General features: G+C 40.1%; 4 protein-coding genes and 2 long non-coding RNA genes across 12 annotated transcripts; 3 read left to right on the forward strand and 3 right to left on the reverse strand.

The window, feature by feature from the left end:
* The first annotated feature begins 5,760 nt into the window (after window positions 1–5,760).
* On the forward strand, window positions 5,761–6,438 carry LOC143858903 (uncharacterized). Its single transcript, XR_013239069.1, has 3 exons — window positions 5,761–6,051; window positions 6,141–6,293; window positions 6,364–6,438. It is a non-coding gene; the product is annotated as an uncharacterized LOC143858903 (long non-coding RNA).
* A 15,287-nt stretch (window positions 6,439–21,725) lies between these two features.
* Window positions 21,726–25,584, forward strand: LOC143859129 (putative disease resistance protein At4g27220). Its single transcript, XM_077369810.1, has 2 exons — window positions 21,726–24,854; window positions 24,948–25,584. Exon 1 carries the CDS (start codon window positions 21,846–21,848, stop codon window positions 23,907–23,909), a length of 2,064 nt encoding a protein of 687 aa, XP_077225925.1. The 5' UTR covers window positions 21,726–21,845; the 3' UTR covers window positions 23,910–24,854; window positions 24,948–25,584.
* Window positions 25,585–29,199: 3,615 nt separating this feature from the next.
* Window positions 29,200–30,728, reverse strand: LOC143858998 (pentatricopeptide repeat-containing protein At4g38010-like). Its single transcript, XM_077369679.1, has 2 exons — window positions 30,569–30,728; window positions 29,200–29,858 (listed from the first exon to the last, which is right to left on the reverse strand). Exons 1-2 carry the CDS (start codon window positions 30,726–30,728, stop codon window positions 29,200–29,202), a joined length of 819 nt encoding a protein of 272 aa, XP_077225794.1.
* A 5,338-nt stretch (window positions 30,729–36,066) lies between these two features.
* Window positions 36,067–37,218, reverse strand: LOC143859279 (uncharacterized). The gene is made up of 2 exons (XR_013239225.1): window positions 36,913–37,218; window positions 36,067–36,808 (listed from the first exon to the last, which is right to left on the reverse strand). It is a non-coding gene; the product is annotated as an uncharacterized LOC143859279 (long non-coding RNA).
* Window positions 37,219–42,354: 5,136 nt separating this feature from the next.
* On the reverse strand, window positions 42,355–49,593 carry LOC143859244 (uncharacterized). Of its 7 annotated transcripts, none has more exons than XM_077369948.1 (10): window positions 48,925–49,593; window positions 47,542–48,067; window positions 47,264–47,449; window positions 47,088–47,180; window positions 46,905–47,006; window positions 46,579–46,810; window positions 46,366–46,498; window positions 45,910–45,975; window positions 43,636–43,730; window positions 42,355–42,461 (listed from the first exon to the last, which is right to left on the reverse strand). In XM_077369948.1, the coding sequence occupies exons 2-6, from the start codon at window positions 47,623–47,625 to the stop codon at window positions 46,670–46,672; spliced, it is 606 nt and encodes a 201-aa protein (XP_077226063.1). In that variant the 5' UTR covers window positions 47,626–48,067; window positions 48,925–49,593; the 3' UTR covers window positions 42,355–42,461; window positions 43,636–43,730; window positions 45,910–45,975; window positions 46,366–46,498; window positions 46,579–46,669. The 7 variants fall into 7 exon arrangements, with proteins under 7 accessions (XP_077226063.1, XP_077226064.1, XP_077226062.1 ...); XM_077369953.1 differs by lacking the exons at window positions 42,355–42,461; window positions 43,636–43,730 and adding exons at window positions 43,738–45,117; window positions 45,254–45,299 and having other exon boundaries at window positions 46,429–46,498; XM_077369951.1 differs by lacking the exons at window positions 42,355–42,461; window positions 43,636–43,730 and adding exons at window positions 43,738–45,117; window positions 45,254–45,299.
* A 3,762-nt stretch (window positions 49,594–53,355) lies between these two features.
* Window positions 53,356–57,202, forward strand: LOC143859236 (putative disease resistance protein At4g27220). The gene is made up of 2 exons (XM_077369939.1): window positions 53,356–56,474; window positions 56,568–57,202. Exons 1-2 carry the CDS (start codon window positions 53,423–53,425, stop codon window positions 56,579–56,581), a joined length of 3,066 nt encoding a protein of 1,021 aa, XP_077226054.1. The 5' UTR covers window positions 53,356–53,422; the 3' UTR covers window positions 56,582–57,202.
* The last annotated feature ends 3,746 nt before the right edge of the window (window positions 57,203–60,948 follow it).

Consider the following 60,948-nt stretch of genomic DNA (forward strand, 5'->3'; position numbering starts at 1 on the left):
CAGATGGGGTTTCTCCCAAGCATAGCGAACTTGGGTCCGGTCAAAATGGGGTGTCTACAACCCGCGAGTCGGCACCACAACAAATTGTGGTGTTTTGTATATTAATTTTCTTGTAAATACTTAATCAAATCAGTTAGGGTTTTCCATGAAATTAGAATTCTAGGAGAACTTTCACTTAGAATGAATCCAGACAAATTAATAAATCAAGATACACATCTAGGATTCACATTGAAATTAGATTCTAGGATGCATGTCACTTAGTTCGCACATTAACATAGAGTTGAATGAGCCATTTAAAATAAATTTAAAAGAGTTAGCTTTTAGAATCGAAGACCGATTATCGGACAAGAATGGTGCATGTGGTGGATAACTCCCCATACCTTCCATTCTCGTAACCAGGTAGCGAGTCTAGATTTCTGGTTAATTATGGGTCCTAGATCCCACATCTAGGTGGCGACTCTGTCAGTCTCTTTCGTGTGGAATTCGGATTGCCTTAGTGATCCCAAGTCCACAGGAAAGACGAATTCAAATCAATATTAAAATGCACACGCCAATCGCGTGGGAACGAGAGACCAAAGGAGAGCACGCGGCGGCTCGCGCCCCACGCCCCTCTCGCGGGATCATGTCCCACAGGGGTACGTAGGCAATTTGGCACTCCCAAGTTCAGTCGCACCTTTCTCTATCTTTCCCATTCCCTCACACTATTCATCATCTCGATTCATCTCGTGTCTCTCGGAACCATTGGATTATGGTTTCCGTCGTAAGAACCCTTAGAGCCCAATTTAGGAACAATGGTGTCGTGTCGTGTTGTGTCCTAAGTTTTAGGGAGTCCTAGAGTTAGGAGTCCAGCCTCATCACGGACGCTTGCTATGTATAGCAACCGTGCCATAGGTCAAGTTACACTAGTCATCCAGTTTTTCCCTAGGACAAGCCTAGTAAACTAGGATGTAGGCTAACCTGCATTAGTCTAAGGGACAACTTGCATTTAGATAGGATCATATAGCATCTTCGATGAAATCCTAAGATAATAAAATCCTCAACTTGAATTAAATAACTTCTCTTAAAACTGTTGAAACAGTCAATCCCGTCTAGATCGGTGTCCTAGTTGAGTTAGGCATATGTAGCTTAGCTTAGGTGCACCGAACTACGTCGACTCTGATCCCAGTGAGGCTTGGGTACGTAGGCAGCTTGGATGTCTGACGGCATACCACCCGCGAGTCGGCACCACAACAAATTGTGGTGTTTTGTATATTAATTTTCTTGTAAATGCTTAATCAAATCACTTAGGACTTTCCATGAAATTAGAATTTTATGAGAACTTTCACTTCGATTGAATCCAGACAAATTAATAAATCAAGATACACATTTAGGATTCACATTGAAATTAGATGTTAGGATGCATGTCACTTAGTTCGCACTTTAACATAGAGTTGAATGAGCCATTTAAAATAAATTTAAAAGAGTTAGCTTTTGGAATCGAAGACCGATTATCGGGCAGGAATGGTGCATGTGGTGGATAACTCCCCATACCTTCCATTCTCGTAACCAGGTAGCGAGTCTAGATTTCTGGTTAATTATGGGTCCTAGATCCCATATCTAGGTGGCGACTCTGTCAGTCTCTTTCGTGTGGAATTCAGATTGCCTTAGTGATCCCAAGTTCACAGGAAAGATGAATTCAAATCAATATTAAAATGCACATGCCAATCGCGTGGATACGAGAGACCAAGAGAGAGAGCGCGGCGGCTCGCGCCCCACCCCTCTCGCGGGATCGGGTACCACACCTGCGTTCATGATGGCTAGTAAAAACCTTCTTTCTTGTAGCAGACCATGAAGAGAAAATGACCAAAAAAAAGGTCTTTATTATGATAATGACGTGTCCAGAGGGGAGATTTGAAAATGACTAATATTGAGTGATAGTGACTTGTTTGGGTGTTTTAAGACCAAAGTACCCCTCAGTTGAATTTATTTTTTTACTTTGGGAATGAGTAAAAAGATATTTTGACAAAGATATTTTCACCTCTCTCTCTCTCTCTCTCTCTCTCTGTCGCAATCACCGGCCTCTCTCTCCGGCCTTTCTCTCTCTTTACTCTCTCTCTCTCCGGCACTCTCCGTCGACGGCACGGCACTCTCTCTCTCTCTCTCTCTCGACGGCCCTCTCTCTCGACCTCTCGACGGCCCTCTCTCTCGACGGTACCCTCTCTCTCTCCGGCCCTCTTCGTCGACGGCACGGCACCCTTTCTCTGGACCTCTCGACGGCCCTCTCTCTCGACGGTACCCTCTCTCTCTCCGGCCCTCTTCGTCGACGGCACGGCACCCTCTCTCTCGACCTCTCGACGGCCCTCTCTCTCGACGGTACCCTCTCTCTCGACGGCCCTCTTCGTCGACGGCACGGCACCCTCTCTCTCGACCTCTCGACGGCCCTCTCTCTCAACGGCACCCTGTCGCTCTCCCTCTCTCATAGGTTGGTACTCTCTCCCTCTCAGTTTTTTTTTGGGATTTTAGGGTTTTGAAAAATTAGGGAAACCAAAAATTAGGATTTTAGGGAAACCAAATTTTTGGAAAACCAAATTTTTAGGATTTTAGGGAAACCAAAAATTAGGGGTTTTGAAAACAAAAATCAGTTTGAAAATCAGTTTTCTGAAAACCCCTAATTTTTAACCCCTAATTTTTTAGTAAACCTATGGTTTAAAGTCCTAAAGGTTGGTTTAAACCCCTAAGTTTTTACTAAATGTATGGTTTAAAGCCCTAAAGGTTGGTTTAAACCCCTAATGTGTTACTAAATCTATGGTTTAAAGCCCTAAAGGTTGGTTTAAACCCCTAATATTTTACTAAATCTATGGTTTAAAGCCCTAAAGGTTGGTTTAAACCCCTAATTTTGTACTAAATCTTTGGTTTAAACCCCTAAATGTTCGTTTAAACCCCTAATGTTTTACTAAATTTATGGTTTAAAGCCTTAAAGGTTGGTTTAAACCCCTATTTTTTTACTAAATGTATGGTTTAAAGCCCTAAAGGTTGGTTTAAACCCCTAATTTTTTACTAAATCTATGGTTTAAAGCCGTAAAGGTTGGTTTAAACCCCTAATTTTGTACTAAATCTATGGTTTAAAGCCCTAAAGGTTGGTTTAAACCCCTAATGTGTTACTAAATCTATGGTTTAAAGCCCTAAATATTGGTTTAAACCCCTAATGTGTTACTAAATCTATGGTTTAAAGTCCTAAAGGTTGGTTTAAACCCCTATTTTTTTACTAAATGTATGGTTTAAAGCCCTAAAGGTTGGTTTAAACCCCTAATTTTTTACTAAATCTATGGTTTAAAGCCGTAAAGGTTGGTTTAAACCCCTAATTTTGTACTAAATCTATGGTTTAAAGCCCTAAAGGTTGGTTTAAACCCCTAATGTGTTACTAAATCTATGGTTTAAAGCCCTAAATATTGGTTTAAACCCCTAATGTGTTACTAAATCTATGGTTTAAAGTCCTAAAGGTTGGTTTAAACCCCTAAGTTTTTACTAAATGTATGGTTTAAAGCCGTAAAGGTTGGTTTAAACCCCTAATTTTTTACTAAATCTATGGTTTAAAGCCGTAAAGGTTGGTTTAAACCCCTAATTTTGTACTAAATCTATGGTTTAAAGCCCTAAAGGTTGGTTTAAACCCCTAATGTGTTACTAAATCTATGGTTTAAAGCCGTAAATGTTGGTTTAAACCCCTAATGTGTTACTAAATCTATGGTTTAAAGTCTTAAAGGTTGGTTTAAACCCCTAAGTTTTTACTAAATGTATGGTTTAAAGCCATAAAGGTTGGTTTAAACCCCTAATTATTTACTAAATCTTTGGTTTAAAGGCCTAAAGGTTTTTTTAAACCCCTAAATGTTCGTTTAAACCCCTAATGTTTTACTAAATTTATGGTTTAAAGCCTTAAAGGTTGGTTTAAACCCCTAAGTTTTTACTAAATGTATGGTTTAAAGCCGTAAAGGTTGGTTTAAACCCCTAATGTGTTACTAAATCTATGGTTTAAAGCCCTAAATGTTGGTTTAAACCCCTAATGTGTTACTAAATCTATGGTTTAAAGTCCTAAAGGTTGGTTTAAACCACTAAGTTTTTACTAAATGTATGGTTTAAAGCCGTAAAGGTTGGTTTAAACCCCTAATTATTTACTAAATCTTTTGTTTAAAGGCCTAAAGGTTGGTTTAAACCCCTAATTTTTTAGTAAATCTATGGTTTAAAGCCCTGAAGGTTGGTTTAAACCCCTAATGTATTACTAAATCTATGGTTTAAAGCCCTAAAGGTTGGTTTAAACCCCTAATGTTTTACTAAATCTATGGTTTAAAGCCCTAAAGGTTGGTTTAAACCCGTAATGTTTTACTAAATCTATGGTTTAAAGCCCTAAAGGTTGGTTTAAACCCCTAATGTTGTACTAAATCTTTGGTTTAAACCCCTAAATGTTGGTTTAAACCCCTAATGTTGTACTAAATCTTTGGTTTAAACCCCTAAATGTTCGTTTAAACCCCTAATATTTTACTAAATTTATTGTTTAAAGTCTTATAGGTTGGTTTAAACCCCTAATTGTTTACTAAATCTATGGTTTAAAGCCCTAAAGGTTGGTTTAAATCCCTAATTTTGTACTAAATCTATGGTTTAAAGCCCTAAAGGTTGGTTTAAACCCCTAATGTGTTACTAAATCTATGGTTTAAAGTCCTAAATGTTGGTTTAAACCCCTAAGTTTTTACTAAATGTATGGTTTAAAGCCCTAAAGGTTGCTTTAAACCCCTAATTATTTACTAAATCTTTGGTTTAAAGGCCTAAAGGTTGGTTTAAACCCCTAAGTTTTTACTAAATGTATGGTTTAAAGCCCTAATGTGTTACTAAATCTATGGTTTAAAGCCCTAAAGGTTGGTTTAAAGCCCTAATGTGTAACTAAATGTATGGTTTAAAGCCCTAAAGGTTGGTTTAAACCCCTAATGTGTTACTAAATCTATGGTTTAAAGCCCTAAAGGTTGGTTTAAACCCCTAATGTGTTACTAAATCTATGGTTTAAAGCCCTAAATGTTGGTTTAAACCCCTAATGTGTTACTAAATCTATGGTTTAAAGTCCTAAAGGTTGGTTTAAACCCCTAATGTATTACTAAATCTATGGTTTAAAGCCCTAAAGGTTGGTTTAAACCCCTAATGTTTTACTAAATCTATGGTTTAAAGCCCTAAAGGTTGGTTTAAACCCCTTAATATTTGAGAAATCAGTTGGTTTAAAGCAGTTGTTAACTTTTTTTCACCACATTCTGTTTCAACAGGTCGAAATCTGATTTAGTGGATTTGATTCCATCTTTTCCCCCTAGTGATCATCTCATCAAACCATGGTAATGCCTCCGTTATTCTTTTAGGCCTTGTATTTTTAAAAATGTTGTATATATCTAATAATGGTTTGTTTTGCAGGCGTCTTATGCTACGTCGAGATGCTGCCCCTCTAAGTTTGACGAATTCTTCAGGTCCCTTGACTTGAGGAAAGCACATACCGATATGCTAGAGCGCGGCCCATTTGGGGCCTTGCTTAATTTGGAAGGTCTGAAATTGCACAAGGCAATTTTGACCGTCCTCGTGCGATGTTGGATACCCAAGTCAAGGGCATTTCAAATAGGTGGCATATTACTCCCCTTTGAGGTAAGGGATTTAGCATTGGCATTGGGCCTAAGCTTGGTAGGAGATAGAATACGAATAGACTGGGATTCGACAGAGGAGGTCGAAGGTTGGAGGTTTTTCGGTGCTTGGGCGAGATTTAGTGAGATTGCAGATGTTATAAGGGCGGAGTCGAGATCGGATGAGATTGCATCCGTCCACGCAACAGTGAGACATTTGTTACTGCTTCTGTGCTGCTGTGTTCTTTTTGCCCGAGCTGACCCTGTGGATCACAGGACAAAATCCTGCCTCTTCCCTTACTTAGGAGCAGAGGCCGTGGGAAGAATTGCTTGGGCATACCCTGTGTACGACTTCCTGGTAGACTCATTGGATTCATATTCGAAAAACGGGAAGACAGGATATATCACCGGATGCGCTATTGTGCTACAGGTGAAGAGTACATATATTATATACATGATTACTCTTTTGTAAGTTTGGTTTTTTCTTCTCTAAAGGTTGACTGTCTGTCTTCATTCCAGGTGTGGCTCTTTGAGCATACTACCTTGTGGGCACCTTCAGCACCAGATGCACATCCACGCCTATTAAAGTGGATCACAGGGATCGATACAAGGCGGACTGACCATGCAGCCTTTATCAGACAGATCCGTGATGGGAGGCTAAAGAAGACCCAGGTAAGACCTAGAGCGTCTGTACTCCCCTAGTACTCACTTCTTGTAACCGAGATTAACTATTTGATTTCAGGTTGTGAGGTGCCTACTACCTCTTCCTCGAGAAGAGGGCCTGCTATCTTTCACGGCAGATGAGGCTGATACTGTGATAGGAGAGGTAACGAAAATGACTCTCTTTCTTGCATAGGGTCGTTATATTCAAGTTATCTAAATTTTCTGTATTGTTGATACATTTATAAGAAAGAAGCTTCTGCGACCGCCCCAACAGTTGAGGAATGCCTCCAAGACATTCGGATTTTAGAGGAAGAAACGATAGCGTCTCTGAGTGATATGTTACGTAAGGTACTGAATTTTAAGTCTATATTCAATTACTATATAGTACATTCTCTGAGTGATATGTTAATAATTTTCCATTTCCACTTTTCAGAGGAGCATACCTTTTAAGGGGAGGACAGGGAGAAAAAGACATGTTGATAGGGAAGTGAAGGAAGACCATGTGTCTATAAGCAAGGCTGATTTTGATTTGTTAGTGGAGAGGGTTAGAGACCTTGAAAGGAGGTCAGTACGACATGAAAATGAAATAGCCGAGCTTAAGAGGATCATTGCCTCGGGTGGAATGGAGGCCGAATCACAGGATGAAGGAAAGGGGGAGATGATGGAAGGGGATGACGGAGGGGTGGCCGAATCGCAGGATGAAGGAAAGGGGGAGATGATGGGACGGGATGACGGAGGGGTGGTAGTCATCCCCAGCCACGATTCGTTGGAGGAGGAAATAAAACGGAATGTCATTTCCATCCCCGACAGTCCACTGAAACCTGTGGCAAAAGTGATTTGGAGTATTGAGAGAGGAGTGAGGCTGCGTTTGAGGAAAACTAAACCCTCTAAACATACTACTACGCCGTATATGGCTTTCGGGACTAAGAAGGTCAATGATAAAGCATTGCTGGTGGCAGACCCGCAATGCCATCGGTTGCTCCCAAAGCTTCTTGCGCTTCCCCCAAGGTAAATTGGATTTAAGCCCTTTTCCAAAACTATCATTTGTAAATCCTAAACTATCTAGCCTTTGTAAATCCTAAACTATCAGGTGTTTTGCAGCGAACGAGTTATACAGGTCAACGACGACTTCCTGTGTGCTGAGGACTTGGTTATCCTTAACAACCCCAATGAGTGGTTAAGTTCTCCGGTAAATAATTTGGTTATTTATGCTAAAGCTGAATTCTTTCACCATCGATATTTGTCTCAAATCTCTATATGTTATTTTACGTAGATTATGAATGTATACGCCGAATATCTAAACGTTCGGGACGAAAATAAAAGAAAGCCTGCAGAAAGAGCCTGTGTGGCCATTACTACCTTCCTCTTTGTAAGAATAGATAGTTTTTCATTCCCAATCACAAGTTATTTTTTAGAGGTGGTTGTTCACAAGGTTTGAATTTGTTTTCGTCACTCCATTAACTTCTCTTGTATTATGTTTTTAGGATTGTCTAACTAACAAAGAGTACACTGGCGGAGATAGTCTTATGAAGTATGTGAAACGATTAAACGACTACCCGCCGGATACCCTAAAAAGAGTCTTATTCCCGCTGCATGTCCCTAACCATTGGATTCTCCTGGTCCTCGATATGGTGGATGAGAAGTTCTACATCTTCAACTCCTTGCGAGAGCAGATCTACTATAGAGATGTTCTACCATTGGTGAGTTCGCGTCCCACTTTCCTTCGTTATATTTCAATGTATATAAAATCCTTAGCTTGTATGGATTGTTTTATAGATACGATACCTTGAACGGCTATACATAAGTATGTGGGACTTCGATGTAAGCAAGTTTAGAGTGGTGGAAGTCGAGAAGAGGCCCTTACAACTCAACAGGTAATAAAGTTCACTTAAAATCAGTTTGGAAGTTTAAATTTATTGTGGAAGAGCGTGGTCGATGATGTGTTGTTGTTTTGCAGCAATGATTGCGGGTTGTTTGTGCTTAAGGAGATGGACTGCCTTGCACGTGACGTTCCGCCTGAGTTCAGTCAGGCAGATATAGCGCTGATGAGACGACAATTGTTTGAGGATTTCTTAGAAGGCCGGTGTGGCACGGTTCTGAACTTGTAGGAGTTCATGAACAGGCAGGCTTGGCGAGGTTGAATTCCATTTGAAATGTAGGTTTGTAAGAAAAAATATCCTTGTAATGTTTATATGTGGGTAAAGGCTCGGAAGAATTCGAAATCGTTTTTGATATCAACATTGTATTTGGTTTGTCTTTTTCTACCAACCAGCAGAAAATGCTGTTGTAAATAAGATAGGCTGTACACGGATATGTAAGTGGTACACATTCCAACACGAAAACATGTCATCTCTGTTGTTCTATATGTGGATCTTATCAAATACATGGATGATGGTTTTTACTCTATAAATTTGTTTTAGATTTTGAGATCCAATGTAAGCCGAAAGTTGATTACTTCAGTCGGTAATAAATTTGTGACCAATAATCAGTTTTGATCCCAGAATTCCGTGGCCAAAAAAAAATTCGTCGGAACCTTACTGCGGAATTCCGAAAAATGATTCGGAATTCCGACTTCGGAATTCCGAATTATTTCTCGGAATTCCGCAGTACCCATATCCCAAACGTCGACATTCGAGTTGCGTACTGCGGAATTCCGCGCTATTTTTCTCGGAATTCCGCACTAGCCGAAATGACAAAAAAATGTCGCGGAATTCCGCATGTTTTTTTCGGAATTCCGAGTTTCGGAACAGGCGCGCATAAAGAGTGGACCGACTCGTTTTTCTCATTTTTGTTTCTCCCTTTTTCTCCTCCATCTCATTTTGTTTTTTATTTTTTTTCCCCTAAATCCACCATCCATACTCCCTCCATCCTCGATCCTCTTCTTCCTTACGAAACCCTACATTCCTCTCCTAAACCCTACCCACACCATTTTTCTTGAAACCCTTTCCTCTTTCTCTCATTTTTCCATCTTTTAGGTGTCCCTTCCTCTTCTTTTCCCCAATCTCTCCTCTCCATCCTACATGCAACCCGTTTTTCTTCCTTCTCCCCCCTTCTTTCGTCATATTCTTCCATTTAGGGCTTCAAATCCCTCTTTTTCTCTCTTTTCTTTCCTTCTCTTCAAACCCTAATTTTCCAACCATGCCTAGAACGAAAAATCCTAAGTTTGGCCGTTCCTCCGGCGGCCGAGACGATGAAGGACCATCAAGAAAGAGAGCCAAGGCTAAAGCTCCGCTTCGGGAAACTGAGTTTATTTCCGATTCATACTTCTCCTCCGCCCAAGCCAAGAAGACATGGCCAAAACTGGCTAATCGGGGCATCCTCACCGGCCGATTCATTGAGCCCGACGTTCTCCACCATTTCGACCTTCAAGCGCGATTTGATGCCGTTGGGTGGACCCAATTTCTTCATCTCAACGAGCTTGTCTACCCTCGGTTAGTTCGTCTTTTCTATACCAATCTCACTATCACTCCCTCTTACTTCGGAATTGAATCTCGTGTCAAGAACACCCCCATCAAACTCAATATTCATCAACTTGCTGAGATTCTCGCAATTAGTTCCGACGGCTTTGCCCATTACTTTTGGCCAAGCAATGGAATCCATTCCCTCCCAGATCTTGATCACGACACTGTGTTTGGCCGAATTACGAAGCACTATCGGCCCAACATGCTTGTGCAAACTTCTCACCTCATACCCGTGGCCAAAATGCTTCATAACTTCATGTTCAACAACTTCACCCCACGCGGTGGCATGACCGATGCCATCCGACCCCTTGAGGCATACATCATATATTGCATCCTTGAGGGTCGCCGGCTTTGTCTACCATACATCATCTTTCGCTTCATGTTCCAGACTCTTTCTCGACATCGCGCCTCATTGCCGTATGGCATGCTCCTTACCTGTGTATTTCGCCACTTCGGTATCACTCTGGAGAGTGAGGCAACCGACACTCCCACCGCTCCTTTTGATGATCGGACCTTCCGGCGCATGGCACTTGCGAATCAAGAAGTTGCCGTTGACCCTGATGAAGAAGTTGCCGTAGACCCTGATGAAGAAGAAGACGAGGACGCTCCGGACACTGAGGCCCCTGCGGCGCCCTATGCCTCTTCGGATTTGTCTCAGGGTTTCGCAGCCATGCAGGAGGCCCTTGAGCGATCTATGACCACACAGTTTGAGCGGCTCACTACCCATGTTGACACAGAGATGTCTACGCGTTTCCAATCGCTCTCGACTCACGTTGACGCCCAGTTCTCTACCCTTTATCAGTACCTCACCGGTGGTCCGTCGAGTAAGCACCCGGGCAATTCCTCTTCTTATCCGCCACCACCTCCTCCAGACCAGTAGATGGATGCAGTTATTTGCTGATGGCTCAATTTTTTTGGTCCGACTCCTTTGCTATATTGTGAGTCTCTTTCTGGATGTTTTGGGCTGTATTAGCTTTATATTTCTACAGCTGCTATATGATGGTTGGATATTTTTGGAGCTTTATATTTCTACAGCTGCTATATGATGGTTGGATATTTTTGGAGCTTTATATAGCTTTATACTTTTTGACAGTGAGTGTGCTTGATCAAGGATACCCATTTTAGGCAGAACAAAACTTGCATTCATAATTGCCCCCATTTGCAAATGGCATGAAAGTAGCATCTAAAATTAAACCTGTGTTGCAAACTTCATTAATCAACCATTTTGTACGTACAAATTGAAGGCTGTACATTATAGGGTATCAAACAGTAAAATTTCTCAAAAATAGACTACACATAATTCTAGGCCATTCCCATATAACTTCATAATCTTCAGATGAATCCAAACTTCTGAATTGCGCAGTGCTTCATTGGTCCTTAGACCAGAAGTTTTCGATAAAGCATTAGATGACGACCCTCCAAACAGTTTCTATCAACGAAATCCAAGTCCCTTCAATTCAAATGATCCGAAAAATAGAACAAAAGAATCCTACTTAAAAGAACGGAGGCGGGCGGGATAGGACGGGCCTGCAATCAAATTTAGTAGAATAGTTTCAAGATGGGGCACGGATTGTATTGAGGATCATAATATAAGAGTAAACAGAAGTTCAAAAATTACATACCAATTTTTCATTGCTGCGGAAGGCCCGATTGTGACCACGTTTGGTTGAGGAGTTACGATGGGCGGATTCTTGCACGATCTCTTATTATGTCCAAGTTGACGGCAAATACCGCACTTATGGTGCACTCCTCTTTGCATCCCTCTCTCCGTTCTCACTTTTTTCGGTCGGCCTGGCTGTCGTCTTGATTTTGGCGGCAATACCAACGGCAAAGGATGGGTACACTCCGGCCATTGCGATCGGTCTAACGTGGGATAAATTGCTCCATCGTAAGTCCTCCGATACGTATCGGCATGATACCATTCCCCGCAGTAACTGTATGGGTCTCGTTGGTCCAGTCCCATGGCTGCTATTGCATGGGAGCACGGCATTCCCATCGTTTGAAACAAACGACACGTACATGTTTTCTTTTCTAAGTCCACCTCATCAACGTGGTACTTGGACTTCACCTCATATACGGTCCAACCACACTGGTGCGCCATATAAGCACCTGCTAGAATACATTGTTCGGCCAACCAGTCTTCCGCGTTTGGGGTCAAACGAGTCGTCCACTTCGTACCTGCCTTCTGACGGTACTGAAAGAAGTCAGATAGTTTCCATCTTGTCTGTTCCACAAGTGCTGCAATAGGCAGCTCCCTTGCGCCCTTTAAAAGTGCATTGAAGCTCTCAGCCGCGTTAGTTGTCAGCACGTTATATCTACAACCTTCAAAATAAGAGCTGGCCCAATTTTGTTTAGGAATCTCCGATATCCATTTCTCTGCACTTTTACTCATGGTTTTAATACTCTCCATCGCATCCTTAAAAACACCCTCCCTTAGGGAATATGCAGCATTCATAAAAAGTTTCCGCAGATCTTCACTCTTAAATTTTCCATGGAAGTTGGCACTGAGGTGGTGGATGCAATAGAAATGGTACGACCCTGGGAGAGCTTCCGCTACGGCTCTAGGCAACCCCTTCATCCGGTCAGACCCAATCGTGATGACATCTCATCCTGCCGAAATGAAATTCTGACGGAACAAATGCAAAAACCATACCCAGCTTTCATACGTCTCGGCCTCGACTACTGCAAGTGCCAGCGGGAATAACCCATTGTTGCCATCTATCGCAGTTGCGGCTAGTAGAGTCCCCATGTACTTCCCCCACAGATGGGTCCCATCAATTAGGGCGAGGGGCCTAACTGTTCGATTGAACGCACTAATGCTAGGGCCAAATGACCAAAAGAAACGCCCAAATGTATCATCCCCTCTTGGCCGCAGGTCTCGAGTTCGGCACAACTGCACTACTGTGCCAGGATTCCTTCTTACCAACTCATCAGCATATGCAGGCAGGATGCGATATGACGCTTCGGCATTCCCACACATAATTTCCTGTATGATCATCTTTGCCATGTGGGCTTTTCGATACGACATTGTTATACTCCAGTGGGCCTTGATGTACCGTCTTATCATAGGAGCCCTAACATCTTCTGGGCTTTCGAATAAGGCTAGAGAGCACTCAGCAGCCCACTTTGCTGTGGCCATGGGATGATCGTTCCCTTTCATTGTGCTTGAGCATGTGTGCTGAGGGATAAATGTTTTTACCTTAACATAATATGTATAAGTGGTCCCTGTGATACGCCATGGGCATGTACGATCCTTGCATCTAACGCCGTACTTTGTGGGATTTGTCTCTTGTGGGACAAACACAAACCGATGCCGGATTGCGTACTCTGTGACTTTCTTCTGAAAGACTTTAAGATTTGGGAAGATTGCCCCGACCGTGAAATCCTCAGGTCCCACGATCACATTTACTTCATCACCCCCTACAACCATTTCATCCGCTTCCATCGGCTGCCTTATATTGGTATTTCCCAAAGCATCGCCTACATAATTACTAGGTTCATCCTCCTCCTCATGACCCAATTCATCATCGTGACCGAAGTCCTCTTCATCATAACGGAATTCCTCTTCATCATAACCGAAGTCGTCTTCATCATAACCGAAGTCCTCTTCATCGTCGTCATTACTGCCATCGTTCGGTCGAACCAAATCAATATCATGAATATCACCTCCAAAATCCCTACAGAAGTCCCAATCGTTTATGCCTGGTTGGCTTTTCTCAAAGTCGGTCTCAATCGCGCCGGTCTCATTCAAAGTGGGATCTTCAAAATCCTGATTCAAGTCCACTTCATACCTGCAGATCGGTAGCCAATTAAAGTTAAAGTAATTGATGATCCAATGAAAGGAATGAATATTAATCGCACCCAACGTTCAATACTATAATTTACCGATGTATGGTATGAATACCGCCAAGCGTTCTTTTCTCTTTTCGACCAACGGCCGTTACAATCGGTGATGCAGAAACCACGGGGACAGTACTAATATTCGGCCTCGAAGCCTCTGCAAATGAGGAAGGAATCGTAGGCTCCGGAGAATTGTTCCCTCCGAATCTGAACTCTTTAGTTACATATAGGCTCACAGTGTTAATGACCGTACTATCAAAGAGCATCATTACTAGATCAAGGTCGTTGTCATCTCGAATATCATATAAGATGATATGAGATGAGTCGAAAACATATCGACACTTTATAAATAGAGAAACGTCACTTCTATTGGTCCCAATTTTCCTATGAATTAGATTCTCAAAATCTCTATATTTTGCTCTCCGACCAACAATAAGAGGCAACATCTTGCCGCCCACGTATTCAAATGATAGCACATCCTTTAGAGTGCCGTCGATGTGTAAGACAAAAGAAGCCCTTCGTTCCTCTCTCCTGTAAAGACAAAATTAAACACTTATTAGAAGTTGTTTAATGCAATTTAAATGTGCTAAAAATGGAAATAGAGGAGAATGGAAAGGGAACTACATACCTTTTCATGGAAGGGAGGTTAGTATTGGTGCAATGCAATAGAATGATACTTTGGAGTGAACCAGTCGAATGGTGGTTTATGCCCCTACAAAGGAAGCAATGGAATGGGGTGTAAACAAATAATGTGTGAGGAATTATTGATTTAAACCATTCATATTTGAAAAATGAGGGGTTTTCTCAACTGAGTTCTAAATTATTAGGCGTGTAAACCAATGATATCCCACACATTATTGGTTTAAACAATTGATTGTTCAAACTTTAGGGTTGTAAACCAATAATCTGTGAGAAATTATTGATTTAAACCATTGATATTTGAAAATTTAGAGGTTTTCTCAACTGAGTTATAAAATATTAATGGTTTAAACGAATGATATCTCACACATTATTGGTTTAAACAATTGATTGTTCAAATTTTAGGGTTGTAAACCAACAATCTGTGAGAAATTATTGATTTAAACCATTGATATTTGAAAATTTAGAGGTTTTCTCAACTGTGTTATAAAATATTAGTGGTTTAAACCAATGATATCTCACACATTATTGGTTTAAACAATTGATTGTTCAAACTTTAGGGTTGTAAAGCAATAATCTGTGAGAAATTATTGATTTAAACCATTGATATTTGAAAATTTAGAGGTTTTCTCAACTGTGTTATAAAATATTAGTGGTTTAAACCAATGATATCTCACACATTATTGGTTTAAACAATTGATTGTTCAAATAATCTGTGACAAATTATTTCAAAAATTAGCTGTTTTCTCAACTAAGTTGTAAAATATTAGGTGTTTAAACCAATGATATCTCAACTTTTTACAAACTGTAGGTTTAAACCATTGATTTTGCAGAAATTACGAATTTTCCAATTGATTTTCTACAAAATTGTGGTTTAAACCATGCAGATTATGGGTTTCAAAATATACTTCTGACAAACTATTGCTTTAAACCATCTCTTAAACCATTGATCTTTGAAAAATGAGGAAATATATTAAGGGTTTTAAAAAACGATTTTTCACAAATATTGATTTAAACCATTTTTTCCAAAACTCTATTGGGTTTTACCTATTGATCTTTGACAAAAGAGAAGGAGAAAGTCACGGTGAGGCCATTTCCGAAAAAAAAAAACCCATCTCAAAAAAATAAACTCACAGTCAGAGGGGTACCAGCCTCTTTTGTGCCGGTGGCGGGGAGAGAGAGGACCGGCGAGAGAGGTAGAGAAGACCGGCGAGAAGACCGCCGGAGAAGACCGCCGGAGAGGGAGAGAGAGGTGGGTGGGTAAAGTGCTTTGCTTTTCTGAAATTGTAATTTTCAACAGCTGAAAGTAATCATCATAGTTCTCAGTTGATTTGATAGGGGAGAGAGAGGGAGAGAGAGAGAGGGAGAGGGAGAGAGAAGAAAAACGTATGTAAGGAAGGGTATTCTCGTCAAAGTCACTCTATATTAGTCATTTTCAAATCTCCCCTCTGGACACGTCATTATCATAATAAAGGCCTTTTTTTTTGTCATTTTCTCTATTCTTTTTCGTTTTTGAATGGTTGGACCATGACTTCTGTTATTCAGCATAGAAGCTTTCCTAATGTTTTTAATACTCGTTTTTTGTGAAAGGCTAGATTTGATAATCTTGGATGGATTACATTAATCACAATCTAGGATGAAAGTGTGAAATGGTAGGCCCTACGCTATGCATGGTTTGCGTAGGCATGGTGGGCCCCACCCCATCAAAACATTGTCTAAAATGGAGGAAATGATATATTCGCCCTGTCTTTTTACTTGGGACAGCCCCTTCTAGTGTAATTGAAGACAGGAATTGATCATTGTATCTTAGATTGTAAGGGCTGAAGCCCGGCCTATTGGCCCTTTTGTACTGGCCTCTTGGCCCTCTTTGTTATGTTTCTATCTTTTTAAATGATATCTGGTAGGGGTCTTGCCTAACCCCAGCTTACCTATCAAAAAAAAAAGAAAGTGATAAGCAGAACCAATGGTTCCTTGCTCGGAATCCAGCATGGATTCCCCCGGACTCTGGTGTCACCGGGGACTCCGGCATCAGTGTTGCATGTGCATATGTTGGTAATTGATGTCTCCACGCCAAGTACCAACATAACACACAGTGCGCATGAACAAACCTCCATTGCATCTATTCCCTACTAAACACTACTTGGGCATACCCGCCTTTTATAGTTGAAAAAAGCAAGGTTGGTACTGTATTTCTTGGCAACTCACTCTCTGGTTCTTGGAAATTTCCACTAAGATAAGGAAATTTAAATCTTATGTAATTAAAAACAATAGTCATCTTTGCCAACTTGCTTTCTGAGTCTTGGGTACTGTCGTTTTCAAGGATGACTTTTATGGCCGGCTTTGTCTATCAATTGGGTGGTTAGGATTGTTCGATGGTGAGAATTCTATTGTTGGCTCTGGTGATAGTCAAAAACCTCTTATATGTTGGGACCCCCTTTGTATGCAGCAGTATTGACTAGAGAAGCTTAAAGGAAGAGCATCAATAAGCTGCCCCAAATTCAACAATTCCCTAGTCCATGTAGGACCCACCTTGGCCGATCTAGGGATGAATGTTTCAGATCGATGATCAAATTATCAAGACCCTCAGATTGACAAATCAATGATTTAAATCGTCGATCAAGCCCAATCTACAGTGGGAGAATAGCTTCCGAAGGCCGAGGAACCCTAGATTATCAGAAAATTGTGACACTGACAAGATAAACGGCTATTGGTGCAGAACAGTTGGCTTAATTAGATGAAGGAAGACTAAGAAAAACTCTAGTTCTTGTCATCAACTAGATCGAAGGCCCTGATACCATAAAAAAAATTGAAATGCAATCTTGGGTGCCCTTTGCATATATTATACAGGCTTTTACAACACGTTCACAAGAAAAACGTAAGAAGCATGTGCGTAAGCATGGTTATTTCGACCGAAATCCGACGAATTTTGGATTTCGGTGGGGACTGAAACTGAAATTTTCCGAAATTTCATTTTTCGCCCTTTACCAAATTTCGGTTCAAAATTTCGGATTTCGGTCCTAAATTTCGATTAAATGCCATTATTTATTAAAAAAATAAAAGGTTACAAAATTTCGAAAATTCGGTCCAGCATTTCGAACCAAATTACCAAATTTCAGACCGAAATTTCGGTAGGTGGGGTCCGAAACAGTTACCGAAACCGAAATTTTGAACCATGTGCATAAGCACCAATAACTAATTTTTTTTAAAATTCAAAATACACAACTAAAATTACTTCTTAATCTACCACTACAATGGTCCAACAGTCAGATCATTCTAGATCTCATCTAATACAATGATCAACAACGTACCTGACTAAACGTAGAGAATGATATGCGCAGGTTTTAATAACTGCACAAACTCAGCTTCTCTTTTCTTTCTTAATTTGCATGTGAGAGAGTTTTGGGAACTGTAATAGCTTTTAACAACTCTTTAAATAATAAAAGACAAGAAGGGTTAGTGTCAATATAAAAACATGGGTGTGCTGATATCTTTTCCTAAACATAATACATAGATTGAAAATAAGAGGGCATTTTATTGCCTAGTAACCGGGAGGTGGCCCAGGCTTAGCCCACACGGATTACTGGTGGGGGTGAGGGGACAGCGTAGGCGTGGTGAGTGTTGCTCGTAGGAGCAGGTGGGGAATTTTTAATCCACCTATTCATTTGGCCAAAGTGATAACTAGAACCAAGGGTTCCTTGCTCGGAATCCGGCATGGGATTCCCCTGGACTCCGGTGTCACCGGGGACTCTAGCATCAGTGTTGCATGTGCATATGTTGGTAATGGATGTCACCACCCCAAGTACAAACATAACACCCAATGCCCATGAACGAACCTCCATTGCATCTATTCCCTACTAAACACTACTTGGGCATACCATCTTTTATAGTTGAAAAAAGCAAGGTTGTTACTGTAGTTCTTGGCAAGTTCTTGGAAATTTCCACCAAGATAAGGAGATTTAAATTATGAAATTAAAAGCAATAATCGTATTTGCCAACTTGCTGTCTGGTCGTCCGTACTATGACTTTCAAGGATGAATTTTTGGCTTGCCCATCAATTGGATGGTGTCCGATGGTGAGACTTTTGGGGCACAATCTAGAAACATTGAGGCCCAACAACTGAATGGTTTGGAGCTTTGCACAAGGTGGGCTTCACCGTACTTTTCAAAATGGGATTTGCTGAGCTCCATCGCAAAAGGCTTTTCTCGGCTGGTCTATTGCACGTCAGACCAGCCACCTCGTGAATGGAGACAAAAGTTGTTGTCTTCATTAACAAGGTGGCTAGTGTGATGTGCGAGAAACCAGACGCGAAAACCCTTTTGCGATGGATGCTAGCAATTGCCTTCACTGAGGCCACTTTGTTTGAAGATTCAAACCGTTCATTTGTTGAGCCTCAACGTAAATAGTTTGTGGCCTAAAAGTCATCTAAATCTGACTATCCTTGATTCCTTGTCCCCCAATCTGACTATCCTTGATTCCTTATCTTTGGGAGATTATGTTTGGGGCAAGGCTTATGTATGAGGGGGCCTACTTTGTTCAAAGATCTAAACATTCAGTACAACTGTACTGTTTGTACTGCACTGTTCTGTTCACCACATATCAAAAGAGTGGAGTGCTAAAAACATGACATGATTCCTCTTTCTACCCATTTTCTTTGTCCATCTTCTCTAAGATTCGGATGCATTGGAATGATAGATACATGCTAGGAGTGGGACAGAATGCCTCTTCCTGCTAATTGTTGGCACAAGCTTGCATTCTAAGTCATGATGAACTAACTATGGCGTGTGTCAAAATGTTAAGTGAAATGCATTGGGATCCATTGCTTGCTTTCTTGGAGAGAAAACCAACACAAGAGCATTTTTGTCCTAAAACACTCATTGGGATGCGTTTCAACCTTTTTTGAGAATTTACCCAACTTAACCTTTTTATGAGATTTTCAGATAAAAATCACATTTTTTTGAGAATTTTCCACCCTTAAAGCAAAGCATAAGCAAAGCATTAGGTGGAAGAAATAAAAGGGAGACTTTTCATTAGATATTGTAGAATAAAAAAACAAGAGAGTTTTCTATTTATTGAGGTGGCCTAACAAGAAACAGAGGGTTATTATATGGTGTCCATGTCAGTGTGCCAGACTAACAACACATAATCAACAACAGTCCACGCCTCTATAGCGGCACTTTTGTCCTACCTCAACATAAAAAGAGTTACACAGTTAAATTTCTATTGCAATTATCCGGAATGAGAAAAAAATTAAATTAGCATTTTAATTCAAAAGATTCTAATAAAAATTCCATTTTGAGCAAGGCAGAATCAAAATACCACCTCTTGGGGGTAGAAAAAAGATTATTACATTTCCCCGACTCTAATTCCGCTTCACTGTCAATTGACTCAATTCTACCTCTTTTGATTCCATTTTTTTTTTTTTTTTTTTGGAACCAAATGCTGGATTCGGGTGGGATTCAAATCCGATGCTGATTCCAGTGCCTGATTCCGGCAATCCAAACATGCCTTGGAATTTAACCCAAACGACAACGAACTTTATAAGAGGCTGTGCATGATACATTAAACGCCTAAGATAGTTTTTTAACAGAGTAACCCACCATATCAACACAGAAAATCATCCCACATGCCACTAATAGCCATGTTTGGATATTACAAAGGCAAACATAGTAATCAACCAAAGCTTTTACCTAGAACATCACACCTCACATTTGGTATCAGATGTTCGAGTTACGGAGGGGCAACCTATGGAGAAGAGTGCCTAGAAAGGGCCACCCAGTAAAAGCCAGAGTGAAAGCCGCCATAGTGGGCCACTGCGGAAGGGGCGACCTGTGAAAAGGGCTACCTAAGAAAACGAAGGGTGAAAGGTGTCACATAGTTGGCGACTGAGGACATCAAATGCAGAAGCAGGGTGGAATGTTATAGTCCCGAGTGGGGGCCCACCTAGGTATGTAACGTAGAGTAGACATGGCGGATTGATGCTTTGATACCAAATAATGCAGGGGCATATAGAGGGGTAGGCTAAGTAGTGGGACTTGGGTCGGTGATGGATATGAGAAGGGTAATGGGATATCTACAAGGGTGATTGAATAGGGTGTAATGGGATGGATATAAGAGGAATACAAGGATTGTGATGGACTTACCTTGTATTGAAAACATTCAACAACAGATGGTTGAATTAGATGCACAAGCATGAGGTGGCTTGTGGAAAGGCAACAATACAAGCAGCAGGTGGCTCGCCATATATGGGCGGGACTCGGCAAGTAACAGATGACTTGTACAATCGGCAACTCAATTTTTATTCCAAGAAAAGGTAATGATAAGCGATTACATGATTGCCAATTTATAGGCTTTTTTTTTCAAACGTGAGTTGATTTCCTAAACAAACTTCCTAAAACAATAAAACTCCTAAACTCAATCAAATTCCTAAAAATCCTCTAACCTAATCTATGTAAAAATAAAACTCTAAACGTCCATGACGAGAGAAATACTATAAATAAATAAATCAAATCCAAATTAAAAGCAAACTAAAAAAAGGACTCTTTGAAGAGTAGTAATCAAGGTGAACCGTCGATCTAAATGCCGTCTTATATCTTCTGATCTGACCGTTGATCAAGTTTCTGACTATCTTGACCGTTGATCTTTGTCATCGGGCGAGATGCACCTGCATCAGTATGGGACTGGGTGGGACCTAACCTTGTATGGCACATGTTTAAAGGGCATATAGCCTAACATCGTTTCATCAGCGAGCTTGTGGAGTATTGGCTACGTACCTAACATATTGGAAATTGATCCTGATTTCAGTACCTGATTCCGACAATTCAAACAGGCCTCAGTATTTAATCCAACAACAATCAGACTTGTTAGGAATTAACAACGCAGCAAAATAACGATATGCAAAAGATAAAAGAAGGGAAATGTTATCAGCACTACTCTATTTTGATGAGGGCACTCCTAACTTTATTAAAAGTACAGTATGGCCCGCACCATAGGATGATCCAAACCGTCCATTAGATGGGCTACAGCCTAGTAATTGCCTAGCACACCTTATGAGACTGTTTCTCTCCTTTCTTTTTTTGTTCTTTTCGGTGTATTGCCTTCCAAAAAGTCAATTAAACCTTTTAAAATTCTCTTAGGTGGTTTCCTCCTTGACATTATCTGGAACGAAACTTCGCTCAGGTCGAGGTCTAATGGGACAAAGATGCCTTTTGGAAAGTTGCTTTAAGCCCTTGAAACCCAGCTCTATTTTTTATGGACAAGATGACATCTTTGTCCCTCTTTTTCAATTACGTGTAAGTGAGATTGTGCCCAAAAATATTTCCATAGGATAATCTCGACATTGATTTATAGAGGTTTCCAAAATATCCGGTTTCCAAATTATTTCTAAACCGTTTGATGGTCATGCTTTTATTGGGCCACGTAGATAGGGTCTGAGCGAAGTTTGGTTCCATTATTTGCGTGTCTCCTTGTTTGATTGCTTTGAATTGGTTCTGCACCTGCTATCCTATTGCATTACTGCATTCAGAAAGGCCATCTCTTGTAAGAAGAAGAAGACAAAGCAGGTGCACACACATTTCTACTTGCTATTCCTTCCACCATTAGCTTCCTCTCTGCACTCCTCGTCATGAATGCTTTGCCTAGTCTTATTGGTCAAATTGTGACGGTTTCATACGCTCCTATTAAGCTCCACTATGATTATCTTGTTCATCATGAAAAGAATGTTGAAAAACTTAAAGAAAAAGTTGAAATTTTGGGGTTGAGGAGAGATGCTGTGCAACAATTAGTCGATGCTGCGCGTAGGAGAGGAGAAGAAATCACTGGTGAAGTTCAAGGGTGGCTAAAACAAGTAGATGAAATTGAAGCAGTCGCGAAGAGATTGGATCATGAAGTGACGGAGAACGAGAGATGTTTCAAGGAGTGTTGTCCCGATTTGTGGTCGCGCTATTCTCTAGGTAAAGAAGCAAAGAAGAAGATGGTTGATGGTGATGGCCTACTAACAAGAGGGAATTCCACTCATGTATCAAATCCTCGTCCACCTCCAAGCATAGAAGACTTGCCGGCGGGAGAATTTGAGACTTTTGAATCCACAGGATCGGCTATGGAGCAGGTCATCGAGGCATTAAAAGACGAGAGAATCAACACCATCGGAGTATACGGGATGGGAGGCGTTGGCAAGACGACCCTACTGGAACAAGTGGGGAAAAAAGCTAAGTGTGAAAAGTGGTGCGATGAGGTCGTAAAGGTGATTGTTTCCCAGAACCAAGACTTGAAAAAGATCCAAGGTGAACTTGCTGAGAAATTAGGCATGCGACTTTCAGAAGAGAACATAGACGTAAGAGCGGGCCGGTTGTTGCATAGATTAAAGGAAGAGAAGAAGATACTTTTAATCTTGGATGATCTATGGGATAGATTGGACTTAGCTCTGGTGGGAATCCCCTGCGGAGGTAGCCAAAAGGGTTGCCAAATTATAATGACAACACGAAACAAAGATGTATGTTCCAAGATGAACTGCCAGAAAACTATCGAAGTCAAAGTCTTATCTGAAGAGGATTCATGGAATCTGTTCAAAGAGAAAGCCGGCGTTGCTGAAGCTGATGAAGTGCAGAGTTTGGCATGGGAAGTTGCTAAAGAATGCAGGGGTTTGCCCCTGGCAATTGTCACGGTTGCAAGGGCACTAAAATGCAAGGCCTCACATGTGTGGGAAAATGCACGGACAGAATTAGAAATGGCTCGTCCTCATAACATAGATCATGTGGATAAAGAGCTATACTCTCATCTGGAGCTGAGCTACAAATACTTGGAAAGTGAGGAAGCCAAATCCTGTTTCTTGTTTTGTTGTCTCTTTCCTGAAGATTATAACATCAAAGTACGTCATTTGATGAGATACTTGGTGGGAGAGAGGGTTTTCAAAAATGTAAGCAGCTTGAAAGATGCATGGGATCTAACACAAACTTTGGTTGACAAACTTAAGGATTCGTGCTTGCTGTTAAACAGTGACAAAGAGGGTCATGTAAAAATGCATGATATTGTTAGAGATGTGGCCATATCGATCGCATCAAGAAGAGAGCATGGATTTCTAGTTAAAGCTGGAGTGGAATCGAAGGAATGGCCAGAAAATTTAGAACAATGCAAGAGGCTTTCACTAATGAGAAGCACAATTCGTGTGCTCCCTGAACAGCCAATATGCCCACATCTCCGAACCTTATTACTACAACAAAATGACTCTTTGAGAGAAGTCCAAGATAATTTCTTCCAGCAAATGAGAGAACTTTTAGTTTTGGATCTAAGTGGGACTGCTATTTCATCACTGCCACCGTCACTACCACGCTCATCAAACCTCAGGACTTTGTGTTTAGATGGATGCCGGCATTTAAATAACATATCCCTACTGAAGGAATTGGTGAATCTCGAAATCCTTAGCCTAAAAGAAAATGGGATCGAAGAACTACCAATAGAAATAGGGGATTTGGCAAATCTGAAGCTTTTGGATCTTACAGGCACGAGAAGACTGAAAAGGGTGCCGCCCAATGTGATATCAAAGTTGTGTAAATTAGAAGAATTATATATGAGAAATAGTTTTAATGAGTGGGAGGTGAGAGGTATCAGTGGTGATGGAAGTAATGCCAGCTTTGATGAGGTGGCATCTTTGGCTCTGCTGACCGTTCTATACATTAATGGGAGAATCTAAAGAAATTTGGTATGGTGTTGGATTATTATAAAGCGAGAGCTGATGATTTCGGGACTTATATGGATATTAAGATAATGTCTTACCCTATTTGTAAGTGGGTAAAGGTTTTAGTGGGAAGAAGCGAAGATATTGTCTTGAAGGGGGTTTGCACCAATATTACACACCTCCTTGTCCTTGATGATGAAGGTCGTGGTTTCAACAACTTGAAGAGCCTCACACTCGAATATTGCCATGAAATGGAACATATCGCCTTTCCACCAATTGCTTTCGGGAGATTGCAACGATTGAGAATCTGGGATATGGATAAGTTGGAGGAGGTATTTGACTATGAGGAGGGGATTATAGAAAAGAGCCATGCTATTATTACTACACCACCCCTCTCTACTTTGGAAGAAATTCATTTAAAAAATCTGCCCAAACTGAGGAGTTTATGGAAGGGGGTCATGCCACCAACTGGAACCCTCCATAACCTAAAGAAGCTCATTGTCTCCATGTGCGACAACTTGACATGTCTCTTCTCCCCCGTTCTTGCACAAAACCTTCAACAATTGGAGGAACTTGCTATTGGTGGATGCTCAAAAATGGAGAAAATAATCTGGGATGATGAGGAGATGATGATAGGTGCATCGGAAGAAGAGCAAGAATTGGAGGACCTGCTGCTCCCTCGATTAAAGGTTCTAAGATTAGTGCATCTGCCAGAGCTTTGGAGGCTCTGCTACCACCGCAACAACAATAGAGGAGGAGGAGGAGGGTCCCATGTATCTTTCCATTTCCCTTCCTTGGAATCAATTCTGGTAGATCATTGCTTCAATTTAAAGAGGCTTCCATTAGGGCCCCAAAGCGCACCTAAACTCGAAAGTATTGATGGAGAAGAAGCATGGTTTGAAGGGTTGGAGTGGGAGGACCAAGGCATCAAGTCACGCCTCCAACCTCTTTTTCATCCCAGTAAGTGATGGTAATTACATTATGGATAAATTTCATTTCGTTTCCATTCTTATCTAATCATGTGTTATTCCTTTTGCATTCCCTTCGTTGCAGGGCGGTGGTTGTAGAGGAGGAAGATTTTTACTCAGCGATCTAACCCATTGCTGTGTTTCATTACTTCTTCCCCTCACTCTCCTCTCCTTCTAAACCTACCATCCTGTGCTCCCCTTCGCCGTGTACATCTTTCGATCATCTCCGTCCTCCAGTCCTCCACAAATTCGGTAATCGGATGATCAACTTCTTCACAGCTTTCTTACATCTCTATTTCAACCATTTTCCTGTATTAATTTGCATCAAAATAATGGTTTTTTTTTTTTAATATAGGCTACTGATATTTGCACCCCCATGTTTTAATAATTGCACAAACTCAGCTTTTCTTTTTTCTTTTTTAATTGGCTTATCAGTGCTTTTGGGGAACTGTGATAATCTTTGTCAGCTGTTTAAATAATAAAAGTCAAGATGGGTTAGTGCAATTATCAAAACATTGTAGTGCCAACATCAGTAGCCTTAATATATCGTTTGGTCTATCTGGAATGTGAATACAGTGTCACCGGTTTTCATGTTCTGACTTTTGAGAAAGAAGGGATTGGTATTGTGTTGTATCCATAAACAGGGAGTTGAGTTTGTGGAATATGGGAAAACTGGATTATTATTTATCTGGATCTAAGAAACTCATTGAGTTGTTATTATAGAGTCCCTTTTTGTTCATTTAATCGCCGCGGAACTGGACTCATGTGGTTCTGAATCTGAGTCAAAACAATCTATGTTATACACTAGAAGAAAATGATCAACCGAATTCATTTTCTTTCTGAGATTTAACTATGGCACGGTTGGGATGCAACAATATCCTGAGTTTGAATCAACTTGACTAGATGATCTTTCTCTTCAATTTCTCATTATTCTGCTCCTGAAATCAATCTAAAACGTTCTCTTTTAGCATTTTTCACGATCTTAGCGTTTTGTAGCAAAACGATTTATTGAGCACCATGTTATGTTAACTTTGTTGAATAACCAATGGCATTGATCTTCCAGAATTAGTCACAGATCCCTTTTCGCTTTTCCTGGATGTGGCTTCATGGAGAAATACAAACCCTAATTGACAAATTTGAGTGCAAAATAGTAAGACCAAAGACACTCCACAAGACTGATGGCATCTAACAACCTAGATTTGATGATGTCTATGTCTGGAATGAAAGAGGCTCTAACTATAGCTGTAAAACGATTTTCTACTGTTGTATATGAAGATACCTTGTGAAAGGCTATAGAGGCCAAACAGTCCGTGCTGTTGTTTTATGAGAACAACCCTTTCATATCTGAATTGGATCATCTGAATAATAAAATCCGTGGTGTTGTTTTATGAGAACAACCCGTTCATATACTTCGATTTGACTGTAAAAACAGGTTCCACTTAGGCATCAGAGTTGTCCAAGTAAGACTTTAGGGTCACAATGTGCTTGTCACCCCATCCCACCTTAGCAAGTAAACACAAACCTTAGGGATTCCCTACATCTTAGCCAACAGAAACTAAACACAAACCTTTTCTCAATGCATTTCATTCCTGAAGAAACAACTTCTTCAAGATTCTTAACCTTTTTGGCATATGGCACGAATTCCATTGGGGCCCTTGCCATTTAATTCAATAATTACTTAAAACGAAACCATTTCCATTCCGATTTCGATTCTAGAAGAAAAGGTCTTAGTTCTTCTCAATTTAAAACAACCTAAAGAGGCAACTTGTTTTCTGAGTTGTCCTTACTCTGGTTCTTTGCATCCCAAGAGGCTTTGCCTAGTTATTTCATGGTCTAGGCAAGTGGTGCAGGTTAGGGAGCCCAAGGGCATCCCATCTTGCAACCCCTCTTGCCAAAAGGGGCATCTCCCTACACAATGAGAGTACACAGTTCTCTTTGGGGTAGACCGGGTCGCATTCACCATCGCATCCGCCACTGCATTACCCTCTCTAAATTTGTGTGTAACAGCTTAATTAGATTCTACTTCTTGTCATCAGCTGCTGGAAAATGAAATTCTACTTCTTAAAGTAGGGAGGAAACCCGATGCAATTTTGGGTGCCCTTTGCATATATTTATACAGGCCCCTCACAAGAAAAACATGTGCATAGGCACCTATAATGATTCAACTGTCAGATCATTCTAGATCTCATCTAATACAATGATCGACAACCTAAGTAAACATAGGGAATGATATCAGCTGGCACCCATGTTTTAATAACTGGGCAAACTTGGCTTGTGTTTTCTTTCTTAATTGGCCTGTGAGAGCTTTTTGGGAACTGTAATAACTTTTAACAACACTTTAAATAATAAAAGACAAGAAGGGTTAGTGCAAATATAGAAACATGAGTGTGCTGATATCATTCTACTAAACATTTTTCAGAGATTGAAAATAAGAATGCATTTATTTGTATGAAGTGTTGCTCCTAGCTAGGAGCCTACGAGTAGGTGGCGACATTTTAATCCACCGGTTCATTTGGCTAAAGTGAAAACCAGAACCAATGGTTCCTTGCTCGGCTATTGGTACAGAACAAGTGGCTTAATTAGATCAAGGAGGACTAAGAATTCATCCCAATAGATTCCAATCGAACAAGGGATAGTCCCTTTTTTAGTGGTGATTTTCAGAAGAGGATGAATAGTTATAAATTTTTGGCCAGGTATACCCCTAAAAAAATTCTAGTTCTTGAGTTCCCAGGTTGTTGGTTAGAAGTTAGCTATAGTCTTAACAGGTACAGGTGATAGCAGGCTTGAAAGAAAAGATGAAAAGAATGCCTACAAAATAGAGAATAGGAATGCTTACACTCTACTGTAAATGTTTTTTGGTTATTTTTGAATTGGTCCCGGGTATGCCCGTCCCAATTCACTTTAATATTTTGTATTGCAGGCTAGGGCTTCTGGTCCCGATTGCTATCTGAATATTAATGAAATATGTCAATTTTAAAAAAAGAAAGAAAGAAGAAGACCAGGATTATTCCTATGGTATGAGTGTGTGTAGTGTCTATATATATACAATGTGTGTGTAAAGTAATACTAATAGGTTGGCAATTCTATGTGGGAGCTCAAATTCTTCTCAAAAATTCCCAATACAGTAGAGTGAAGGTCTTTTATGTAGATAACGGAATAAATCCAAACCTCAGGTATAGACCTACCTTCTATCTTTATGGCTGGAGTATCTCCTATTAACTGACTTCAGTTTGTGAATCAGAATTAAATTTGTTAGCTTTACAAAAGTGATCCGGGACTATACTACTCAATCTTGCAAATGCTTACAGAAATGGATAAATAATAGCATGAACAGATTTCATGGTGTCCACAAACCTTTAATAATATCCATTGTTGTTAGAAATGTGTAGCTACAAGTGATTGATATCGCATGGAAACCAATTGCCATTAACGACTACTTGATGAACCGAAAGGGCAAAGGTGGTGATAAAATTGAATTGGTACAACATTTGTTGTTTTAACAACAGATATGTTCAAAACATTTGTTGGTACAACATTTGTTATTTTTGCTTTTCCTTCTCAAAAAAATTGGTAGGAATGATGTCTTACAAAGAAACCAAGGAATAACTCCTGAATCCATGAACTATACCATTTAATTCAATGGAACTACAGCCAGGAGCCTTTACTATACCCCTGTCTGTCATCATTTTCCTTATTTCCGTTACACACTTCCATTGCCCCTTGGCACTATAAATGTTAGACTAAAGCACATAAGAACTAGTATCGTCAGGTTCCAATTCAATTAAGTGCTTTGCTGCATGCTCGGCAATTTCAATATTTCCATGATTCCTAGAAGCTCCAAGAAGAGCCCTCCAAACTACATTGTTGGGTCTCATGGGCATGTACTTAACAAGCTCCCTTGCCTCCTCTAAATGCCCCGCACGACTTAGAAGGTCAACCATACAACCATAATGTTGGATCTTGGGTGTTATGCCATATTGAAGGCTCATGAGCTCAAAATATAGGCATCCCTCATGTACCAAACCTAAATGACTACAAGCACTTAGAACGCCAATGAAACTAATATCATCAGGTCTTTCTGCCGATCGCCGCATTTCCTCAAACAAATGAATTGCATCATTTTTTTTTAAAGGTAACAAATTAAATTAGAAATCAGGGGACAAGATGTCCCACAAGTTGAAACAGTACAGAGTGCATGGGCACCAAATGGCCCCAAAATCATACTGAATTACATCGCATTCTCATCCACAGAAGGGTATACTACCTTTGGCTCCGTTAAGAAAACTCCCGCCTTAGCCAAAGCATCTGCGTTTGAGTCTGCAAATCGGTGCTTGTGGTTAAGCAGCGTTGTCACATCCATGTATTGCAAGCCCCGATATCATTGAGTTCCAATGATCTATGTTTCTATGAGTTATGCAATCAAATATCCCCAAAGCAATATCTACATTTCCACATTTGCAGTACATGTCTATGATGGCAACACCAACAATACCATCCAAAGAGAATTTGTTCTTATCCACATAAGTAGGAATCCATCTACCTTGGGCAAAAAGACCCAAGTCAGCTATAGCTGAAAGAACAATTGCTAGAGTGGAACAATCGGGTTTCTCCCCGACCATTTGCATGCGGTGAAAGAGTTCAATGGCCTCCTTGGCCTGGCAATTTTGTCTGTAACCGGCAATTAATGCATTCCAAGAGATCACATCTCTTTGGGACATTGCATCAAATAGTTCTTGTGCAATATTTATGCTTCCAACACTAGCATAGGCATCAATCATGATGTTCCAAGAGAAAATATCCCTTTCAGGCATTTTACCACATTTTGCATATCCATTGACAATAATGGTCCAAGTAACCACATCTCTCAAGGGTGTTTGATCAAACAACTCCCTTGCAGCTTTCATGTTTCCACATTTAGCATAACCATATATCATGCAATTCCACGAGACAATATCCCTTATGGGCATTTCATTGAACAATTTTGCATATAACACAACTAAAATTTGCATATAACACATTCACAAGAAAAACATAAGAAACATGTGCATAACTGCATAAGCACATATAACTAATTGTATTTAAAATTAAAAATACACAACTAAAATTACTTCCTATTCTACCACAATAATGATCCAACGGTCAGATCTTTCTTGATCTCATGTAATACAATATGATCAACAACCTGACTAAAACATAGAGAATGATATCAGCACACCCATGTTTCAATAATTGCACAAACTCAGCTTGTCTTTTCTTTCTTAATTGGCCTGTGAGAACTTAATTTTTGGGAACTGTAATAGCTTTTAACAACTCTTTATAAATAATAAAAGACAAGAAGGGTTAGTGCAAATATCAAAACATGGGTGTGCTGATATCATTTTCCAAAACATAATACATACACAGATTGAAAATAAGATGGCATTTTATTGCCTAGTAACCGGGAGGTGGCCCAGGTTTAGACCGCTGGGGGGGTGTGTGTGTCAGTGTGTGAGGGGCGGGGGAGGGGGCGGGGGAGGGGGAGGGTGACGAGGTGGGAGGGGTCGAGGGCGGTGTATGAAATGTAGCGGACGGGGGGTTTTGTCTGGGGGTTGTTTCTGGGGGTTTTGTCTGGGGGTTGTTTATGGGGGTTGTTTATGGGGTTATTGTTTTTCACAGGAGTATGTGGGGATATCGGATTCGGCCGGTCCATTTGGCGAAAGTGATTACGAGAACCAATGGTTCCTTGCTCGGAATCCGGCATGGGATTCCGCCGGACTCTGGTGTCACCGCGGACTCCGGCATCAGTGTTGCAGGTGCATATGTTGGTAATGGATGTCCCCACCCCAAGTACCAACATGACAATCAGTGTCCATGAACGAACCTCCATTGTATCTATTCCCTACTAAACACTAGCTACTTGGGCACATCATCTTTTATAGTTGAAAAAAGCAAAGTTGTTTTTGTGGTTCTTGGCAAGTTCTTGGAAATTTCCACCAAGATAAGGAGATTTAAATTGTGAACTTAAAAGCATTAATCTTATTTGCCAACTTGATTTCTGGGTCGTCGGTACTATGACTTCCAAGGATGAATTTTTGGCTTGTCCATCAATTGGATGGTTAGGATTGTCCGATGGTGAGGCTTTTTGTTGCTTGGCATAGACCTGACAAAAACTGACCCGGACCTGCGGGTCCACCCGGCCCTCCCATAAATTCCGGGTCTGGGTCACCAATATGTGACCCGTTTGAAATTGACCCGCGTCCACCCGACCCATCAAAACTAGGGCGCGCGGGGGCTAGAAAAGTTTTATTTTGGCCTTTTTACGTAATTGTCATAATTTTTTAATTTTCTTTGTAGGTTTTTTGGTAATTGTCATATTTTAGTACATTCTTTTGGTATTTTTTTTGGTAATTTTTCTACTTTACTTTCATTTTTCCGTAGTACCTGCATGATAATTATATATTGCTATTATTTATTGCTAGCCACCTTTGCGCAACTCGTAGTTCTGCCGATCTTTGCAGCAAAGGGTGGGCGACAAGCCGAAAAGTAGCATCGGCGAAGGTGGCTAGCGAATCCCTATACAAAAAAAAAATCTTTAAAAAAATACGTCAAAAATCCCGGTGACCCGTACGGGCCAGGTGCGGGTCCAAGCTCAATCACCCGTAAAATTTTCCGGGTCATTTTGAACCCGGCCCGGCCCGCCGTTTGCCAGGTCTAGCTTTGCACAGCCATAATTAATGATGTAATAGTCAGGAATCTCTTTAAGGCCCTTTGTTTGCGGCAGTATTGAGGGTTCTCAGATTTGAGGATAGAGAGATTTGAGGATCTCACATAAGCTATGTTTGTATGCACTATTCATATCGGAATAGGGATTGGAGAGAACTTTTATGTAACTTCCTGTTAAGGGTAAAATCGGTATAGACGGTACCAATTTAAATTATGAAAAAAGCAAGGTTGGTACCGTAGTTCTTGGAAATTTCCCCCAAGGAGATTTAAATTATGAAATTAAAAGCAATAATCTTATTTGCCAACTTGCTTTCTGGGTCGTCGGTACTATGACTTTCAAGGATGAATTTTTGGCTTGTCCATCAATTGGATGGTTAGGATTGTCCGATGGTGAGATTTTTGTTGCTTGGCACATCCATAATGATGTGATAGTCAGGAATCTCTAGAGAAGCTTCAAGGAATAGTCCAAAAGCTTCAGAAATTCAACCATTCATTCCCTCGTCAGAGTTGCTAACATTGTGGGTTCTCAGATTTGAGGATAGAGAGATTCGAAGATCTCACATAAGCTATGTTTGTATGCACAAGGAATGGGGATTGGAGAGAACTTTTATGTAACTTCCCATGCTATGGGCTCCTTATACTCACGTCTTTCATCCCATAATTGGTAATTGTACTGCCACTTCGTTGACTCAATTCATCTGACCTCAAGTGTGACCCCTCTTTGGCCTACACGTGACACATGTGGCCTCTCATTTGTGTTTGGCCAATGTATGTGGATTTTTGCTATTAAGGAGGTTTGGACCCAGGCATTTGCTCTTATACCATGTGATGCAGGCCAAATCATAGGGCTGATTTGTTTCTATTTTCTTACATAATTAGGGTAGATTTGTTTCCAATTTCATACATGCCAATTAGATAAATTTATTTTCATTCTCTTTCATTCTAATTAGGATAGATTTATTTCTATTTTGTGCATGGCCAAATAAGGAACATGTAATGAGACTTTTGATTTGATTATGAAATTAATTAATTAAGAGAGAAGACATCCACTCTTGGAGTTTTCCTCCTTTTTCTCTCTATTTTGCTGTGGTAGGATTACGATTTCTTATTCTTGTGGTTTATTTTCGCGCTTCCGCTGTATCGGATTGCATTACCATGTAAAACTACCAGTGACTCCAAAAGCTTAATATGTTGGAGAAAGCGTTATTTATTATTTTATACTTTAACAAACGGTAACATGCAAACTCGGTTCCACTTGACAGATTGAACTTTGGGATAAGTATAATTAAGGAGAAACTTCTAAAAGCTATCCAATATTTTAGGCTCCATTACTTGCTCGTTCCCCACATTCTTATCAAATGCTAGCGTGGCAAATAACTTTACCGACTTAGTTTAAACGAGTCGCCACTATATAATTTGGTCCCTCATGACCTATGCCCGAACATGGGTGTAGACATATAATACTTATCTGAAAAATAAAGGGTAAGCTCAGGCTCAGGGCGGTTCAAGGTTTCGGGTTTGCACCCAAACTTGGTCCCTCATTCCATAGGTTGATCCTAACCCTCGAATCTGAATGTTAGAGGGTTGATCCTAACCCTCCTATGTAAATAATTTTTGGGGTACAACCTATTTAGGCTGTGGCTCATCTAATGGACGGTTTGGATCATCCTATGGCGCGGGTCATACCCTACTTTTAAAAAAGTGAGGAGTGCCCTCATCAAAATACAGTAGTGCTGTTAACATTACCCTGTTGAGGAAAGGAGAGGAAGATGCGTTTTTGATGGAAGACAGATTTTCAGGGACCAAGTGAACATATCTCTGACACCACCGTCATGTGTTGGGTTCGACGAGATAGGTTGTGTGGAACGGAGCAGGGTGGTTTTCAAAGAGAAAAAGAAAATGTGAAAACTTTGGGCTGGGCGGACAGCTAGATCGGCGGTTCACCAACAAATGAAATCCAACGTCTTGTCGCCCGGCTAGGACGAAGGCTCTGATATCATAAAAAGATTGAAAATAGGGAGGAAACACGTTGCAATCTTAGGTGCCCTTTGTATATATTTATGAAGACTTTTACAAGAAAAACATAAGAAACATGATTTGAAATTCAAAATACACAACTAAAATAACTTACTAATCTACCACTATAATGATTCAGCAGTCATATCATTCTAGATCTCATCTAATACAATGATCAATAACCTGACTGAACATAGGGAATGATATCAGCACACCCATGTTTTAATAACTGCACAAGCTCAGCCTGTCTTTTCTTTCTTAATTGGGCTGTGAGAGCTTTTTCGGAACTGTAATAGCTTTTCACAACTCTTTAAACAATAAATGACAAGAAGGGTTAGTGCAAATATCAAAAGATGGGTGTGCTGATATCATTTTCTTAAACATAATACATATATTGAAAATAAGAAGGCATTTTATCGCCTAGTAAAAGGCAGGTGGCCCAGGTTTAGCCCACCAGAGGTGGTGGGGGTACGGGGCGGAGGTTGGGGATGGGGCGGGTGATAGGTTTGCTCACAGGAGTAGGTGGGGATTTTTTAATCCACCGGTTCGTTTGGCCAAAGTGATAACAAGAACCAATGGTTTCTTGCACGGAATCCGGCATGGGATTCCCCGGACTCCGGCGCCACTGGGGACTCCGGCATCAATGTTGGTTGGTAATGGATGTAACCACCCCAAGTACCAACATAACACCCAGTGGCCATGAACGAACCTACATTGCATCTATTCCCTACTAAACGCTACTTGTGCATACCCTCTTTTATAGTTGAAAAAAGCAAGGTTGGTACTGTAGTACCAATGCTTTCATTTGATGAGAAATGGAATCATATTTAAAGTCTTTTGGTAGTGCCAATGCCATTTGATGAGAAATGGAATTGTACTTAAGAAGACAACTGGACTTGACTAACCAAGATAAGCAATAATCATAATTGCAAACTAGCTTTCTGGGTCATGTGTAGTTTGATTCTTGACTGTAATGAGCTTTTCAAGTATAACTTTTATGGCTTGCCAATAATTGGGTAGTTAGGATTGTTCGATTGGGGGATTTCTATTGCCTGGCTCATGCACCAATTGGGTGGTTGGTCCATACGATTCCATTTCCCATCAAATGAAAGCATTAGTACTACCAAGAGACTTTAAATATGATTCCATTTCCAAATCAAAAGAAAGGCTAAAAGACTTAGGGCACGTCTGGCTGCCAGGAAATGTTTTTCCTGACAAATGGCCATCTCCAAGTTTAAATTGGAGAGAAATCAAGAAACAAATTCCCCGAGATGACGTCTCCAATGAGGAGAAGATGCAAAAATTCCGGTAATTAAATCTCTACTCAAAACCGGGTTTTTAGCAACTTCCCAAAACCGGTTCATTAGTTTTGGGATTTTGTTTCCAGATTTTTAGCCGCCTTCACCCTAATCTCCACTTGGAGATGGCGATTTGTCATGAAAAATATTTCCTGGCAGCCAGACGTGCCCTTAAACTCCAAAAAAGAAGCTTAATTCGCTAGTTTGGCACTCTACAGGACTACCAAACTAGGTAGTCCCTTTGCTACCTGGAACCAACTTAATCGCCCCTTTTTAACTTGATAGTCTTCATAAAAAGAGATACCCAATAAGTGATTTGAGGATTAGTAAAGTGATGTGAGATAATCCCAAAACGGATATGCTAGCCAATGAAGGAACTCACTCTGTTTTTTTCTTTTCCTTTTCTTCTCTCTCTTCCCAAGGCACATTCCATTTTCACCTCTATCTCTCGTCTCATTCCTCCACCCATGTGAATCCTACTCACCCATTTTCTTCACTACAACCAGCAACAAGAAAAAAAGGCTTCATTATTCCTCATTTTAACGTGCTTCTTTGCCCCCTGTTCTCCGCGTGCCAACCAAAGGTCACATAAACCTTTTTTTTTTATCATACTTCTCAACCAGACCCTACAAGCTACCTCTTTGTCCATTTTTAGTAACTCATTTCTTCTCTACACTAGAGCCTTCCTTCCTCTCCCCCTCTCTTTCATTAGCTGCAAGTTTTCTTCTGAATTAGTTTTTCAACATTAGTCGTTGTCTAGGAGCTTGAGATACAAATCAAGTTTTTCCAACTCATCTGGATGCCAATAGCCATTCGGGTCCGTGGGGTAAGGAAGAGGAGCCTCAAGTTTTCTCTTGGGATTTTTGTGGAACAAAATACTTCTTGGGAGATTGGTGGGGAAAAAAACTCCCTGGAAGTATCCCGGTAAAATAAAAATCCCATGTTTGGTTGACCGGACTATGGTGGGAAAAAAAAAATACTTTGTTTGGTTGCTTGAACTGTTGGGAAGAAAAAAAAACTCTTCTCCTGGGATTATTTTGGTTCCTGGGAGTTTTTTTTTTTTTCCTTCGTGGGGTTTCGTGAGGGGTTATTTTGGTTCCTGGGATTATTTTGGGCCCACCAACCAAACGTGGGTTTCCTGCGAAAATTCCACAAAAGTCCCAAGAATAAAAAAAATTCCAGCAAAAGTATTAACAAGCTGCCCCAAATTCAACTATTTCAAGATCTCACATTATCTATGGGGTGTATGCACTAATCATAATGGAATAGGGATGGCATCAAGCCTCGTTTCTACACTGGTTCGGAAAATAGGACTAGTGTAGAAACAAACTGTTACAGCCAAAATTTGGTTAGAAGCTAAGACAGCTCCGAAGGCGAAGAGATGCAGCTGGCTCACACGAACAAATGGTCAGAAAACCACTTGGTGTTCGGACTCCGAGAAGGCTCTCTGATGCTCAAGTCAGTAGCAGCAATAGATACTAGAGAATGGTTATATAACAGGTAACTTTTCGATCCAAAATGCGCACATCACCGTGACACGTGGCACTGTCCAGCTGGTAATAAAAAAAAGTTTTTTTTTTTAAACTTGTATTGGATAACTACCATTGGAAAACAATTTCTTGAAATACGACCTTCCAATACCATAAATTTTAAAAGTTTTAAAACTACCATTAGATAGCAAAAAGTTTCAAAACTACCCTTGAATACCAGGTCGGTCTTCCAAGCACATCAGTTTCCTAAAACTGCAACTTTTATAAATATTACGGAATCTACCATTGGATTTTGAAAGCCACATTCTCCTTCTCCAACCGTTGGATCGTGATGAAACATTAGGGGATAGATCATCGGTTGGGGAGGAAAACATTGGTATCGGTCGATCACCAGAAAAGTTTGCTGCTTTCGGACGGCAATAAAGGCGGAAACCTTCGCTCTGATACCAAATGTTGTTTAAACATTAACCAAAATGATCCCTATGGATCTTGGGCATTCAAATCAAAGAAACATTTTAATTGTAGTGAGATGGGTTAGAAATACCTTTCACCATAGCCTCACTTTTGAAGCTTGTAATCCGATGAAGACGTACCGAATCGGCTCAGAAAAACCCCATGTTTTCTTCCTTCTCCTCACAACTAAGGTAATGGGAAACCTCTCTTTATGTGTGCTTTCTCAAGAAAGAGATGGAACACTTTGTGGTGAGAGGAAGAGGGACCAGGAGTCTATATTTACATGCTAAGAAGCTCCCATAAAACTTCCAAAATCAGTTGTAATTTTTTTGGATCTTTAGGCACAAGTTTAGCAAGAGTTATTAAAGCTTACTTTTTTTTGAAAGATGACAAATTTTCATTGATTTTTATTGATACTAAGGTTATATTGGGGACCAGGGGTCCCATCCTGTATGACGAAGTATCAGAAAGATTGGTCAGAGCATACCTAGACTAGGAAGCTAAATAACAAAAGGGAAAATTACATTTACACCCCCTCTAGTTTCTGACACATCCACTTCTACCCCTTTAGTTTAAAACGTGACAACTACACCCTCTGTAGTTTCAATTTGTATAAGGTAGGCACCTCAGTTGAGGGTTCGTCCACAGATTGAAGGGTTAGGATCATCCGATGGAGCTGATTTTTTAGGCACACCCTATCTATGTCAGGGCGCATTAAATGAACACTTTGGATCATCCTAACAATGTGGGTCCACTGTGTTTTTGGTAGCGTTTGGATTCTCTTTTGGAGCAGTATTGACTAGAGAAACTCAACCATTCCCTAGTCAAAGTTGTTGACATTCTCGGTTCTCAGATTTGAGGATAGAGAGATTCCAGGATCTGACATAATCTATGTCTGCATGCACTATTCATATCGGAATAGGGATTGGTTCAAACCCTCTTTCTACGCTTAGGCTCCGTTTTCTTTCGAGGTAAAAATCCCAAAATGGGCCTAAATTTGGTTTTATGTTGTAAAAATGGACATATAACAAATTTTATGTCCATTTTTACGCTTAGGCTTATCGGAAAAATAGGAAAAATAGGCATGAGCATAAAAATAGATAGGACCGAGCATTTACTGGCAAATTTTTTAGGGCCATGATAAATTCGCACCCTCTTTAGGATAATTCACACCCGTTTCACCTTAAAAAGCGTTATAGTCTGCCACATATCCTCCTTTACAGGGATGCGAATTATCCTTGGGGGTTGCGAATTTATCATTGCCCATTTTTTAACTTGTACCTGCGTTCATGATGGCTAGTAAAAACATTCTTTCTTGTAGCAGACCATGACTCGTTTTCTTTTTCTTTTTTGAATGGTTGGACCATGACTTCTGTTACTCAGCATACAAGCTTTCCTAATGTTTTTAATACTCGTTTTTTGTGAAAGGCTAGATTTGATAATCTTGGATGGATTACATTAATCACAATCTAGGATGAAAGTGTGAAATGGTAGGCCCTACGCTATGCATGGTTTGTGTAGGCATGGTGGGCCCCACCCCATCAAAACATTGTCTAAAATGGAGGAAATGATATATTCGCCCTGTCTTTTTGCTTGGGACAGCCCCTTCTAGTGTAATTGAAGACAGGAATGGATCATTGTATCTTAGATTGTAAGGGCTGAAGCCCGGCCTATTGGCCCTTTCGTACTGGCCTCTTGGCCCTCTTTGTTATGTTTCTATCTTTTTAAATGATATCTGGTAGGGGTCTTGCCTAACCCCAGATTACCTATCAAAAACAAAAAAGTGATAACCAGAACCAATGGTTCCTTGGTCGGAATCCAACATGGGATTCCCCCGGACTCTGTTGTCACCGGGACTCCGGCATCAGTGTTGCAAGTGCATATGTTGGTAATTGATGTCTCCACCCCAAGTACCAACATAACACACAGTGCCCATGAACAAACCTCCATTGCATCTATTCCCTACTAAACACTACTTGGGCATACCCGCCTTTTATAGTTGAAAAAAGCAAGGTTGGTACTGTATTTCTTGGCAACTCACTCTCTTTTTCTTGGAAATTTCCACTAAGATAAGGAAATTTAAATCTTATGTAATTAAAAACAATAATCATCTTTGCCAACTTGCTTTCTGAGTCTTGGGTACTGTCGTTTTCAAGGATGACTTTTATGGCCGGCTTTGTCTATCAATTGGGTGGTTAGGATTGTTCGATGGTGAGAATTCTATTGTTGGCTCTGGTGATAGTCAAAAACCTCTTAAATGTTGGGACCCCCTTTGTATGCAGCAGTATTGACTAGAGAAGCTTAAAGGAAGAGCATCAATAAGCTGCCCCAAATTCAACAATTCCCTAGTCCATGTAGGACCCACCTTGGCCGATCTAGGGATGAATGTTTCAGATCGATGATCAAATTATCAAGACCCTCAGATTGACAAATCAATGATTTAAATCGTCGATCAAGCCCAATCTACAGTGGGAGAATAGCTTCCGAAGGCCGAGGAACCCTAGATTATCAGAAAATTGTGACACTGACAAGATAAACGGCTATTGGTGCAGAACAGTTGGCTTAATTAGATGAAGGAAGACTAAGAAAAACTCTAGTTCTTGTCATCAACTAGATCGAAGGCCCTGATACCATAAAAAAAATTGAAATGCAATCTTGGGTGCCCTTTGCATATATTATACAGGCTTTTACAACACGCTCACAAGAAAAACGTAAGAAACATGTGCATGGTTATTTCGATTTCGGTGGGGACCGAAACTGAAATTTTCCGAAATTTCATTTTTCGCCCTTTACCAAATTTCAGTTCAAAATTTCGGATTTCGGTCCTAAATTTCGATTAAATGCCATTATTTATTAAAAATAAATAAAGGTTACAAAATTTCGAAAATTCGGTCCGGCATTTCAAACCAAATTACCAAATTTCAGACCGAAATTTCGGTAGGTGGGGTCCGAACCAGTTACCGAAACCGAAATTTTAAACCATGTGCATAAGCACCAATAACTAATTTTATTTAAAATTCAAAATACACAACTAAAATTACTTCCTAATCTACCACTACAATGGTCCAACAGTCAGATCATTCTAGATCTCATCTAATACAATGATCAACACAACTTACCTGACTAAACGTAGAGAATGGTATGCGCATGTTTTAATAACTGCACAAACTCAGCTTGTCTTTTCTTTCTTAATTTGCATGTGAGAGAGTTTTGGGAACTGTAATAGCTTTTAACAACTCTTTAAATAATAAAAGACAAGAAGGGTTCGTGTCAATATAAAAACATGGGTGTGCTGATATCTTTTCCTAAACATAATACATAGATTGAAAATAAGAGGGCATTTTATTGCCTAGTAACCGGGAGGTGGCCCAGGCTTAGCCCACACGGATTACTGGTGGAGGTGAGGGGACAGCGTAGGCGTGGTGAGTGTTGCTCGTAGGAGCAGGTGGGGAATTTTTAATCCACCTATTCATTTGGCCAAAGTGATAACTAGAACCAAGGGTTCCTTGCTCGGAATCCGGCATGGGATTCCCCTGGACTCTGGTGTCACCGGGGACTCTAGCATCAGTGTTGCATGTGCATATGTTGGTAATGGATGTCACCACCCCAAGTACAAACATAACACCCAATGCCCATGAACGAACCTCCATTGCATCTATTCCCTACTAAACACTACTTGGGCATACCATCTTTTATAGTTGAAAAAAGCAAGGTTGTTACTGTAGTTCTTGGCAAGTTCTTGGAAATTTCCACCAGATAAGGAGATTTAAATTATGAAATTAAAAGCAATAATCGTATTTGCCAACTTGCTGTCTGGTCGTCCGTACTATGACTTTCAAGGATGAATTTTTGGCTTGCCCATCAATTGGATGGTGTCCGATGGTGAGACTTTTGGGGCACAATCTAGAAACATTGAGGCCCAACAACTGAATGGTTTGGAGCTTTGCACAAGGTGGGCTTCACCGTACTTTTCAAAATGGGATTTGCTGAGCTCCATCGCAAAAGGCTTTTCTCGGCTGGTCTATTGCACGTCAGACCAGCCACCTCGTGAATGGAGACAAAAGTTGTTGTCTTCATTAACAAGGTGGCTAGTGTGATGTGCGAGAAACCAGACGCGAAAACCCTTTTGCGATGGATGCTAGCAATTGCCTTCACTGAGGCCACTTTGTTTGAAGATTCAAACCGTTCATTTGTTGAGCCTCAACGTAAATAGTTTGTGGCCTAAAAGTCATCTAAATCTGACTATCCTTGATTCCTTGTCCCCCAATCTGACTATCCTTGATTCCTTATCTTTGGGAGATTATGTTTGGGGCAAGGCTTATGTATGAGGGGGCCTACTTTGTTCAAAGATCTAAACATTCAGTACAACTGTACTGTTTGTACTGCACTGTTCTGTTCACCACATATCAAAAGAGTGGAGTGCTAAAAACATGACATGATTCCTCTTTCTACCCATTTTCTTTGTCCATCTTCTCTAAGATTCGGATGCATTGGAATGATAGATACATGCTAGGAGTGGGACAGAATGCCTCTTCCTGCTAATTGTTGGCACAAGCTTGCATTCTAAGTCATGATGAACTAACTATGGCGTGTGTCAAAATGTTAAGTGAAATGCATTGGGATCCATTGCTTGCTTTCTTGGAGAGAAAACCAACACAAGAGCATTTTTGTCCTAAAACACTCATTGGGATGCGTTTCAACCTTTTTTGAGAATTTACCCAACTTAACCTTTTTATGAGATTTTCAGATAAAAATCACATTTTTTTGAGAATTTTCCACCCTTAAAGCAAAGCATTAGGTGGAAGAAATAAAAGGGAGACTTTTCATTAGATATTGTAGAATAAAAAAACAAGAGAGTTTTCTATTTATTGAGGTGGCCTAACAAGAAACAGAGGGTTATTATATGGTGTCCATGTCAGTGTGCCAGACTAACAACACATAATCAACAACAGTCCACGCCTCTATAGCGGCACTTTTGTCCTACCTCAACATAAAAAGAGTTACACAGTTAAATTTCTATTGCAATTATCCGGAATGAGAAAAAAATTAAATTAGCATTTTAATTCAAAAGATTCTAATAAAAATTCCATTTTGAGCAAGGCAGAATCAAAATACCACCTCTTGGGGGTAGAAAACAGATTCTGACATTTCCCCGACTCTAATTCCGCTTCACTGTCAATTGACTCAATTCTACCTCTTTTGATTCCATTTTTTTTTTTTTTTTGGGAACCAAATGTTGGATTCGGGTGGGATTCAAATCCGATGCTGATTCCAGTGCCTGATTCCGGCAAACCAAACATGCCTTGGAATTTAACCCAAACGACAACGAACTTTATAAGAGGCTGTGCATGATACATTAAACGCCTAAGATAGTTTTTTAACAGAGTAACCCACCATATCAACACAGAAAATCATCCCACATGCCCACTAATAGCCATGTTTGGATATTACAAAGGCAAACATAGTAATCAACCAAAGCTTTTACCTAGAACATCACACCTCACATTTGGTATCAGATGTTCGAGTTACGGAGGGGCAACCTATGGAGAAGAGTGCCTAGAAAGGGCCACCCAGTAAAAGCCAGAGTGAAAGCCGCCATAGTGGGCCACTGCGGAAGGGGCGGCCTGTGAAAAGGGCTACCTAAGAAAATGAAGAGTGAAAGGTGTCACATAGTTGGCGACTGAGGACATCAAATGCAGAAGCGGGGTGGAATGTTACAGTCCCGAGTGGGGGCCCACCTAGGTATGTAACGTAGAGTAGACGTGCACTACAAGAAAAATGAGTTTCACCGACGGTCATGACCGTCGGTGTATATACCGATGAATGTCGGTGTAACTTACACCGACACTTGTAGTGAACGTCACTGATGCTACCGTGGCTAAATGTATATACCGACGTTTTGATACTATTTATACCGGCGTTTATGAACGTCGTTATAAATCAAAACCAAACGTTGCTGTTAAGGTAATCGCCGACGGTTTAAGAAACCATCGGTGTATATAAATTACACCGACGGTTGTGACCGTCGCTAATTCCCAAGTGGTCTTTGGACACGTATATTTACCGTCGTTTTTGGAGCGTTGGTAAATACACCGACGGTTAAGGACCATCGGTGAAAATGTATGGCCGTAGTTTAATTGTGAGAATCACCGACGGTCCTGACCGTCGGTAAATATAGACATTTTTTTTTTTTAAATTCCCTTTATCAGAATATTGGGATACAGCCTGCAATATGGCATTCAAACAACCTCACACTACAAGGACATTACAAAAAACATTTCAACCAAAGTGGAGTGAACTTGAGCAAACTAGACTGTTGAGAGAGCAAACTAAAGAAAGAAATTACAGACCCTTACAACAAATAAGTCAGGTTCATCTGAAAGTTTTAAACTGCTGACCATGAGCTCAAACCAAAACCAAGGTAAATGGAGAATCAAGTCAATAGCATGAGTAGGATGAAGTTCGCTTGCTTCCTGAGATCCATAATTCTGTGATTTAATTCCCAACCTTCTTTCTTTGACCCCCTATGTTACCCACACTACCCAAGAATCGAACCCTATCATAGTTAATAGGCTTTCTCACAAATCCATAACACCTGGTTCTAAAAGCTGTTGAGGCATGCATAAGATTTGTATAAATTTCACATTATCCTTGCATTTATTATAGATCTCCATTTACCAAGACCATTCTTTTAATAGATCGTTGAAACTTCAATGCAGAATATGGGCTATGAATGTAGACCAAAAAAATATGGAGTTGTCCATTTGGGACATCTGTCAGCTTGTACACAATTTATAACATTATTGATACTCACTTAAATGGCGTTAGATGGCCCCACTCTTCAATCTACCTGTGATTTCTTATCTTCCTCACAAAGATCAATTTTCAAGAACATTGAACACTGGCTGTCTGCAACAAGAACATTAATCAATGGGTTATATTTAACACTTTCCCACTCTTAAGACAGTAAAGAAGCCTTAATACTGGTTACTTGTTTTGTAAAATCTGATCAAAATTGACTTGATCAAGCCAACTAGTCCAGTCTATTTAGTTCGTTTTGTTTCGTGTCTAAGTTTCTAGTTCATCGAAGTTCTATTAGAGCTTAGTTTTTAACTAGGAAGAAGGGATTACTATCATGATTGTGTGTTGACGATATCATTATCATAAGGGATAATTCTGCTGTTATATGTTATAATACTTGAAAGGCCATTTGAGAAGGGCCTTCAATATTGATGATCTTAATCCACTGAGATATTTTCTTGGAATTGAGGTTGATCCTATACAAATGTATCTTCATTTCTTAGTGAAAGTATACCATTGATCTTCTTCATTGAGGTATGTATGTATTTCTTGGTCATATCGAGATTTATCATTCCAGTTGTATTTCGTAAAATAGTCAATAAGCAAAGCATAATAATGGTTGCTACTTGGTTGATGGCAGTGCCCCAAGCATCAAAATGCAAAAATTCAAAATTAGTAGTTGTCTACTATCTAACTGTGGAAGGAAGAATGCAATGTTTTCCTATCTGATATATCTTACGAATAGAGTTGTGAGTTGTGACATTTGAATTTTGCAATCTAAGGATAACAGCAGGCTGAACTAGAAGGTCCAGAGATTTACGATTAGGGTGATTGTGTTGTCGTGTCCAATATTGACATGCCAATGAAGCAAAAAGCTAGATGCAAACAATGTTTGAGCAGTTATAATATAAATTGAACAAAATTCAGATGGAAAAATCTTCCAACTTTATACCCCTCCACCGTCTGTCTGCCTGACAATTGACAAATAGTCTTGCATGTCTCCAAATGAAGAAATGGGACATGACAGTTATGCTCAACAAGTTAACCTGAAATAATAAGGTCGTGTTCACTTGGGAACATACCAAATTTCAGGAAAATGTAAAGGAAATGTGGAAGAAGGTAATTTCAAGATATGAGTGTGGATCCCAGATCCGGGTGTCTACAATGAGATACATTGTCAGCAGTAAGTACATACGTAGGAGAAGAAAGTGGAGAAAGAGAAGAAACATAGGGGTCACCTGTTACTTTATGTTACTCACTAGAATCAAATCATCGAGTGGCACTTCATATAGTGAAATGGTATTCAATCTGATCAAGAGACTAATGAAAGAACTGGCCATGAGTAATGTTCCATGGACTGGATGCCATTGGGTCAGTTGGAGAGACATTGAATGAAGCAAACTTGAAGTAACTCGAGTAGGCAGTCTTGGTGTAAACTCAAAGGAGGTACAATGCACCAGAAACCATATACTTTAAACAGGTAAGCTTCAAAAATCTGGCAAAAAAGAAATTTGAGAAGTTAAGGGTTGATGGTGTAGGCACTGAGGTAGATCCCAAGTGTCTTCAAGAAATGAGATCCATCTCTGTTTCAAAGTCAATAAAGAAGTCCTTGTGTAGGACTATACAGGAACCTGTTGGCTCTGATTTCTCCTCGGGTGCCACTCTTCGTATGGGGCTCTGATTTTCATTAAAATGATTCAATAAAATCAGCTACAAGAGCATTAAGTATCTAATAGAAAAGCAAGGAAATGGATTACTACTGTAGGAAATGGACGACAGTTGAATTAGAAAATTACTACTGTCGGTACATTGAGCATTAAGTATCGAATAGAAAAGCAAGGAAATGGACGACAGTTGAATCAGAGAATCAGAAACAAAAAATGCATGTCCCTTATGTTCTTATCCATCAAAATGGCTAATTTGCGATAGTAATATCTAGTGCATAAGGCAAGGCAAGGGTGTTATAGTCTTCTTACCAGTTATTAACTAAGGTTGTGTTCTTTTAGTAGAGAATTTAGTAGAGAATTTTAAGCCCTGTTTGTTTTGGATTTTGAGAACAGATTGTGAGTCCAAAACTGATTATTGGACTAATTTTGAGACCAATAATCAGTTTTGGACTTAATAATCAATTCTCAAAATCCAAAGCAACAGGGGCTTACAAGAAACAAACTTAAATCCAATAAAGCATCAGCAGCTAGTAAGAGAGGAGACAAAATAATAGATAGATGAGAGATTTGATATGTGAAATGAGAGATATGAGATGAGAGACTACAGGTTTGAGGCATACCGCTGATGCCGTTAAGAGAGGAGACAAAATCAATCACCCTTGTAAGCCCTCTCTCTTCTGAACAATCTGCAAGGGGCAAAAAAAGAAACTAAAATAAAATAGGGAGGAAGAAGATCAACCTATAGGGAGAAAAATGGTGTGAGACAAAATCAATCAGCTTGAACAAAGTTTGTATGACATATGAGGATTTGAATAGGATTTCTTTAAGAGATGATAATAGCTACTAAAACATGAGTTTTTATATGATGAAGAGCCGTATAAAGCAGTATTGGAGATCTAATCCTTCATATTTGATCCAACAGCAGCTCACTTTTTGCCTCAAAAAGTGAGCTGCTGTTGGATCAAAATATCAAGGATGGGATCTCCAACGTACTCCAATACTGCTTTATACAGCTCTTCATCATATAAAAACTCAATCCTAAAACATAAATATGTGAAAGAAAAAAGCCTCCTCACCTGATCGAAGTCTTTATTGATTGTTCTAAGGTAGTGAGGCAACAAATAACAAAAAGAACTCACGATTTCCATTATGTAGATCCAAAGGATCACTTTTCTCTTGATCCAAAGCTCTCCCATGACCTCTAGTACCCTGTGCAAAGCAAAACCCAAATCAAATAAACCATAGAGGCATAGAAGGAAAGAGGCAACAAAAAAAAAAAAAAAACTCACGATTTCCATTATGTGGATCTAAAGGATCATTTTTCTCTTGATCCAATGCCCTCCCAGGACTTGTAGTATCCTGTACAAAACGTAAAGGGATCTAAAGGATCATTTTTCTCTTTATCCAAACCATGTGCACCCTGCCTCGTTTCTCTGCGCCAAAGACCCGCCCTAAGTCATCATCTGAGGCAATTGAGGACCTACACTCGGGATGCTGAGTCTGGATGTCCTTTATTTGTGCCTGCAATAAAGAGAAGGTGAAATAATCAAGTTTTATATAAATTGCAATATCAAGAGTAATATAGTAGATTAACTACGAATGTTACAAAACTTACTATAATAGCTTCGCAGGTATCATCATAAGGCGTTTTGTCTTTCTTTTGGTGGGTACGTATGAAGATATCTCCACGGCTTTGAGACCTACCATTCTTGACGGTCTGTCCTCATAGAAAAATATCATTGTTTGTAAGTATCGAAGAGCTGACAAGTAAATCAATTAAAGTCATTATTGAAATTACCTCCTCTTTCCAATACACTGCGTTGCTTTTTGTCCCACCGGTGTGTTTTATCATTTGTAAGGCGCGGTTCGCTTTGTTTTGAATGCAAAGGTCCTAAATCATGACATCCAAAAAATATTCAATTTCATTCTTTTGTACGTAGAAGAACCCAAAATTTATTTAACATTCAATCTTACCTTCGATGCTCGTGTACTCCAGTGGTCACACAGAAATCGGTAGTGCGACTCAGTAATTCTATCTAGTGGCGGCGGAAGATCCTCGTCAAAATAGTTTGTCTTCAGGGTACACCTCCATTCCCGCCACTTCCTTCCAATGTTTGCAATAACCCAACCCTTATGGCTATCACCAAAAGCCCATTTTTCCTACATTACATGTAAAAAAAAGACCGGAATATAATATAATTGGCAATTTGATGATGAAGAAACAAAGACAAATGTCTGTCATTTCAATATACCATAACAATATCCCATGCGTCATCTTTATTTTGCTTCGGCATCTTCCTCCAGTCAAGATAAGTAAGCGGCAATTTATCACCCATTCACGCTACAGACCCGAGGAAATTCGCCAATTTGCAAGCTTTTGGACACTCGAGCTGCCCAAGCTCATTAAATTTCACAATTTTTTTCTCTTTAGAACCCCATGTATCTTTGCAATGTGTGGCCCCTCGAGTCCTCTTCAATGAGGAGGGGATGAAATGGGAAGACATATGAAGATCCTGTGAAGGTGGGATAAGCTCGTATGCATCTAAATGTGGGCTCGTCTCCTGTATCTCTGAATGTGTGATCGGCTCTTGCCACTCTGAAGGTGGGAGTGTCTCATCTTCCATGTAAGATGGGAGCGTCTCAACTGCCATGCAAGGTGCGTGAGGCTCTATCCTCTGGGCGGGGGGGTGTATATGTCTCCTCATAGAGGGTGGCTGTGAGTCATGGGAGGTGGGGATATTCTTCCTCTTTGCCATGACTGAATGATAAAGATATGACCTGTAATATAAAAAAGGGAGATCTACATCAGTGTTTAATAAAACCTTGCCAGCACAGAACCTTGCCACGCTGATGTAACAAGTAAACAATCAAATACTTGTCTTTGACCTGCAACTAGTTGATGTAAATTCCATCCTAGAAGCAACCAAGGGCAAATACAGATGAAACTTTCAACGCGTCATACCAGACAGTTGCCACCTTCCAATTATAAATGGGAAATGGAAAAAAAATGAAATAGACACTGCAAATAATGGTAAAAAAAACAAACAACTCATATTCAACAAACCAGAAACCTAAAAAAAACAATCAAAACAAGCTTGGAGACCGTTGCAGATTAAAAACCCATCAGCCAAGTTTACAAAAATCCTTAAAAGTGGAAACCCCAAAATTAAAAGCAAATTACTGAAACTAAATAATGCAAATTCAAGCATCCAAGAAATACAGAGCCTGAATTCAATAACCTAAACACCTACAAATCCAAAATTCAAAAAACATAACCAATAACCAAGAACCCAAATTAAATAATCAAACAAGTAATAGCAGAACAACTTTTACAGAAGACATTCAACATATACTTCCACATTCCATTAAAATAAGTCCACTCACAGGAAAAAAAAATTAAGGTAAAGGTTTGGATTCGCTACCCACGAAAACCCTAGGTCCGATACATACATAGTCCACGAAAACCCCAAAATAAAATCTCATGAAAACCCAAAAATACATAATCATATTACCATGAAAAAACCCCCAAAAATCCATGAAAAAAGCCCCAAATATCAAACTGAATCCTCCATGAAATTAATCTATTTATAAAGAAGCGTGTGTGTGTGTGTGAGAGAGAGAGAGAGAGAAGGTACCGTTTTTACGTAGAGACCTCCAAAACCCTCCCAAAAAACGAGATCTAAGAGATGATGGAGGCTGACACAATGGAGCTCCTCCTCGACGAATCCTCTCTGTTTTTGTTCTTCAAAACGACCATTAATCGAAACCCAAACCCATTCTTCTTCTTCCTCTTCAGAAAAGAAAACCTACCTTGAAACCAGTGGCGACGGCGGCTGAGTTTCTCGGCGGCGAAGGCAAGAGAAAGGAAGAAGGAAACCTAGCTTTTGTCCGCGCGAGAGAGGAAGGAAACCCTAGCTTTTGTTCGCGTGAGAGAGGAGAGAGCGAAATAAGGTTTTCCCGCGCGCGAGGGTTTCCTTATCTTTGGGCGCGAGTGCTTAGTGAACGTCGGTATGCACTATTATTAGGGACGTTCAACATGACGAACGTCGGTGAATGCCCTTTTTCTTGTAGTGGTGGCGGATTGATGCTTTGATACCAAATAATGCAGGAGCGTATAGAGGAGTAGGCTAAGTAGTGGGACTTGGGTCGGTGATGGATATGAGAAGGGTAATGGGATATCTACAAGGGTGATTGAATATGGTGTAATGGGATGGATATAAGAGGAATACAAGGATTGTGATGGACTTACCTTGTATTATTGAAAACATTCAACAACAGATGGTTGAATTAGATGCACAAGCAGGATGTGGCTTGTGGAAAGGCAACAATACAAGCAGCAGGTGGCTCGCTATATATGGGCGGGACTCGGCAAGTAACAGATGACTTGTACAATCGGCAACTCAATTTTTATTCCAAGAAAAGGTAATGATAAGCGATTACATGATTGCCAATTTATAGGCTTTTTTTTTCAAACGTGAGTTGATTTCCTAAATAAACTTCCTAAAACAATAAAACTCAAACTCAATCAAATTCCTAAAAATCCTCTAACCTAATCTATGTAAAAATAAAACTCTAAACGTCCATGACGAGAAAAATACTAAAAATAAATAAATCAAATCCTAATTAAAAGCAAACTAAAAAAAGGACTCTTTGAAGAGTAGTAATCAAGGTGAACCGTTGATCTAAATGCCGTCTTATATCTTCTGATCTGACCGTTGATCAAGTTTCTGACTATCTTGACCGTTGATCTTTGTCATCGGGCGAGATGCACCTGCATCAGTATGGGACTGGGTGGGACCTAACCTTGTATGGCACATGTTTAAAGGGCATATAGTCTAACATTGTTTCATCAGCGAGCTTGTGGAGTATTTGCTACGTACCTAACATATTGGAAATTGATCCTGATTTCAGTACCTGATTCCGACAATTCAAACATGCCTCAGTATTTGATCCAACAACAATCAGACTTGTTAGGAATTAACAACGCAGCAGAATAACGATATGCAAAAGATAAACGAAGGAAAATGTTATCAGCACTACTCTATTTTGATTAGGGCACTCCTAACTTTATTAAGAGTACGGTATGGCATGCACCATAGGATGATCCAAACCGTCCATTAGATGGGCCACAGCCTAAGGTAGACATAGTAATTGCCTAGCACACCTTATGAGACTTTTTCTCTCCTTTCTTTTTCTATTCTTTCCGGTGTATTGCCTTTCAAAAAGTCAATTAAACCTTTTAAAATTCTCTTAAGGTGGTTTCCTCCTTGACATTATCTGGAACGAAACTTCGCTCAGGTCGGGGTCTAAGGAAGATCGTTCACCCCATCAACGTGGCCCAATAAAAGCATGCCACCTTGCCTTTTGGAAAGTTGCTTTAAGACCCTTGAAATTAGGGCTGCAACAGGGTCGGGTCGGGTCGGGTTTTTCAAAACCCTAGCCCAACCCTGGATCCCATTATCTCGGCCCTAACTCGCTCTGACCCTGAGTCAGGGCCTAAAAACCTCAACCCATTGCCCGCCCTACAGGGCCTAGTGCTGGCCCCGGCCCAACATGATTGGCTCTGATTGGGCAGGCCGGCCCTAATTGACCCTAATGCAAATACCTGTTAAGAGTGCCCAAAATAAAGCAACCACTTATCATATAGAACAAAATGATCAATAAACAAAGAAAGGGAACAAAATAAGACAATATGAATTCAACAACATGACGGGCAACCGAGACAATTAATAATAATAATCTAAAGAAACATCAATCCAAGATAATAGAAAACATTAGCAAAAGAAACATGCACAGATGGTTCAATTCTATAATAGAAAACTCAGGGTCGGGCCGGGTCAGGGTACCCGAGGCATTAACCCAGAACCCAACCCGACCTGAGTCAGGGTCTAAAAAATTGAACCCTGACCCGCCCTCAGGGTTGGAAAATCCAGCCCTGACCCGCCCTCAGGGCGGGTCATGGTGGGTCAGGGCTGACAGGGCCAAACTTGCACCCTTACTTGAAACCCAGCTGTATTTTTTACGGACAAAATGATATCTTTGTCCCTCTTTTTCAAACGTGAGTTGATTTCCTACTCTAAATAAACTTCCTAAAACAATAAAACTCCTAAACTCAATCAAATTCCTAAAAATCCTCTAACCTAATCTATCCTAATCTATGTAAAAATAAAACTCTAAACGTCCATGACGAGAGAAATACTAAAAATAAATAAATCAAATCCTAATTAAAAGCAAACTAAAAAAAGGACTCTTTGAAGAGTAGTAATCAAGGTGAACCGTTGATCTAAATGCCGTCTTATATCTTCTGATCTGACCGTTGATCAAGTTTCTGACTATCTTGACCTTTAATCTTTGTCATCGGGTGAGATGCACCTGCATCGGTATGGGACTGGGTGGGACCTAACCTTGTATGGCACATGTTTAAAGGGCATATAGCCTAACATTGTTTCATCAGCGAGCTTGTGGAGTATTTGCTACGTACCTAACATATTGGAAATTGATCCTGATTTAAGTACCTGATTCCGACAATTCAAACATGCCTCAGTATTTGATCCAACAACAATCAGACTTGTTAGGAATTAACAACGCAGCAGAATAACGATATGCAAAAGATAAACGAAGGAAAATGTTATCAGCACTACTCTATTTTGATGAGGGCACTCCTAACTTTATTAAGAGTACGGTATGGCATGCACCATAGGATGATCCAAACCGTCCATTAGATGGGCCACAGCCTAAGGTAGACATAGTAATTGCCTAGCACACCTTATGAGACTTTTTCTCTCCTTTCTTTTTTTATTCTTTCCGGTGTATTGCCTTTCAAAAATGTCAATTAAACCTTTTAAAATTCTCTTAGGTGGTTTCCTCCTTGACATTATGGAACGAAACTTCGCTCAGGTCGGGGTCTAAGGAAGATCATTCACCCCATCAACGTGGCCCAATAAAAGCATGCCACCTTGCCTTTTGGAAAGTTGCTTTAAGACCCTTGAAATTAGGGCTGCAACAGGGTCGAGTCGGGTCGGGTTTTTCAAAACCCTAGCCCAACCCTGGATCCCATTATCTCGGCCCTAACTCGCTCTGACCTGAGTCAGGGCCTAAAAACCTCAACCCATTGCCCGCCCTACAGGGCCTAGTGCTGGCCCTGGCCCAACATGATTGGCCCTGATTGGGCAGGCCGGCCCTAATTAACCCTAGTGCAAATACCTGTTAAGAGTGCCAAAAATAAAGCAACCACTTATCATATATAACAAAATGATCAATAAACAGAGAAAGGGAACAAAATAAGACAATATGAATTCAACAACATGTCGGGCAACCGAGACAATTAATAATAATAATCTAAAGAAACATCAATCCAAGATAATAGAAAACATTAGCAAAAGAGACATGCACAGATGGTTCAATTCTATAATAGAAAACTCAGAGTCGGGTCGGGCCGGGTCAGGGTACCCGAGGCATTAACCCAGAACCCAACCCGACCTGAGTCAGGGTCTAAAAAATTGAACCCTTACCCGCCCTCAGGATTGGAAAATCCAGCCCTGACCCTGTTCTGGGTCATGGCGGGTCATGGCGGGTCAGGGCTGACAGGGCCAAACTTGCACCCCTACTTGAAACCCAGCTGTATTTTTTATGGACAAAATGATATCTTTGTCCCTCTTTTTCAATTACGTGTTAGTGAGAGCCGTATAGTCCAGTATTTTTCAAAAGTACTGTATAGCTTACACTATGAGATGTCCAAACCGTCCGTTTGTTGGGCAGCAACGAAAGTAGATTGTGCCCCATAGGATGATCTAAACCATCCATTTGATGGACAACTACGTAAATAGATTGTGCCCAAAAATATTTCCATAGGATAATCTCGACATTGATTTATAGAGGTTTCCAAATTATTTCTAAACCGTTTGATGGTCATGCTTTTATTGGGCCACGTAGATAGGGTCTGAGCGAAGTTTGGTTCCATTATTTGTGTGTCTCCTTGTTTGATTGCTTTGAATTGGTTCTGCACCTGCTATCCTATTGCATTACTGCATTCAGAAAGGCCATCTCTTGTAAGAAGAAGAAGACAAAGCAGGTGCACACACATTTCTACTTGCTATTCCTTCCACCATTAGGTTCCTCTCTGCACTCCTCGTCATGAATGCTTTGCCTAGTCTTATTGGTCAAATTGTGACGGTTTCATACGCTCCTATTAAGCTCCACTATGATTATCTTGTTCATCATGAAAAGAATGTTGAAAAACTTAAAGAAAAAGTTGAAATTTTGGGGTTGAGGAGAGATGCTGTGCAACAATTAGTCGATGCTGCGCGTAGGAGAGGAGAAGAAATCACTGGTGAAGTTCAAGGGTGGCTAAAACAAGTAGATGAAATTGAAGCAGTCGCGAAGAGATTGGATCATGAAGTGACGGAGAACGAGAGATGTTTCAAGGAGTGTTGTCCCGATTTGTGGTCGCGCTATTCTCTAGGTAAAGAAGCAAAGAAGAAGATGGTTGATGGTGATGGCCTACTAACAAGAGGGAATTCCACTCATGTATCAAATCCTCGTCCACCTCCAAGCATAGAAGACTTGCCGGCGGGAGAATTTGAGACTTTTGAATCCACAGGATCGGCTATGGAGCAGGTCATCGAGGCATTAAAAGACGAGAGAATCAACACCATCGGAGAATACGGGATGGGAGGCGTTGGCAAGACGACCCTACTGGAACAAGTGGGGAAAAAAGCTAAGTGTGAAAAGTGGTGCGATGAGGTCGTAAAGGTGATTGTTTCCCAGAACCAAGACTTGAAAAAGATCCAAGGTGAACTTGCTGAGAAATTAGGCATGCGACTTTCAGAAGAGAACATAGACGTAAGAGCGGGCCGGTTGTTGCATAGATTAAAGGAAGAGAAGAAGATACTTTTAATCTTGGATGATCTATGGGATAGATTGGACTTAGCTCTGGTGGGAATCCCCTGCGGAGGTAGCCAAAAGGGTTGCCAAATTATAATGACAACACGAAACAAAGATGTATGTTCCAAGATGAACTGCCAGAAAACTATCGAAGTCAAAGTCTTATCTGAAGAGGATTCATTGAATCTGTTCAAAGAGAAAGCCGGCGTTGCTGAAGCTGATGAAGTGCAGAGTTTGGCATGGGAAGTTGCTAAAGAATGCAGGGGTTTGCCCCTGGCAATTGTCACGGTTGCAAGGGCACTAAAATGCAAGGCCTCACATGTGTGGGAAAATGCACGGACAGAATTAGAAATGGCTCGTTCTCATAACATAGATCATGTGGATAAAGAGCTATACTCTCATCTGGAGCTGAGCTACAAATACTTGGAAAGTGAGGAAGCCAAATCCTGTTTCTTGTTTTGTTGTCTCTTTCCTGAAGATTATAACATCAAAGTACGTCATTTGATGAGATACTTGGTGGGAGAGAGGGTTTTCAAAAATGTAAGCAGCTTGAAAGATGCATGGGATCTAACACAAACTTTGGTTGACAAACTTAAGGATTCGTGCTTGCTGTTAAACAGTGACAAAGAGGGTCATGTAAAAATGCATGATATTGTTAGAGATGTGGCCATATCGATCGCATCAAGAAGAGAGCATGGATTTCTAGTTAAAGCTGGAGTGGAATCGAAGGAATGGCCAGAAAATTTAGAACAATGCAAGAGGCTTTCACTAATGAGAAGCACAATTCGTGTGCTCCCTGAACAGCCAATATGCCTACATCTCCGAACCTTATTACTACAACAAAATGACTCTTTGAGAGAAGTCCAAAACAATTTCTTCCAACAAATGACAGAACTCTTAGTTTTGGATCTAAGTGGGACTGCTATTTCATCACTGCCACCGTCACTACCACGCTCATCAAACCTCAGGACTTTGTGTTTAGATAGATGCCGGCATTTAAATAACATATCCGTACTGAAGGAATTGGTGAATCTCGAAATCCTTAGCCTAAAAGAAAATGGGATCGAAGAACTACCAATAGAAATAGGGGATTTGGCAAATCTGAAGCTTTTGGATCTTACAGGCACGAGAAGACTGAAAAGGGTGCCGCCCAATGTGATATCAAAGTTGTGTAAATTAGAAGAATTATATATGAGAAATAGCTTTAATGAGTGGGAGGTGAGAGGTATCAGTGGTGATGGAAGTAATGCCAGCTTTGATGAGGTGGCATCTTTGGCTCTGCTGACCGTTCTATACATTAATGTTGTGGACTTAAACTGTATTTCTCTAGATTTGTCTGGCCCTTGGGAGAATCTAAAGAAATTTGGTATGGTGTTGGATTATTATAAAACGAGAGCTGATGATTTCGGGAATTATATGGATATTAAGATAATGTCGTACCCTATTTGTAAGTGGGTAAAGGTTTTAGTGGGAAGAAGCGAAGATCTTGTCTTGAAGGGGGTTTGCACCAATATTACACACCTCCTTGTCTTTGATGATGAAGGTCGTGGTTTCAACAACTTGAAGAGCCTCACACTCGAATATTGCCATGAAATGGAACATATCGCCTTTCCACCAATTGCTTTCGGGAGATTGCAACGATTGAGAATCTGGGATATGGATAAGTTGGAGGAAGTATTTGACTATGAGGAGGGGATTATAGAAAAGAGCCATGCTATTATTCCTACACCATCCCTCTCTACTTTGGAAGAAATTCATTTAAAAAATCTGCCCAAACTGAGGAGTTTATGGAAGGGGGTCATGCCACCAACTGGAACCCTCCACAACCTAAAGAAGCTCATTGTCTCCATGTGCGACAGCTTGACATGTCTCTTCTCCCCCGTTCTTGCACAAAACCTTCAACAATTGGAGGAACTTGTTATTATTGGATGCTCAAAAATGGAGAAAATAATCTGGGATGATGAGGAGATGATGATAAGTGCACCGGAAGAAGAGCAAGAATTGGAGGACCTGCTGCTCCCTCGATTAAAGGTTCTAAGATTAGTGCATCTGCCAGAGCTTTGCAGGCTCTGCTACCACCGCAACAACAATAGAGGAGGAGGAGGAGGGTCCCATGTATCTTTCCATTTCCCTTCCTTGGAATCAATTCTGGTAGATCATTGCTTCAATTTAAAGAGGCTTTCATTAGGGCCCCAAAGCGCACCTAAACTCGAAAGTATTGATGGAGAAGAAGCATGGTTTGAAGGGTTGGAGTGGGAGGACCAAGGCATCAAGTCACGCCTCCAACCTCTTTTTCATCCCAGTAAGTGATGGTAATTACATTATGGATCAATTTCATTTCGTTTCCATTCTTATCTAATCATGTGTTATTCCTTTTGCATTCCCTTCGTTGCAGGGCGGTGGTTGTAGAGGAGGAAGATTTTTACTCAGCGATCTAACCCATTGCTGTGTTTCATTACTTCTTCCCCTTACTCTCCTCTCCTTCTAAACCTACCATGCTGTGCTCCCCTTCGCCGTGTACATCTTTCGATCATCTCTGTCCTCCAGTCCTCCTCAAATTCGGTAATCGGATGATCAACTTCTTCACAGCTTTCTTACATCTCTATTTCAACCATTTTCCTGTATTTATTTGCATCAAAATAATGGTTTTTTTTTTTAATATAGGCTACTGATATTTGCACCCCCATGTTTTAATAATTGCACAACTCAGCTTTTCTTTTTTCTTTTTTAATTGGCTTATCAGTGCTTTTGGGGAACTGTGATAATCTTTGTCAGCTGTTTAAATAATAAAAGTTCAGATGGGTTAGTGCAATTATCAAAACATGGTAGTGCCAACATCAGTAGCCTTAATATATTGTTTGGTCTATCTGGAATGTGAATACAGTGTCACCGGTTTTCATGTTTTGACTTTTGAGATTGAAGGGATTGGAATTGTGTTGTATCCATAAACAGGGAGTTGAGTTTGTGGAATATGGGAAAACTGCATTATTATTTATCTGGATCTAAGAAACTCAATGAGTTGTTATTATAGAGTCCCTTTTTGTTCATTTAATCGCCGTGGAACTGGACTCATGTGGTTCTGAATCTGAGTCAAAACAATCTATGTTGTACACTAGAAGAAAATGATCAACTGAATTCATTTTCTTTCTGAGATTTAACTATGGTTGTATCTTGGAATAGGCATCAACTGAATTCATTGATGATATGGGGAGTCATCAACTGATTTGAAAGAAATCGTTATGTATAAGTTGCACGCGGAGACTTCCATCATGATTCATTTCCTTGAAAATGGTCTGCAGTTTTATATAGCCCGTGTTCAATACTGATCAGATTTCCAATTCAGGTGAACCAAATAATCTGTCTTATCCATACCAATCTTATTATGGTACTTATGGCACGGTTGGGATGCAACAATATCCTGAGTTTGAATCAACTTGACTAGATGTATCTGTGCTTTCAGAGCACTTAGCATTTTTGAGTAGGGAAAATGATCTTTCTCTTCAATTTCTCATTATTCTGCTCCTGAAATTAATCTAAAGCGTTCTCTCTTTTAGCATTTTTCACGATCTTAGCGTTTTGTAGCAAAATGATTTATTGAGCACCATGTTATGTTAACTTTGTTGAATAACCAATGGCATTGATCTTCCAGAATTAGTCACAGATCCCTTTTCGCTTTTCTTGGATGTGGCTTCATGGAGAAATACAAACCCTAATTGACAAATTTGAGTGCAAAATAGTAAGACCAAAGACACTCCACAAGACTGATGGCATCTAACAACCTAGATTTGATGATGTCTATGTCTGGAATGAAAGAGGCTCTAACTATAGCTGTAAAATGATTTTCTACTGTTGTAAATGAAGATACCTTGTGAAAGGCTATAGAGGCCAAACAGTCCGTGGTGTTGTTTTATGAGAACAACCCGTTCATATCTGAATTGGATCATCCGAATAATAAAATTCGTGGTGTTGTTTTATGAGAACAACCCGTAAAAACAGGTTCCACTTAGGCATCAGAGTTGTCCAATTAAGTAAGACTTTAGGGTCACAATGTGCTTGTCGCCCCATCCCACCTTAGGAAGTAAAGGGGATTCCCTACATCTTAGCCAACAGAAACTAAACACAAACCTTTTCTCAATGCATTTCATTCCTGAAGAAACAACTTCTTCAAGATTCTTAGCCTTCCAAAACAAATGGAAACATTAGTATTTAGAGTGGGAATGTACGCGAAAATCTCAGCTACATTTTACCCAGCAATAACTACATGGTACAAGAGTAATCTCAAGAGAAGAAATAAGAAGGAAACTCTAAACTAAAGAAGCTGAAAGTCATGCACTCTGAACTGAAACCCAAGGATGAATTCTTTTATATCATCACTTTCTTGGCTATGAATTGCAGTCCTTCCATATTCATCTTTGACACTGTAATTTGCTCTAGATCTCAATAGCTCCTCAATTTTTGGCTTAAGAAAAACAAATTTCCACATTGGTTTATTCTTTGCTTAAAATAAAATCAGTTTTAGGAAAAGACAAAATAAAGGGAGAAAATATTCTCATTTAAGGAAGAGACAAACAAATGCAACTATTTTTAGAGACCATCGCAGAAGGCATTTCCCGGGCCATGAGAGAACAGCAACATAGTCTCACTTTTCAACAGATTTTGTCTTATTCATTTAATTCATCTGAGTTGGCTGCTCTCTCATGCAACAGCCTGCCTGCAAACTGCCTTTTTGCGATGGTCCCTAGCAAATCCCTACATATATACACGCACACACGTGTATAGTTTTTCTCTAATTATTCAAAAACAATGGGTACAATTTTTCAAATGATCTCTAATTTCTCTAACTGAACAAAAACTCCAAATTAATATGTACATTATATGCATTTACATTATTTTATACATACGAAAAGATTCGTACTCCCTCCGTATTCTTACTCGTAATTATCGAATACATGACGACATGCTAAATTTGGATTGCATGCATTTGTGCTAACATGTGGCATGAAGGGCATAATTATTCGCACAGAAATCCTATTGCATGCATGTCGACAGTTTATCTTAATTATATATATATAAGAGAGGAATGCTAAACGAAAGGGCAACTTGCAAAATAAAGAAATAATAAATGGATATTGGTGACATGGATCCAATGGAGGCGCAGGTGGGCGCTCTTCAGTTTACCATTCCCCATGTGTGTGTGTGCGCGCATGTAGTGAGGGAATCAAATGGATGATCTCTAACAATGAATTTAACAAAAAACTATCTACTAATAGGGTAGGCATGAAGAAAATGGGAAAGAAAAGGAAAAAACCTTGATGTTAGGCCATCAGAATGTTCCCATCATAAAACTGGACTCTTTTTGAAGTCATTTTCCCATGAGGTCTGGTAATTCCAATTTCTGTTCATTTATATTCTTCACTTAGGCTCTGTTTCTTTCAAAGTAAAATGGGTATAACACAAATTTTACACCGATTTTCAAATGGGAAAATGGGAGTAAAATTTGTTTTATGTCCAATATACAAAACCTTAGTAAAGCTATTTTTCCCCACCAAAATCTAGAGCATGGATTCCATTCATATTTAGCACCGATTTTAACTAGGGAAACTTACACCATTCCAGCGATGTATAGCTTAATCAAACTGATTTTTATGGTCTTTATATGAAGATGTTAATAAGAAAATTGTTAGGAGTTCAGAAAATAACAAAACTAATTAGAACAGAGTATGGATAAAAATAATCCATATGGACCATATACTACAAGCATCATATACCCGCATTCATTGGTGCCAGCAGTACACTTTTTAAGAGGCTAGTATTCATCATCTGGCCCTTGATATTTGATCCGACAGCAGTACACTTTTTAAGATGCTGCTGTTGGATCAAATATCAATGGCAGTACATCTGTCATACGCTGAATGCGAGCATATCTTAATGGTGATGTCTTTGGGAAGAAATTTTATTATAAGAAAATCTGGCAACAGTTCAGCTCCTTATAAAGTTTTTAGTCTTTATAGCCTTTTTGTTAATCAAGACTATCGGCCTTGCTGGTCGATCTCTGAAATGTAAATGCAAGTATTAATCTATTCAGTCCAATCATTTGTAACTAGCTTGATCTATAGCGGGCGTGAAAATTGAGCCAGGCTCAAACCCAATTCCGGCTCGTGTTGGGCTCAAATTTCTCGGCGTGGGTTCAATAAGGGTTGCAAAAAGCCAGGCTCAGTAAGGGTGTCAATTTTGGCTCGGACTCGGCGGCTCGCTCGAGCTCGGCTCGAATCCGTAATGAGCCGAGCCGAGCCGGCTCACCAGGCTCGTTAAGCTTAACGAGCCAAGCCTAATTTAGGCTCGGCTCGGCTCGTTAAGGCTCGATAAGAATTTAATATATTTAAAAATATATATATATATATATATATATATATATATATATATATATATATATTATATATTAATTTATACATTAAAAGGGTTGTCCAGGGAGTAAAGGGGGGGGGGCAAAATATGTCACTTCATTTTTGGAACCCCATTTGTTACTAGGACCACCCCCCATAGTGTAAAAAAGTAGTCAAATTACACTAGTAAGGCTGTCCAGGGAAGATGAGGGGTGTGAACATAATATAACCTGAGCTCGGTAAGGCTCGCGAGCCTGGCCGAGCCGAGCCGAGCCCGAGCCTGGTTCGAGCCCGAGCCGAGCTTTTGAGCTTAACGAGCCGAGCCGAGCCGAGCCAAGCTCGGCTCGGCTCATTTACACCCCTACATGATTGTCATGATTTATAGGCCATGGG

This window comes from Tasmannia lanceolata, unplaced genomic scaffold (assembly GCF_043159265.1).
Source record: "Tasmannia lanceolata isolate RefF3 unplaced genomic scaffold, GAP_Taslan_0.1 ptg000029l, whole genome shotgun sequence".
Classification (NCBI taxonomy): domain Eukaryota; kingdom Viridiplantae; phylum Streptophyta; class Magnoliopsida; order Canellales; family Winteraceae; genus Tasmannia; species Tasmannia lanceolata.

What these genes read in the sequence shown, in the direction of transcription:
- LOC143859236 (XM_077369939.1), top strand. Translation starts at nt 53,423, where the DNA reads ATGAATGCTTTGCCTAGTCTTATTGGTCAAATTGTGACGGTTTCATAC.
- LOC143859244 (XM_077369948.1), bottom strand. Translation starts at nt 47,625, where the DNA reads ATGGGTGATAAATTGCCGCTTACTTATCTTGACTGGAGGAAGATGCCG. An exon ending in ACGCATGGGATATTGTTATG is followed by an intron (nt 47,450 to 47,541) that starts GTATATTGAAAT and finishes CATGTAATGTAG; the next exon opens with GAAAAATGGGCTTTTGGTGA. An exon ending in ATACCTGCGAAGCTATTATA is followed by an intron (nt 46,811 to 46,904) that starts GTAAGTTTTGTA and finishes TCTTTATTGCAG; the next exon opens with GCACAAATAAAGGACATCCA.
- LOC143859129 (XM_077369810.1), top strand. Translation starts at nt 21,846, where the DNA reads ATGAATGCTTTGCCTAGTCTTATTGGTCAAATTGTGACGGTTTCATAC.
- LOC143858998 (XM_077369679.1), bottom strand. Translation starts at nt 30,728, where the DNA reads ATGGAGGTTCGTTCATGGACACTGATTGTCATGTTGGTACTTGGGGTG. An exon ending in GCAAGGAACCATTGGTTCTC is followed by an intron (nt 29,859 to 30,568) that starts GTAATCACTTTC and finishes TGCAAATTTTAG; the next exon opens with TTGTGTTATATGCAAAATTG.